At 30.3% G+C, this 52772-nt stretch overlaps 3 protein-coding genes across 7 annotated transcripts; all 3 read left to right on the forward strand.

Annotated features, from left to right (window-relative positions):
• Positions 1 to 1581: 1581 nt before the first annotated feature.
• Positions 1582 to 9072, forward strand: LOC111029621 (dynein intermediate chain 1, axonemal-like). 2 transcript variants are annotated; one of them, XM_022308696.1, is made up of 11 exons: positions 1582 to 1702; positions 1768 to 1908; positions 3447 to 3603; positions 4150 to 4535; positions 4597 to 4876; positions 5129 to 5290; positions 5826 to 6088; positions 7364 to 7541; positions 7598 to 7826; positions 8251 to 8484; positions 8545 to 9072. In XM_022308696.1, exons 1-11 carry the CDS (start codon positions 1652 to 1654, stop codon positions 8723 to 8725), a joined length of 2262 nt encoding a protein of 753 aa, XP_022164388.1. In that variant the 5' UTR covers positions 1582 to 1651; the 3' UTR covers positions 8726 to 9072. The 2 variants fall into 2 exon arrangements, with proteins under 2 accessions (XP_022164388.1, XP_022164389.1); XM_022308697.1 differs by having other exon boundaries at positions 8251 to 8474; positions 8545 to 8681.
• Positions 9073 to 13512: 4440 nt separating this feature from the next.
• Positions 13513 to 32240, forward strand: LOC111029570 (synaptic vesicle membrane protein VAT-1 homolog-like). Its single transcript, XM_022308617.1, has 9 exons — positions 13513 to 14093; positions 23498 to 23627; positions 26794 to 27009; positions 30200 to 30339; positions 30408 to 30511; positions 30608 to 30663; positions 30740 to 30934; positions 31034 to 31229; positions 31879 to 32240. The coding sequence occupies exons 1-9, from the start codon at positions 13828 to 13830 to the stop codon at positions 31911 to 31913; spliced, it is 1338 nt and encodes a 445-aa protein (XP_022164309.1). The 5' UTR covers positions 13513 to 13827; the 3' UTR covers positions 31914 to 32240.
• Positions 32241 to 37830: 5590 nt separating this feature from the next.
• On the forward strand, positions 37831 to 49407 carry LOC111029551 (protein disabled). 4 transcript variants are annotated; one of them, XM_022308581.1, is made up of 6 exons: positions 37831 to 38097; positions 40727 to 40944; positions 41001 to 41144; positions 41202 to 41345; positions 41438 to 41830; positions 44946 to 49407. In XM_022308581.1, exons 1-6 carry the CDS (start codon positions 37923 to 37925, stop codon positions 48033 to 48035), a joined length of 4164 nt encoding a protein of 1387 aa, XP_022164273.1. In that variant the 5' UTR covers positions 37831 to 37922; the 3' UTR covers positions 48036 to 49407. The 4 variants fall into 4 exon arrangements, with proteins under 4 accessions (XP_022164273.1, XP_022164274.1, XP_022164276.1 ...); XM_022308582.1 differs by having other exon boundaries at positions 40730 to 40944; XM_022308584.1 differs by lacking the exon at positions 37831 to 38097 and adding an exon at positions 40039 to 40509 and having other exon boundaries at positions 40730 to 40944.
• Positions 49408 to 52772: the final 3365 nt, after the last annotated feature.

Below are 52772 nucleotides of genomic sequence, written 5' to 3' on the forward strand. Positions count from 1 at the left end.
GTACTATATTTGTCCTTTTAATTTCATCAATAACAACATTTTTTCGCAAAGTATGATAGCTGGTAGATAAAAATAATTTCGGTACCGCGACCGCGGCGGTACTGTGAAAGCGTTAAACGCAAGGTCATCATTTTTACAAAAAAAAAAAAATAATAATAATTTATGTAGTATAAAAAGTTGCGAGTCCTAAGAATAATACTTTTTGAATTTTAACAATGTAGGTGGCTATTAGTTTTTTTTTGTGACTAAATGTGCATATAAAATAAGAAGAAGTTAAGCGCTTATGAAAAGAAATAGTGACTATATGTATTATTTTTTTTGATGTTGGATTAGATATTTAAAACTTCTGAGGACCTTGTATAGGTACCTATCATTTTTAACTATTTTTAGGTAGGTCCTAAGAAAGAAAAACAATTATTACCATACGTAAATAAAAAAAAATAAAATATTTTAAACGCATAGTATAATCAGCACAAAAATAACCAGCTTACCTATTCTAATATCATAATATTGTCCAGAAAATACTAATATAAATATTTGGATCAAAATTCAAGTCTCTTAAGTTATTCATTGTTGAACTGGGTACTACAAAAAACCAAATAGATTTTGTCAAAAATAGGTTTTCCAAAAAATGTCCTGATAGAAAAGTAAATGTAGTTGGTACTTTGGAGGGTTAAAAGTACGAAATTCCCACTACCAAGTTTTAAAAAGCGTCAGGAAAAATAGTAATTTTAATGCAAAACTAGTTTTTGACAAAATCTATTTTGCTTTTTCGGTGTAACTCAAAAACTAATTATTACCATAGAGAGGTAGGTAAGTAGGTACATTAAATTTTTACCAAATGATTGTATGACACCTTTTTTTCCATACGTAATAAAATGTTGACTCTTTGTGGGCTATTTATAAGTATGAGAAATTATCAGTGTTTTTAGTTAAAACTTAAATATTATTTATTCATTTCAAAATAAGGATATTATGAAAGAGATTTAATCCTTTGAATAATAGTTACATAATATACTTTACCTGTATAAGTGTATAACCCAAAACCCTAGATTTATTACGTACTCATTACAATTGTTGAAAATCATAATTACCTATCTATAGCTATGCCACATATAGCGAAATATATTTTTGAAAGATAATATCAATAAATTGACTATAAAATGAAAACTAAGAATTAAAATTGTGTGTTGATAATTGAGTATTATCAGTTATCACTAACCAGTAGGAATGTGTTTTGTATTTAATATTAAACTTATTTTCATTTTCACAAGACAGAAATTCAGCGATGATTTTAAGTAAGGAGAAAGAACTCTTTAGACAAAAGTCGAGCTAATTTCATTATCCCCTGCATAGGTATATAATTTATCTCCAAAATAAATATTAAGTACCAATTCGTTATATTTTATACAATGTACAGCTTTTAAGTATATATGTTATATATTAGTTCTTGTAAAACTAGAATAATACTACCATACCTACGTTAAATCAATAAATATAGTTTCTATGGTTATATAAATTATATTTATTTTTCTTTCAAGTCAGTGTATTTATAATTCTGGTTAGTAGAGTAGTATTATTTAAAACGAAAATATAGTGTTTCAGTTTTAATAATAAATATAATAAATATAATTTTACCCTAATAAATATAATGCCTCCAAAATTAGATCAAACGGCTAAAAAAGCTACAAGACTATCATTAGTAAGATAAACTCGGACTTGTAATTTACATTTTGTGTCTAAATTATTATTTTTTGTGTGAAATAGTCTCAATCGGGGCAGAAAAAACCATTCAATAAAGAACCTTCCAGACGTCAAGTAAAGATAGCTAAACCTGTGGACGATATTAACGGAGTTCAATCCAATGAATCTATTAGGCCGGATGATCAATTAAAATTGACTGAAGAAGTACTAAACTATTCATACTCGAATAATTTTGTTTTATTTTATGAATATTTTTATATTATGTACTTATATCATAATTTCAAACATTATTTTCAAGATAATAATTAAAATATCAGATAATAATTCAGGTAATAATTTACATTCATTAAGACAGGAGGTATATAATTACAATATTACCTACCTTTAAAATTGTATATAAATATAAATATAAAATTTTATAAAAATTAAAAAAGTATTCTCATTACAAAAAACTTCTCACACGACAGCATACGTGTATACCATGACAAAAATTGATCTTTTCAACAATGTGACATTATAAAAAAACACATTTGTGCACACTCTTAACTTAAAAAATTATTATAGTACCTATTTTATTTTGTTAACTATAAGTGAATAAACTTAAATTTTGTTAAAATAAGCAAAACGGCAACTGGAATAGAAGTAGGTACAATAGGTACATACTACATAGGAAACTTTATAATGTATACGTAGTAGCATCGATTGGAAGATTTCATTCCATATTGAATAGTGAATACTACTAACGTCTAACAATAGTCAATAATACATTATGTACATACTTCGTATATTATGTTAATTTGCTCGGATTTTATGTCGAACATATATTTATCTTAATTGTAAAATAATAATTAGGATATAAGTTATAATTAATTTAACTCAAATAATAGGTAATTAATATGTACCAAACCTATTTTACAATTTTAAAACTAGTACTGTTAAATTACAATTAATTTCTACTTAAAATATCACACACGAATTAATATAATAATAAGCAATTCTTTAGAAATCACATTCCTCGTCAATGTGCTAATGTGAAGTTGTATAGTATTAATTATTATCTGATGAATGTTAAATAAAATGAAATAAATATTAAGGAAATATTTGTTTTTTAAATCACTATATAGGTACCTACCTATGTTATAAATATATTATTTGATTTTCAGAAAAATTTAATATATTTTTATAATTTTATCAATGTCCACCATCCAGTAACAAACAAAAATGTATGGAGACAGACTGGTTATAGAGATTAAACAAATAATTGTAATTTAAACATTGTTTAATGTTTGCCTACTGATAAATAAAAATATTATTTGTTAAATGACACATGCCATTTATTAATAAATACAATTCTATAAGCATAAACTATCCATTCATAAAAATTATGATTAGAAATATTAAGATTTATAAAAATGATCCTTTATTTAATTGTAATATTGTGCTAAAATAAAATATAATACTATACGAATAATAAACGTAGATATATTATATTACTTCTATATATTCTATGTTATATATATATATATTGACATTTGACATACTGTTTGTTATGTTATACATCATTATATTTCCGTTGGATGGTTCGCCACATTCCACAGGCCATATTCAGTGTCGTCAATGGATGAATATTTAGAGGGAGGGGTAGAGGACGAATTCAATATACATAAACTGAAAATACCTTAAACTATTAGAGATAATACTATTTTTATTTTTATTTAAAACATATTTTTATTTAATTTTAGGAGTTGGATGAAGCAATAAGCAATGTATTACAAGTTACAGAACCACCGGAATTAACTGCTCGAGTATCCTATAGTTATAAAGATGGATCATTTGTACCATACAAAAATATTCTTCCGTTTATCACATTGATTGAATTGAAGTCTACGTTGATTCATAGTAAATTAAAAAATACTAGTATAGATACTATTTTACACTATAGCATACGAGTACCTATATCATTCGCTGATTGCTCTGTAGGTACTATATAATATACAATATAGGTTGCACAGTGTACAGTGTACACCTATGTTGCGTAGGTTGTATCTCTATATTAATATATACTTACGTCGATAAACGATAATTCTCGTACAGGGGCCTGGTGTGGAGATGGCGCTGTGGTTGGTAACAGTCGCTAATGTGTGCTGCAGTCAAACATCGTCCGTCGTCTCTAGCTTCCGGATGGGTGACCACCCGGGTTTTTAGCGACGAGTCCAGCTTGCCCTACATATTATAAAAATGTTGCTCAAAAACCAACCACAACCCCCTCCTCCTCAAACAAAACGTAACCCACTCTTAAAATGCTAATGTCCATAGTTGCCGATGCTTCAGAAACTAACAAACAAATAAATACTCGTACGATCGTACCTATAGTACTTATAGTTATTCCATATAAATTATAAATATACAATAATTAATGATATTCATTTATTGTGGAAATAACAGAACACTTATCAGAAAACGACAATGAAACTGCACTCGAAGAAGTAAAAGAAGAAAGTGTTCATAATAAGGAAGATCTTGTGATAGACACAGATGAAAATGTTGATGGCCGAATACAAGAAGAAGCGGAGGACGGAGAAAGTGAAGGCGAGGGGGATTTTCCTAATGAAGAAGGTGACCAAGCAGAAGGGGGTGAAGAAATGGACGAGGAAAAAACTTCAAAACCTAAAGCTACATCGGACTCAGACGAAGAAGCGCCAGTGGTTATACAAGAAGAATCTACTACCAACATAAATTCATCAGCAAAAATTAGAAACGTACAAAAAAAACTTATGAATCAATTTAATTTCTTCGAGAGATGTGCACTTACAGAAGAAATAATTTTAAGAGTAATATATAGTTAGGTATTATACTTTTACCATATTAAATTATAATAGTGGTTTATTTTAGGATAAAGAAGTTCAAACTACACCACCAACGAAAAATGATTTTTGTACATACGCAACACAATGGATTATTTATGATGCCTATAATGACGATTTCTTAAAGCAGCAAGAAGAAAAAGAAAAAGAAAAAAGAGATAAAATAGCTGTTCATGCAAGTAAGAAGAGTGCTAATAAAAAGAAAAAAAATGATGTAACTGAAGATCAAACTGAAAAAAAAATGTTAATCACTGCTAAATTTTTGGAAAGAATTATCAACTTAAACACAATGGATGCCATTGCACAAGGTATAAACTGTATAATACAGAATATTAAAAAACATAAAAATATAATTCATAATTAATTTATCTCTAACATTAACATCGTAATTCGCAGATTTATTTTAATCTATTAATTTGTATTGAATACTGACAAGTTCTAAGTTACTATTTACTTATAGTAACATTGTAACAATACGATAAAATCGCATAAAAGAATGACAGCAACTTATACACAAATATAATTTTTCACTAGGTACTATAACTTCATATTACTTTTAGATTTCCGATACTATGAGGATCCATCTGACCAATTTAGGGGTAGAGATGGAACAGTACTTCCATTGTGGACAATGACGTATGACAAAGCTGATAATTTGTATGTGACTGATATAAGTTGGAGCCCAGATTACTTCGACATGTTTGCTGTTACACTAGGAACTCGTGAGAATTACAATTAAAAACTATTACTAAAATACATTAATAAAAATACTTAATCAAATAAACATTATTTTTCTTTAATTCGAATATAAATGTATTACTTTTAAATAATCAATATTATGTTCACTTGAATTAACAAAATTAAATTTTTAGTTAAATTATCTGCACATGCACTTGTAAAAAAGTAGGTATCTAAAATAAAATAAGACGACGTCCAACATTTCCGTACACTGTCTTATTCTGGGTCGTTTAATAAAATCCTAATTATTACTATTCACCTACTATCATAAATGTGTATAGTAAATATTTTTAGTTTTAAATTTTAAATAAATATATTAAATTTTAAATTAGATTTTGAGCTTGAGTGAGAAACCTTGGTTTTACTTTATTTTTTTTTTACTTAATTTGTGCTCCTAAAGTATCATACATAATTTATTAATTGATAAATGATAATTATATGCGATAAGAGGCAGCTAACCCTTAACACAAAACAGTACTGTGGCCTACCTATTTATGAAGAATAATTATTTTATAATAGCTCAAGGACATTTACCATTAACTGACAGTCCAGATGTGGGTTATGTATGCTTATGGTCTTTGAAAAATCCATCATACCCCGAATACATAAACCAGACGCATTGTGGAGCGATGTGTTTAGATTTCCATCGAAACCACGGGTTTCTCCTGGCTGTGGGATTTCATGATGGTCATTTGGCTGTATATAACGTTAGCTTGCCAACAAAAGAAGCTCAATATATGACAGACTCAGTAAATACTAAACATATGGCTTGTGTGAGACAGGTGAATTTTTATATAAATTTAATTCTGCTTTATTCTAAATTATGGTACATTTAATTATATTTTAGGTTTAAGACGGAGCGATAAATGTATTAGTTTTACAATGTTGGTACTTTGGGGGATCAAAAGTAAACACATTAATCAAATTAATCGGGAGAAATTAAAAAAAATAACAAAAATGGGAGATTTCACCGAAATTCAATTGTAATTAAAAAATGTAATTCAAAAATGACTTACTTTTTACTGTAAAGACTTGTATTATTTAAATATAATAAAATATTTATTTTGATGATTTCTCTTCCAACGATTTTAGTTACATATTTTGATAATTAATTAAAAATATATATATTGGTCGTAAAAACTTGAAACATTCCACGATTACTTAAATTATTATTTTTTATTCACAATAAAATGTTCAAAACATTTAAACTAATTTTTAGCATTTGAAATTTTTGAATTATTATAGTTTTGTTTTATAAATACTGATAAAAGAAATGTTATGCTCAACCAAAAATTTTGAAAATAGTCGAGATTTTCCATAAACCTTACTTATATAGCAATTAAAAAATATCGAAAATTCATTAACAAATTTTTATAAACCCGATAAAGAAATTTTTCAAAATCACTAAAATATAAAAACTATTTTGTAGTTAAAAAATAAAAATGTATACAATTTATAACTTAAATAGAACTGAGGCTTGAAAAAGTTATACAATGTTTCTCATAAGTTATTTTTGTCTACACCAAAAAATCTCAAAAATACGTATGCATAATTTTTTTTTTTAGACATATTATATAATTTAAAATTTGAATATTAAGACAAAAAATAACTTTTTTAGCTGTATATAGTTGAATTGACTCAAAGAATTATTTGTAGAAACTAGAAACGTTTTGCCAATACATATTATTATTTACCATACATATAATAAAATACAGTTTTCGAAATATTTAGGTTAGTTTTAACTGTTTTAAGCTATTAATACATTGTGGTATTATACCAAGGACCTACTCATAGCGTTCGACGGTACGTAGCCGTCGGTATCGACTATAATAGTTTAAAAATAAATTAAAATAACTAAGAATTATAATGTGTATTTAATTTTAAGCCTATATTTTTCATGCGTAACTACATTGTATTTGTACATACACTTATACATCTATATACTATAAAGTATACCTACTTGATAATATATAGTGGTTTTTTACTTACTAAACATGTACAATAAATTATTGTGTAGTACATACCTACATACTTGAGTAATTTCGGATTGTTATTAGGTTGTTTGGGTTAAAGATTTGCCCGACGGTGAGTTAAATTTTTATTCCATATCTGAAGACGGAACAGTTTGTAATTGGTTACTAATGCAAAGTGAAATGTCAAAAACCATTATAGTTACATTAGTTTTAGATATTGAACCTCAAATAACACTTGGTGGAATTAGTGAAACATTAATTGGTAAGAAATGTTCTTTACATATAAAATATTTTATTACCTACTCACAATTTTTCTAGGTAGAGGCACAACGATTGCGTTTCATCCCGAAAATAGTGGAATATATTTGGTTGGAACAAATGAAGGATATATATTTAAATGTAACACAGAATGGAGCTCTTTTTTTATGCAAAAATTTAAAGCTCATGAAATGTCAGTTTATAGAATTGATTATAACAAATATGATCCAAACATTTATCTATCATGTAGCGGTGATTGTACAGTTAAAGTATGGGAAGATAAATCTGAGTAAGTGTGGTTATTGTTTGATTAAAAGTTAAAACCAAAGAAAAATATAGAAAAATAAGCATAAAACTGTGTTTAAGAACTAAATTACAATAACAATTGTTTACTGTAAACACTATAAACACTAACGTTTGTAGGTATCTATACATTAGCTACAACTAATACGTGCATAGTATATTGGTACCTACTAATTTTAGTTAAGCTTTAAAGTTTAAAATACCATAAGCATAAATTTATCGGTGAATAATAGGTATATATGTATCGAACTTTATCTACCTATCAACCTATCAATATTGTATAAGTATTATGCTGTTAATGTTATGTATAAAATATAAAAGTAGTTGGGTCGTCTTCAAGGTTTATTACAAATTAAAAACATACATTTCAATATTTATAATCTAACCATTTGTTTTTTGTTACATAAAAGTATACCACTTTTGATATTTGATCTCCTGTGGAGTGTGTCTGATGCTCTTTGGTCACCGTTCTCGAGTACAGTTTTTGGAGTCATTACCGAAGATTGTGATGTAGTATTTTATGACTTGGACGCAGACAAATATAAAAATATTTGTTCTCAACCGATACAACCTGAAAGTCAATATCAACTTACTAAGTTAGCGTTTAATTGGCGGATGCCTGTAATAGTCGTCGGTAGTTCAAAGTAATCACTAGTATCTAATTAAATGTTTTAATTTTACGATCAATTTTATTTGCATTTTAGAAGTACAATTGTTGCATTAAAAATGTCACCTAACCTTAGGTTGATAATGAAACCACCGAAAAAGGGTAAACACTATACTACTCAAATGTTGGAGTTAGAAAAATTACACAAAGCTTTGGACTCAACTCGAGAACCAGATACTTTAGTTGTACCTGCTGATGATGACACTACAGATTCATAAATTAACGCACTGTGCGCGTCGCATACTCGCATATAATATCTATGTATATATATTTAGTATTAATAATATATACAATCTTGTACGTTGAATATTCTAAATAGTATGATTGTTATAAAACGTCGCTTTTCAGTTTTCAAAGTATTATGCGACGTACTGCCGTTTAAAAATATATTCAAAAATACTCGTACCTATACAAATAAATAGTTCTACGTAATCTGAAGCTTTAAATTACATTGTGTACATTTTTATGGCTAAATATCAACGGTTTTTTTTTTCAATAAATTATTTTATTATTTTAATTATTATTAATAGTATATTAATACTATAGTAATGTAGATAGTAACTAGTAGTAGTATATAAATATAATATACGTATGGTATACTCGTGTGAACTATATACTAAATTTCAATATTGAACAGCACCAAAGATTAAACAGATTGTTTCTTCTTTCCATCCATGGGTGCATATTATACCTAATATTAACGATCAGCGGAACTTTACATTGCTATAAGAATAATGAAAAATGTTATTATTTATTAATAACATCATCTCAACATGTGTCACCGATGGGACTCGTATAAATATAAGTAGTAAATCTCACAGCTATAATTTTTCAAAAGTTATAATTGCAGTTATTTTTATTACAGACTGTCTATTCACCCGATGATTAATAATTGATAAAAAAATGACTAATTCCCGTCTTGGACTTTGTCACAGGGCGCAGCCATATCGCAACGAGTACCTACGTAGAGTCATTCACATTCTTAAAGTTTACCTATTTATGTATCAGTGTAGGAATGTAGGGTATTGTGTATACTATTATATTAGTTAGGTATTTTGTGTTTAAGTGGATGTCAGCGCAATATTTGTTTTCTCACTCAGATCCTCGTGCCACATATAGATAAAACGCTTTCATCTAAATCTGTTTTATGATTTATGAGTAATGTTAGAGTAAAATCAACTATTACAAAAATTATAGAGGATAATATTTTCGAGGGTATGACATATCGGTTTTATCTTTTATTATTATTTAACTTTGAATTGGACTTTTCAAAATACAATACATTTTTTGTTAATTTAAATTACGTTTAAATTGTTTTGATACAATATTTAAACTAATCAGTATGTCATACTCTCAAAAATATTATGCTCTATCGTTGTTGTAATGGGTGATTTTACTCTAAGGTTACTCAAAAATATTATAAAAATGGTTCTACGGAAATGCTTTTTGTCTATGCTGTGCGTGGGCCAGAGAATGAAAACAAACATGGCGCTGACATCAACTTAATAAAGTAATTTTGTTATATTTTAGTATAGAGTATAACAAGTGTTCTGTTTATTTAAAAATTACCTATCTTTCTCACAAACGTCTAAAGGTCATTATATGAACGTGATATACTGATATGTCGTTGAAACAATTTTATATATTTATACGAACGGAATTTCCTGTATAGTAATCAGTAATCACTAGGTAATCAGTAAGAGTATTGACACTTGCCTTGCCTGGTGTTCAATAATTCAATATTTAGATTTCGGTTTAATATAGCTTTTGATTGGGAATATAATTCAGAGTAAAATCTACTATAGGTTTATAAATTATAAGTAATAGTAATAGTATACTTTGATTTTTCGTTATTATTTGTATCACAGAATAGATTTAATCACAGATTATTTATTTAATAGAAGTATGGTATGTACCTACCTTATACATATACTCGAATATATATTATATATAGTATGATCATTGATCTATAACAATTTGCACAGTTTTATTAATTAATATTATATTATATCACTAATCACAGACTCATCAATATTACCGGGTGATCCATTAAACGTAATTCACTCATTATTTCAAAAACTATTTAAGTAAAATATATATAACTATTCTTTTTGCATAATTTTAAAACGAATAATGAATGAGTAATTTATGGATTATATCTAATAAGTATTTTAAGTTTTGACGAGGGGTGTGGAATGCTACCTCTCAAAATATAGGTCCACTTACTACTCCACTCATCTATAAACTTTAAATACTAATAAAGTTATAAGTTATAAACTTATAACTAATAAACTACTTATTCGCAATTTGATTTTTATAGACCGAAATACTCCGAAATACCAAAAATTATTTTTCTTCAGAAATTTAAATATTGAAATTTAAAATGTATGCTTTCATTCAAAAGTGTAGAAACTTCAAAAATGATAATGATAAAAAAAAAATAGAAAAAATAGAACTTTTTCCAAAAATGTTCATAAGTTTTGTGTATTACATACATTATAATAATTTATATATATTTATATATTTTTTCAACTTACAACAAAGTCAACAACAATAAACGTCTGATAAATTAATAGTTAATAGTTTAATACCCATGACCGTACATTATACTGGATATATACGGTACCTATCTAGCACACTATACAGCTACACTTACCTATACCTATATATTAGAGTTAATTGGACGTAATTAATGATTTTTTCAACTTTACCTTCTTAATCTGAGAAATTTTATGAATCTCTAAAATAATCTAAAATGTAATTCATTTAACAGTTATAGTTATAAGGTAGGTAGGTATATAGCATTAGTTTAATAATATTACCTACATTTTATTTTATTGGTTGCACTATCGGACTATATGGCTTCGTGAATGTAAGACTATTCAATGTCATCAGAATACACTGAGTTGTTTATTTATACAGGAATTTGACTGAGATATTAGTACCACAAACAGCGATGTTCTTCTGTCTATAAGTATAATTTATTTCATTCATACATCATATTGATTTTTTTCAATATTTTGTATTTGAGGACTGTTTAACTGGCGTTTTATATGGAATACAAATAAGAGCCTGTTACTATCGTTACGACACGTGTTCACCATGTAATCATTTCAAATATATACATATAAATACACCATAATATATAAAATAGTAAATACCTTTCTATAGGCGTAAAATAGTTACCTTATAACATCCTAATAAATGCAATATATACATATAACATATAATACAAATACAATAACTGGGAAGATAAATATTCGAAGATAATATTTTTGTTTTGTTCAATAATAGACAAGTAAGAAAACTTATAAAAATATTTTACTAACAATCTTAGTAGCTTATATATCTGTTACAGTTTATTTTTAGTAATTCAATTTAAACATTTTTAATTGCCTTGATAATTTGGATGTGTTGGATGAATAAGTTAGTAACAGAGCATTAATATAATATACATTTGATATATTATTGTGATGTCCCAATCGTAAATTTGCCTAAATCATGAATTCTGTATTTAATTAAATTGAAATAACTATATAATTGTTAATATATTTGTTTAATTATAAAATTATACTTAAATGAAAGTACCTACTTTAAATTCAAGAATCCATATCATCGAATTAAAAATAATTAAAATACTTATGATCAAAATTAAAGATGTATTGTGTATAGCTATAATCTATACGACTATACGTACGATAATACCGTATGCAAAAACAATTTAACGTTATATCATAGTTTAATACTATTGACTATTTAGGATGGATTCAAATTCACAATTATATAAAATAATGCTTTTCATGTTCTAAATAGTTACCAGTGGGTCCTTATATGACAATTTTGAATTTTTGATTTTTTGAAGTTATTTTCTTATTATTTCTCCTATTGCATATGTGTAAATGTGTAATATTTATGTGTTATATAGCTTATATAAGTTATAAGTAATACGTCTCCAAAATATAAAACTATATCAACACGCCACTCTGATCTTAAATTCATAATTCATCATAGCTAATAAGGTACAGTAAGTTTATCACCAAGACTTAAATATTTAAAAATAATAATTTATATATTATACTACCTCCTGTAAGGCTATATAATATATACCAAAAGAAACTCTGTGTACTGCAGTATATGTAGTATATATTATAAGCAGATGGCAGAGACGATCTAAAAAAATATTAGGGGAGGGGAGTGAAGTCTCTACAATTACTGACTAGATTTTGAAATTTCGAATAAATTTACCGAATGAGTCTAATATTGACAAAAACCAGGCACCAACAACAATTGGCATTGGCGTTTATAATCATTAACTCGAAGAAAATATGAAAATTTTTCAAAACCTATCCATGAATAATAATGTGAATTAAATATCAAATAACTTAACCTTAATGTAGTGTGTATAGGAAGTAATATAATATAGTATATACTGTAAAACTATGCTTTTTCCTTAATTTCTAAGCGACATTATTGATACGTGATATTATATTAGATTGTTTTTTCTTAGGCACTCGTCGAAAATCGATTGATTTGGAAAAAACAAAATTAAAAAATTGTTCCCAATAAAATTTATAAATTATCGGGTAATCGGGGCTATTTCAGGTTCATCACTAATCGGTAACTGGTTTAGAAGTAAAAAAAGCTGAATGCAAAAGCTTGGACATGAGTATAATTATTAAGCGGTACCGGCGTCCGGCACTACTGGGTGCTATGACGGGACATGGGCAATGACACTATGGCAGACGTCAAACTTGAGTACGGAAGTACAGTAAAGGGTAAACACCCTAATGTCGCACAATAATAATTAATAACGAACTTCAGTTTCGCCGGCCGACCGACCGCCCGCATAACTACCGTATTTCGGTACCATCATTGTACGGTAACTGCACAACGGACGCGTGGTCACACTGCGTCTCCCAGTACGTGTATAGAAAATTAGAAAAGAGAAGGAATTTTATTGCACAAGAGGGTGTACAACTTACTGCCGCCGCCGCCCGGCCGCCATCAGCACTCGCCACTCAGCACCACTGCCGCCGGACGAATCATCGACGCCGCCGCCACGATCCGCGCTCCGTGTTCTTTCGGCAACGCTGTCGGCGCCAATACGCACATAGCGTCCACGGTCCACTCGGCACTCACCGTTGTAACGCGGACTCAGTCGGTCGTTGATTCTACCGTCACTCTCTTACATACGAAACCCCGCACGTACGCCGGTTGTAATTATACGCGTTTTATATACATTTTTTTCTGACAGTAAAACCTTAAGGACCAATTTTTTTTCGTATACATTTTTGAAATTTTAAAATCTACATCGAACAATATGGCCGAAGAAAATGCACCAGTGGCGGCGGCAGCAGCAGCCGTAGGCGACCAGCTGCAGGAGAAACCGGCGTCCGAGACCACCGTTGAACAGACGAAAGCTGAGGGCAATGGCAAAGCTGCAGTGGCTGCAGTCGAGGAACCACCCAAGGCCGAGATGAGAGCCGTCGTACTCACTGGGTTCGGCGGTCTCAAGTCCGTCAAGATCCTGAAGAAGCCCGAACCGACTATGGGCGAGGGTGAAGTCGTGATCAGGGTAAAGGCGTGGTGAGTAATCTTTTTTCAAAACATTATCGTTTTACGTGTATTTTGTTTCCCCTGTTTATACAATAATTGTGCTACCAATCCGTCGTCGAAGATGCCGACTCTAACATATGGTGGTTGCGTATTGCGTTAAACCTCTCCCTCTCGTGTTTGCAAGTAAAAATAGATCTCCGTGTGGAACACTATATTAATTATTATTATTCATTAAGCATTTCATCGTAATTGTTGCGGATTGGTCGTCGAAAGGAAGATAAGAACAGAACAGAGGCTGTCGGGTGGGAAATGGTGTAGTGGTGCTGCCACCGCCTGGGGCGTTTTTCTTTCCCGGTTTTTTGCTCCGAATTCACTATTTAGCCGCCACCTCGTAAATGTGTCGTATAGGTATTGCTGTAACCATACGTAAAGACATGTATGAGAAACGATGTAAACCTGTTGTCGTAGTCTCACGATTTCTCTCTCATCGATCGCCACCGATCCCGCATTCGTTGTTGGGCGGGTAGAGATAATACCTCGTCAGTTCGCACCTACCGGCTACCTGTTCGTCGTAATCTCTCCCTGAGCCCTAAGCTCACGAACGAGGACAAACGATAATAATAAATAATAATGTTCTGCGTCGGTTTTCGCACGAGTGTTACGCAGCGATGGAGACGACAACAACAATTCGTCTTTTCAGCCATAAATCGTTACTCGCGGCCGCTGTGGCAACGGGACCCCTCCCGATCGACGTACACATGGTAGCAGCTGCTGTCCCGCCGTTCCCACCTGTTTATTTGTGTCCAAATCTCCTTTTATACATTGTCGTTATAATAATTTTTAATATTCTTTTTTTCTATTCGTCCGACGTTCGTGTGTACACAAACACCGAACGGGGATTAAATGGACGTCTCGGGCGAGTTTTTTCTCCCCTTTTCGCCGCGATCGTTCTCCGTAGTAACCGGACCCGTAGTAGACTATTCGTTCGACGGGTGGAAACCACTGGGATTTGGTATTCCGTTGTTTGGTGGTTGCCGCGCCGACAACGTGTTGCGTTTTCACCAGAGTTCGCGCACAACAATAGTCATCTGACGGGCGGGGTGCTCGCGAGAAAACGAAAAGAAACATATGGATGATCAAATATCGTTAAATCATTTTCCATTTCCAGAACGGTTTTATTTTTTATTCTACTACTGAAACCTATTATTGATAACCATAACCATCACGGCATTCGAAAATCTGTCATCATTGAACGTTCGATTTGTACGCTTAAACGTAATAACAGCTCTTCAAACAGTAAAAAAAAGATATGTATATACCGTGTATTCGATGATGACAGATTAATGTCGAAAACATAAAAAAAAATAATCGGTTGTTTGTGTTACCCGACCGGCGCGGAAATGAAAAATAACGGAATTTTCAGAACTGTTGCCTGTTGTGGCAGCGGTTCTACGAAAAAAATTTGAGTGATTATTATCACCGGGCGCCGACACTTTTGTAGGACGACAAAATGATGACCGAGTCATTTGAATATTATCTATGTTTGTAGCCCGACCGAGTTTTTAACGGTCGGATTTTGTTCAATTACCAGAACGAACAGAATAAAATAATAATAGCTTAGTGAAAAGGGAATTGGATAACCTTGGCCTGAGACGCGCGCGCCGCCGTCTGGACTATCGAAAGACAAAAAAAAACTACAACTCAACAATGTGTATATAATATAGTATATACAGTTTGTAATAACTTGCGCGTGTGTGCTCGCTCGTTTCATGCGAAGGCGGGTTTTACTACTTGTTCGTTTGCCCAAAAACCCGTTGAATGTGGCTGACCTAACACTCGCGAAAATGTAACGTCCTCCTTCCGCGAGTCCGTCGTTTAACAGCAGACACAAACTCCCGACCCAGCTAGCGAACGGATTCGACAATCCGTTCATGATTTGGTGATACAAAATATTGTGATGTTCAACCTCGTTATCGTCTTGATGGTTTTTTATTGATATTTTTCTTATTTTTACGTAATGGAAATCTTTCGGGTGTCGATTGTTCTTATTATTATACTTGAATCCCCCCTCTCCTACCGTCTTCACTGTCATAGAATTTGAGAGCGGCATCCTTTTTTTTCTAAAACGTTGTGTATGTATACGAGTATACGTACAGTTAGTATCTGTTTTTGCCTGGTAGGCGAAAACTCGGGTGGCGATCGTTATTCGTTAATAGTAATCGCCGTTTTTATCAACGAATATTGTATCCCCTTCGCGGAACATGTGCTACTTAACAATACTCCTAGATGTAGTCCTATCGTAATTCTATAATGATACCGGGCAATAAATAAAATAAAACGATCACAATATATGCGGAGCGTTCACGTGTTTTACAAATAATAGAATGTCGATAAACAAAAATCGTTGATAAATAATATATTTATAAAAAAAGCCGCCGGAGAAACGTAAATTTGTATGTTTAATGTGACGTTTGTAAGTTTGTAACGGTCGCCAGGGTAAGACTGAAAAATGAATTATTCGTCGGGCGGTTACGCAGTAAAATACTAAAATTAGACACATAAAACACTTGTATTTCCGCCATCAAGGGGATAAATCTTCTTGACCGAACGTCGTTAAAAATTCTTGCAGTAGGTATCTAATACCTATACAAACAAAATCCGGTTTCTTTTGAAGCTTAACAATTGAGATGTGCTCGTATCAAGATTTGTAACTGAATAATATGACCATGACGCTCATATTTTGCGAACGGACAAGTTGGGCGTGGGTTGCATTATCATAACATATATATATATAATATATATATATATGTAACGTATGGGGATCGGCTCGCGGTGGTGCCGCTGCAGGGATGTTTTGACCAAACCTGGCAACGCCGCGTCAGTCACCGCCGAGGCTCGAACACATGTTGCGATCTTTTCGGCGACGGCGACGGCGACGGGTTCAACGGTTGCGCTGTCTTTCGTCCACTAGGCACTCGCCTTGGCTTGCACACACGCGCTACGCGCTCGTTATCACAAAATCGCGAAGGGATCAACAAGTCCAGTGAAATATAGTACTTTATAAAAGCAGACAGCATTAGTGCGCAACAGTGGCTTACAAGTCGCCACCCTTTCGACGCGTATCCTCCCATCTACCTCTCCTCCCGCATTATGATTTAACTCTGTGGCTTGTCGATTAGCCTTATGCCGCCCTTTCTTTCGCTCCGTGCATCTTTCCATCGAAAAAAAGAAAAACTCTCGTAATAAGAGGACTTCAGCGCAATATTTGTTTTTTCGCTCAGACCCACGCGTAAAATCATTTTTTATAATTTTTGAGTAATATCACTTACAACAAAAACAATAGAGAATACCTACTATTTTTTAAGGGTTTACATATGGGTTTTAAAAAGTTTGTTTTTATAATTATATTATGATTTGACTTTATAAAAAAAGAAATGTTGTATATTTAAATGGATATTAAATTGTTTTGAGACAATATTTAGACATATCTACCTACCTCAAAAATATTCTTCTCTATAATTTCTAGGATAGGTCATTTTACTCTCAAGATACCTAAAAAAATCATTAAAAAAAATGATTTAGATTCCTATAAGTTACGCGTGTGCCAGAGATAGTCAACTTGTGCCGACTTCCTATTAACTTTTTTGTTTCGTATCATACATAGTATGCTCAAAACTTGTTATCGTGATGCTAATTGTCCGTTTTGCCACGAAGAGATGCATTGAGGAAATTATATTTTTGTAGCAAGTTTCGGTGTGGATGGGTATGTGCGTGCGCTTGTGATCGATCGGTCGATGCGAAAAACGGTCCCACCCCGGTTCGCGATGAGTCATTGTAGCCGATCCCATTATTTTATATTACTTACGGAATTCAAAGACTAACGTGTAAACTGATTAATTTTAATATCTATACTTATAATATATTTGTTATCGAACACTTAGCGAACGATTTATTAGTATTTATTCCTACATCAGGGGAAATATTGTACCGTCAATAAAAAACACGCTTGCATTCCATATCATTATAAAAACATAATAAATAGATTAAAATAGTTGACTTTTTGTCTGAAAACTAAATTGCCGAATGTTCTGTCAAAAATATTTATTTAGCAGTCAGTATTTTATACGACCATTTTTACTTATTTTATTATTTTATAATATTTTGTGAACTAAACTATTAGTAAATAGGTTATCCTATCGGTAATAAATAAACTAATTTCGTAACTTATTCAAATTTTTCAACAGTTTAACCATATTTTAGTGAAATGATTGTTTTTTGTTTGTGAAAGTGTGAAAACTATCTACAGCATTTATAGAACCATAGTAGATTATATCGTATCAAACAGACTTGTCATATTTTTGCCTATTGCCTAGAGCGCATTGTTTATATATAGTCTAAACCAAACCACCCGAGAATAAAACTATTTTCGATCTCATAATTGAAAGTAGGGGTTGAAAACACGAAATGTATAACAAAGGATTTATGGTATAAAAACTGGATTGAACGGTACACAATGCACATCATATTATAACGGAAGGAAGTGATAACATTCCTTGCCGCAGGGGTGTGTTATTAGAAATCGTGTAGGAATTTCTCGTTCAAGTGAAATACTTGACATATTTTTCATTCATCTAATAAAATACTTTATAATGTGTTGATATTTATTTAATTTGTAGTTATACCTACTAATGACATTTTTATACTATGGTGCATTGAATTAAATATGCTTTTAAATAAATCATTTTAAATCGACATTAGTCACTAATATTTCATTAATTTATTTAAATAAATACCTATACCAATAAGCGTTTTTTTACTGTAAATTTGAAAACAAATAGTTCTCTTGAAACTGATCAACTTAAAATTACAAAAGACTAAAGAACTTTCTGTTGTAGAGGATGCTATATAGATTCCTGGTGTATTTCGTCATTGAGTAAGTCTCAGTAATGGATGTGTTGAATTTGGATTCAATGATAAATCATTGTATACGAAGAACGATTCTGAACTAAAAAGACCGGCATATAGTTCTAATAGTTCTAAAAGCCTTTATGTATTTAAAATTATAATATATCATATTATATTTATGTTTCTACAATATCGCACATGAATTTTTTTAATTCATGAGATTAAACAAATTCCTGCCAAAAGTCAATATTGGCATATCGTTGATTCGTGTGAATAAAGTGAATCTCTTAAATTGATTGTATGCAAATATACTTTTCTAATCAAATATTATATTTTAATTTTTGTCTATTTATTATCAGTAGTTTCACATTTTTAATATATATCGATTTGTAATTTTAAATATTATAAGAAAAAAAATAACTTACTAATCAATGTTATATCTCAGAATATGAAACTGTTATGTTACCAATTGTATACTCAAATGTTTAAATTAAACATGACAAAAACAATATGACGAAAGACTCGTGGTTTTAACGATGGGTGCGATAAGTGATAACTATTATACCTAAATAATAATAGTAACTTTGACTTTTGACCGAGATAAATTATATTTAATACGGATTAAATATTTGGAAGTGCTTGTGAACTCAACAACTAATGTGTCATCGTATTTTCGATAACAGTTTAACAATATTTTATATTATAGTGTTAATAATGTTAATTGTTGGCTACGTGAGTCGTGACGCTGGCACCCGCATGTTTGAACTTTAGCTCTAGTAATTGTTAGATAATTTTTACAAATTTGTAACCCCCATTTAAAAATTTTATACACCCCCACATCGCTTGTAAAATCCATATTTACGTTACGGGTACCGGTGTTACGTTCGCCAGCACTACATTTTATATTTGACATATTGGTCAATAAATTCAAAAACCACACCAGGAACATTGTTATAAAATGTGTACGCCCCTCTCCTCATTACTCGTATAATTAATTTTTACGTTGGTTGTACAAAAAATATTTTTGGCAATGTCTTTTATATAATTTTCTTTCCGATATTATCAAAATAGTACACTATTAGTAATTAGTATATATAATTTCTGTTAGGTATCTAGAATAGGCTGTAGAATGTAGATAGTGTACAATGTCGTATCAGATAATATTATTTGACGCATTTAGCTGATAACAATTCTAAATATAATGTAATACTCAATAATATTCTTCATACTTATTCATAAAATATTCAATGTAGACTATTTTCTATGCTATTGTTATTATCAAACACTGAACTTTATATGCATATTGCAATTGCATTTTAATATTACTACATGTCTACATATCTACGGAATAGCGTGTCCATGCATTATATGCATATATACTGTCATTGCCATGGAATTTTCTTTTCAAAAAATTCAAATCGGAGACATCGATCCTTGTTGTTTTTATAATTAACGCTTTATCTTATATATAGTTATATCATAGAAAATAATTAGGTTTATGACCCCAGTATGAATTTCAAAAGCTATTTTTTTATTTACTGTAGTTACCTACAATAAACCATATAATAATGATTTAGGTTGATGATGCCTGGATTACCAACAGATGATTTATATTGTGTCATGTCGCCACGTGTATAAACACAATGAACATTTTTTCACTATATAATGTAGTACCTATATCAGTAGAAGCTAATAAACAATATTGTTAACGTAGAAAAAAATAAATAAAATGAGGTCGGATTCTTTAAACAACAATCAACACCATTGCGGGTAAAATCAAAATAAAGCAGTATAAGCACCGATATTGGGATGTATAGCGTCGAATCAAAGCAAACTACACAGTAAAAACTAAAAGTAATTAATATAAAAGTAGCTTCCATGTTTCCAAACCGGCAATGAATATTCACCGATGCGGTTTGACCTTATCTTTTTACTTGAGTGTCCAAATTATGATAAAAGTCTTTATTTTTATTTTTTTTCGTCGAGTGAATCGGTAAATCGTGCGTCAAGTAGTGATATAAAATATAAAACTATGGGTGTCGGGAGAAGGGTTGGAAAAGAAAAGTTTGTTCCGGTACGATTGTCAGCAAGGAGAAATCTGCATTCGTCGTACGCTGGCACAGTGGCACGATTTAGTAGGTAATTATATATATATACTTTTTTTCATTATATTCAAAAAAAAGTGGGAATATGTCGCACGGTTGACTGATTGTTGCAGTTTTCCAATCGTGCCTAGTAGGCACTTGACGTACCTCTAGAATAGTATGTTATTAATTTTGTATCGAATTTTCTCGGATTGATGGGGTGGTTGTGCAGTATCAACTGGTAATCGAGAAACGCCATTATTCCACTACCCGCATCAAAAAGTGGAAGTAACGTTCCCGCCGCTCGAGTAGATATATATAGGGCCATATAGGCAATACATTATGAAAACGACCTCGTCACAGCCCAAGTTTTTAGTTAATCTCTTTCCAGTGTTTTCTGACGTATAGCAGTGCACGGGGACGCAAAATAAAAACCGTTATCAAAATGATTACGGTCACACGCCTAACACAATATGAAATGTCACGGTGCTCCGGCATATAATAATAAGTGGCACTGACTCTTTGAGGAAACTCACTAAATTACTTCTAGCGACGCAGTGGTTGTTATAACTTATTACGCGTGGGTAGTCGTTAAACTATATTAATAATCCAAAGGGATAAAAATTAAGACCGGTGTCGCGATTTTTTTATTTTTTCGTTTCGACAACGGACTTCGTTTTAACGAACGCTCGTCGCCGCCGCGACCGCCAGCACGTATTCATATTGCTAGACTTAATTTATTTTATTATTATTATAAATTCTACGGGTTATGTTATTAGTTATTACTATTATACATCACATACGTGCGTTATTTATAACGTAGGTACCTAATAATAATAAAAACGTATCGCCGTGCGTAGTAGTAGTAGTAATAGTAGTAGTATTATTATTATATAAATATTACAAAAACTACGTGGTCGTTACAAATAATACACCTATATAATATATAATATAATGGGTGACGTGCAGTGTCGCGGCGCGGCGGCCCGGCGGCTGGCGGCAACCGCGTTACGTGACTGCACAACACGTCTAGACACGTCGGCGTCACTGACAAATACGGTTTTTTTCCCCCTTTTCCTACCCTCATATATATACCAACCACCGCTCCCGTCACACGAACGCGCCTGGATACACCCCGCGAATTCTACAAAGTACAAACCACGATGACGACTATACCACCTATACCGACCGACCACACCAAACATAATATATTATACTCATATAACCATTCCTACTATGCAGTACTCGCGACTGCCGCCACTCCGCCGTCGCTCCAGGGGTTATTCCACCCGACTCAGATGTATATAATATCACTTGTACTGTTTAACTACCACCGGTCACGCGACGGATGCCGTCATCGTCGTCGCCACTGCAGCCCTCGCCGCCGCCACTGCAGCCTTCGTCGCCTCCGCCGCTGCCGACGCCGTCGCGCTCCGTTTACATTGCGATATAATTATTGTGCTAGATCGTGTCTCGTAATAAAATAAAAATCGGGCCAACTGGGGCGCGCAACGGCCAATAATAGTAACGTTTTCGGTGTGCGCCATATAACCGCCCCCTCGATTTGGCGCACCTACTCGGCGACGGGCTGAAAATGCTTTTGAAACCCGATTATATACTATCGTTCTGAATCACCTCGTTTCCCGTGTCTCATATACTATTATAGCGGTCTATATATATACAACAATATACGTATAGGTAATAGGTATTATATTTATATACGTTTATGTGGCGCCGCCCGTCCACCGGTGTTGGCGACACGATAAGTGGATTACGTTTTTCGATTGTACAAATTGAAAAAAAATACACAAAATCCATTTTCGTGTACAACGACGACGAGATTGTTACGCAGAAATGAAAGTGTATCGTGTGTCGTATCAACAGTTTTATGTTGAAGAAGACACCTGTTTATCCATTGTTATCGATATTGAATCTAAACATATAATATAGGTAGGTAGTTTGTGTAGGTACTTACACTTTACACACCTAACTATAGAAACTACCCCCCACGATTTGTACTTCTACCTTTTTATCGTGGTAATCTTGTATTTTTGAAACGAGATGGATATTGATATATTAACCATACAACTTATCGTAAATATATAGTATAAAATATGTACGTATGTATACATTTTCACTTTTTGATATCGACTAATCGGTTAATCATGAAAACATAACTTACCGTAAAAACCATTTCAGGGTGGGTTCATGTTTTATGTACAACAATTTAAAAAAATATATATTTTGTTGAACTATAATTATGTATTACTCGTACAATACTAAAATATCACCATTTTATCGCAGTCAATAAATGGCCGTACTACATGGTCTGATGACGACAAGGCGCGTGCGCGGGCAATATTATTATATTGAAAATAAAACCGCTGTAACGAAATTTCTTATTTACACATTTTCACTAACTATACCCATGATTTTTTTTTCTAGTGGTTTGAATTTCCAAGATTTAATGGCCCGACAAGGTGTGATCGAGTCTCTGCCTAAAGCTCCGTTCATATTGGGTTTTGAATGCTCCGGTGTCATCGAGCAAGTCGCAGAAGGTGTTGAGAAGTTCAAGGTAAGAAATATCTGCTATATATATATCATTATGCAGAAAACGACTTCTACATATTATTAGAATAAATTACAGTGATATGAATTCGTGACCAACAACCGTGTATGTGATATATGACATCTTATATAGGATGTTATTATTATTATTGTGTTCGTCGGTAGTATCGAGTTTTGAAACGTAGGCGTATCAATTTTCCAGTCGCTCTTGATTTTTACTTCATGTATTATAATATTATATACGCGATTCCCCGGTGTCAAATTCTTTTAATAGACAAATGAATAACGAAACGAAAATAATATTCGCGTATCGTTGCCCACGCGAGTGTTTGACGGAGATTAATAATGATATATCTTATGTACATATACGAGTCACTTGATACACGAGAAAAACGCATGTGTGCGTTTAACAGCTTGGCTTAATTTAAACTATTCCGTCCGTCGAAGCGTCGGTTCGCATCCGGCGCTCGCGTGTACATTTCGAACGCGATCTCTCGTATAGTGGTGTGTATATTATTATGTATACATGATGCACATACAGCAGCCTCGCCTGGGGTTAAAGACACGATTAAGAGTTAAATATGTGCTGGAATTTAGAAATGTATACTATTTACGATCGACAGGGATAAATTTCAATTGCCTTCCCAATTCTCATCACACTCATCACAGCCTCTATCATCGCGGTACAGTAAAACGCGTTTCTCGACATTAGTATCTTATATCTTGTGTATACACAGCCGTTGAAAGGGACAAGTTTCTATTTATTCGTGCGAACCACGTGCGGCTCAAATAAGTGTAGAGGTGAAGAAGGTGTGGCAGCCGTGGCGTCCTTACTCCTTATACTTACAATAGAATCGTCTGTAGTAGATTTTAGTATAATACAAATACAATGTTATCATCTAGACCGGAATGGCGACGGGGCGACGGTTATTTTCTTAAGTGACGGGACGTATTATTACTCTGTTCAATGTCATAGGAGGGTCCGGCGTGTACATAATATAAATATATAATACTGCAGCGGTGAGTATGCTATATAATATACAGACGATAATAATAATAATAATAATAATAATTAAACTATAACCCGCATAGAGAAGCTATACGGATTACTAACCTCGTGGTATGCAAACGTCGTCGCCGTGGTCAATATGATTAAGTAAAAAAAATTTTTAATAGACCGTTTCTTTTTTATAAGTGTGTCGGGACTCGGGGGAGAGAAGTGAAGACGCGGCGTTTGCTGCCGTCACTTATTTGTGTATTATAGTGTCATGGAGACGTGGACAGTCGGTGGGTGCTCTCACACGTGCGGGCCGCAGACCAAAGAATGTGCTGTGATGTCGTGTGAAACGTGAATAATGACGATAATTGATCCTCATTGAGTCTAATTATTTAATAATCGAATACTGCAATATACACATACCATACACCTATTCAATGGCCGGCATCTTTGGTGATCATTATTCATCGTAGTGCTCGTGGGGGAGGGGGGTGGATAAACGGCTAATTCGATCATATTTTTTTACGTCCTCTTGTGTGTATACACCTCCTCATAGTTGTCATCGCCATTCACCGCTAATGTTTTGTTTCCGAAGTTTTTGAAAACTTTATTCGTAGAATTTCCTTGTACCACACTCCAACCACTAATAATGTCAGCGTTACGATGATCGTACAGTCAATTTTAATTATGCTCTCAATAAGATTTATTTTTTCGACCAAAAAAGGACAGATAACGTTTCATCGCAGCTGTGTGATGGACGTAAACGATCGCAGTCTCAGTATAACCACTAAATACGTCAACACGTGTATTATTTTTTTCGTCCCTTATGATATAGTGACAACACAAATGCGTTACACCAGATGCAGATCGTTAACAAGCGGGGCGACGAGGACTGAGGAGAGATATATGTGCAATGTGCATGTCGGGATTTTTTTCTATAGAGATACTACCGAAAACATAACTTGCAATTTCTCAACAACCCAAAAATTTGTTTATTTTCCGATTAAATAAATATTATGTTGAATGCAATGACATTATAACTGTCGAATAAAAATATTGTATTCTATTGATATTTGTGAGTATCAGATATCAAGTTTTTTTTAAAAATATAATAATATATTCATCAGTATTGTGTTCACTTATATAGGGCATTTTTAAACAATTTTTTTATGAACTATCGAAGCAATACAACTAAGTCAATACAAAAATTATCAGATAAGCCACAAGAGCATTCTTTATACAATATTTTTTCAAATACAATAAATTGGTGTAATTTTTTTTTGTAAAAATAATTACACATCCCGACCTATTTGTAATAATCGTAACTATTATAATATTATTTGATTATTGATACACATATTATCAAATTATCCAATTAATGTCTCTGGCATTAATATGACCTATTGGTTATTTAATCAAATATTATTACTATGATCAATCTACTAATGTTTTCTATATTATTGACCAAGTATTATACCGAAGTGTCAAACTCGCGCGTGTATAATATCGAGTACTACACATTGATCCATATTAATGATACGTTTCCAAAATTAAAATGGCTTCGGAAATCGGGCGCGGGGATTAAATCTTCAGTCCCCTATCATTATTAAATATTATTGTTAGCCCCCAGTGCTCGTAAAAACTATAAATAGTAACTTCGTTCGTGATCGACAACCGGTTTGCTCGTTGGTTATTATAAAAAACTAAAAAGCAGACGTCGTTCTCCCACGTGCAAATTGATTACCATAATAATAATAACAATAACGACGATGATATTATTATTATTACATATTGCATGGTATAGAGGTATAGATTATATAGGTATACGAAATAGTAGACGTACATACATAATACGACTATAAATCATAGAACGCGTAAAGTCGTTCGGAATATTTTGGAGACGACTTAAGTAAATTATCCATCACCCATAATAATATATTATATAATATATAAACACATAGATATTATAATCAGGTTTGTTGTAATTTTTCTAGTATGGAATAAGAAACTAATAAATGTATCTATTCAAATATTGAAATATATTATATTGCCTATGCAATAATATTATGACATTATGTTGTAGTCGAACCAACGCAAATCGTTGTTTTTCAATTCGTATTAAAATTTTTATTTTTATTCTATAATATTGTAATAATCCTGCATATTTTGTCCGCAGGTCGGTGATCGCGTCGTAGCGTTGCCCGAGTGGCGCGCGTGGTCCGAACTCGTATCCGTGCCGGCCAAGAACGTGTTTGCCATACCGGATGGCCTGAACTACGTGGACGCCGCGGCCTTGGCCACCAACTACATCGTTGCCTACGTGTTGCTGTTCGAGCTGGGCGCCGTCAAGCCCGGCAGCAGCCTGATCCTGCACTCGGCCGGTGGCGGAGTGGTAAGTGTATATTTTAATTACATGTTATAGGTATTATACAGCATACATATTATATAATATGATGATGTGTAGAGTAGTAACTGTGCCCGAGTAACTAAGTAGTCAAAGTTAGAACGTAAACTGCAGCAGTTATATGTTTAAGTTACAATACGATATAAGTACTAACTTCAAGCCTTGCGACTAGCCCCAACTAAGTTTGGAAAAAAATTTACAAGTAGCACCAACATAAGAAACTTCTGACTTGACTAATTAATCAGTTATGGCCCTGCAGACTCGGATGCAATATCATATAATCGAAACTTGTACGGGTTGCTGTCTTTATTTATGAGAAAATGGGGTTTTCACTCCACATTATATATGAGTGTTATACCACTAAATATTGTTGTACACTTATATAGAGTTCCCTATAGTTTTGTCGTTTGCTTTGTTTCCTGGTTATTGGTTATGTACATTTTTTTTAAATGTTTTTCCCTCAAGTTGCTTAACAATACTGTATACACAAGCACTGTTATAATTTATATTTGATTTGGATCGGGGGTGTATCCAAGTAAGTAAATATAAATGTGGTGTTTTAGTGAGATCTCACATTACATTTTAAAGTAAAATATTGTTCTTCATATTCATATCAAATTGTAATTTCAGTGGGGGGTTGGAATTATTTGAGCGTGATAGTCCCCCGTTAGCTTCCTTTCACTATTGATTACCGCCAATTTTGGGGTCATTGGAAATCCAAAACTAAACCGTAGGCTAACACGTTATGAACTTGAAAATCCAAAACGCGCATACAACAAAAGTAGACACTGTACGGTAACGGTATAACCATCATCGTTCATCATTTTAGTCTATTATAAATTTATAATAAATATTAAATATTAATATATTATATGTGTATGAATATGATTATACTTTTATAATCATTAATTCTCATACTATACTTTAATAAAACTATAAAAGTATGCTGAGTCCTACTCTTTGGTCGAATACATTACGTGTACACAATAATTATTAATAATGTCGCAAATGCGAGTAATCGCCGTCGGAATGTCATGCAACTATACCAGATACAATACGATATTATAATTGCATAACTAAATTGAGTAATGAGTCAACTTTGTTATTTCCCCGCCTTAGAGAGATAAGAAACTAGTCTACTTGTGCCTGCGAAAAAAAAAATACCGCCCGTCTGGAAAACGCACGAGTGTTTACTCAGCGCAACGGCGGTATAATAAATGTCAATTGTTTTTCACCACGATCAATCGATTATGGACGCTCTCTCTTCCGCGATTTTCTCCTAGAGTCTTTAGCTGCTACACAATCATAGGAACATTTTAACGATTAGAAATCATATGACGTTTTAAATATTATTATCATTTATCCCAAACCCGGCAGATAACCTTTTAGTCAAAAGCCGTACAAAATAACCAAAGCAAAGAATTTGAACTCTCTATTAATATTATGTTTCTTTTAGGTTTGTCCGTCATATTTATTATTATAATTTAAAGTAATTATATTTCGTGCCCGTGTACGGTTCATAGTTCACTCAAACACGCATATTGATTTGTATCATTAAATATTTATAGTGATTTATATATATATATTATATACATTATACATTAATACATTTAGGCATTCATATAAAATAAATTTTATAAAATTAACTAATAACTATAATTTGAGACCCAATTAGTCAAGCTTGTAGAATCTGGAAGGCATTTGAAGTTAGTACTCTTGTAATTTTATGACTATAGAGTAATTTACCGTAATTGGTAAACAACTGGAAAAATATTTTCATCAGTTATTAGAAGAATTAAAATCAGCTCCTTACATCTGTACAGACGTACAGTTATAATATTTTAATAACTAAATACAAATATACTATAATTACATTATACCTAACATATTGTATTAAATTATAAAAACATAAAAATAACCTTTTTACGATATACATAAGAATTATATTGGTTATTACTGTTGATACAGTACTTGTTAGTTTTGAACATTTTATGTTTGTCAATGTTGAGTATCAAACGGATGTTATCACAATATTTGTATAGTCTTTCATACCCACGCGCAACATGAATAAATTAAATGCTTTTACATAATATCGGTTCCTTTGATTTTTAAGTAAAATCACTTATTTCAAAAACAATTGAGAATGATATTTTGACGTTTCACATATCTATTTTATATTTAATTATTATTTGACTTTGTATTCAATTTATAAATAAAAAAAAAAATTGTTACTATATATGATTTTTAAATTGTTTCGAGACAATATTTAGACAAATCGATGTGTTATTGATGGTATTTTTAATAATTTTTATATTCAGTGATTTTACTTTAAGATAATTCGAAAACGTAACAAAAAAAATGATTTTGCGTGAATTCGTTTTGCCTTTGTTGCAAGTGGACCGGAGAAGGAAAACAAACGAGGTGAAATAACAGTATTTTTTTAAAATTGAATTAAATAATAATGATAATTAAAATGCTTATTAGAAATCCCAACTATTAATGTTTTTGTGTACATAAGTAGCCAATGAGTACATGCAAGAGTACATAGAGTAATGTCAGATATTGATTAAACGATAACGAATATAAAATTGTTATAAAACCCGCAATATAAATATGCTTTTAATATCGTTATTCGTTAATTTACAATTTTTAATGCTCACAAAGCTATTATGATAACTTTATTCATTATTCTTATTAATTATTGATTGAACTTAATTATATTTTGTTAGCTGGGTATATAATCTTTTATTTTTAGTTCATATGATTATTTTAAATTTACCAACAAGTTTAATATTTTAATTGTTTGTCTTAATTGTACTGAACCGAAGGGTGAACTTATTCCCTAATGTATGGAGAGCTAAACTCGTGCATTGTAAGTAATTTCTGTTTTAATACAACATTTTACGGTCGTAGTCATAAAAATATCAATGTCAAATTAAATCAGTATTCATATACCTGTTTACTAGGTACCTTCTAAATTTCTAATATTTTAATGTTTCGTAATAAAAGGTATAACTTTACCTTATTGTTACATTTATACAAATATTTGTCATTTGTTGAGAACATGTATGCTAATGTTATCTTAAACCGAAAAAATATACAAGAAAAACGATATTTTTAAAATCATTTAAAAGCAATATTAAAAATAAAACTTATTCTAAAATTAACTTATTTTCAGGGTCAAGCTGTAGCCCAACTTTGCAAAACTGTAGATGTCACTGTATTTGGTGTAGCATCAAAAACTAAACATGAAGCTTTAAAAGGAACCATTGATCATCTTTTGGAACGTGGTAGTGATTATGCTGCTGAAGTTAGGAAGTAATTTACACAATTTGATAAGCACTGAATTTATATTAGGTACTAAAATTTGTAATTGATTCATTTAGGGTTTCTCCGGAAGGAGTGGATCTCTTTTTGGACTGCGTTTGTGGTGAAGAATGTAGCCGTGGATACTCTCTTTTGAAACCTATGGGCAAATATATTTTGTTTGGTAAGTATAAATTTTCTAGTTTTGTATTTTACTGTCTAACGAAATTAATTAAATGTTTGGTTAACATTCAATAATGTAAAAAAATCTTTTGTTTAGGTTCATCCAACATTGTCACGGGAGAAACGAAAAGTTTCTTTAGTGCTGCTAAATCTGTAAGTTTTGAATATCTAATTAATACTGAAATTAAATATAATTTCTTGGTTTAATTTTTTTAATTTTTTTTTTAAGTGGTGGCAAGTGGATAAAATTTCCCCATTGAAATTGTTTGATGACAGTAAAACTCTAATGGGATTCAATTTAAGGCGAGTGTTGTTCCACCAAAACCAATCTGAATATGTGGCAAACATTTTTGACAAAGTAATTGGATTATGGAAGGATGGAAAGGTTAAACCCGTTATTGATTCCACTTGGGCTTTTGAAGATGTTAGTATTTACCCATATCATAATATTAAGTATTTAAGAAAATAAAAAAAATACCTACATAGTTCAATAATAATCATTTATATTTATAATTAATTTTAGGTTGGTGAAGCTATGCAAAAAATGCATGATAGGAAAAATATTGGAAAAATTGTGTTGGACCCAAGCTTGGAACCAAAACCAAAGCCAGCTACACCCGTCAAAGGAAAATCAAAGAATGCTGATAAAGAAAAGGAAAAGAAAGAAGAAGATTCTTCTGCTAATGGCACTACAACTCCTGAAGCTTCAAGTCCTACAAGTATGTTTCTATAATTACTTATATGAATAACTAAAAACAGTTAAAACAAACTCTTATAAAGTTATAAAATGTATTAAATATATTATAAGTGATTTTAAACTTTTTTCCATTATAAATGTACTGATCTACTTCAAAAACAACAATACTAACTAGCCAGTTTCAGTCATAAATCTAGCTTTGTATTATGAAAATGTGTTTTATTTCATAAAATTAATAAAAATGTATAGTTCATTTAGGATATTAATTAAGTACTTACTACTTACTTATAACATTTAGTTATGAAATTATTACTGACAGTTGTTTTTAAAATACGTTAAAAGTAGATAAATATTTTAGTTAAAAAAAATTATGTTATTGATTATGAAGTAAATATTTAAAGAATATCTCATTAACTTTTGTTAATTTTTATTTTTTAAATTGTGACATATTCCCATTTTACTCTTATCACCATCATTTAAGTATTGTAATTAAATATATGGTTTGAATCGATATAAAAAAATTATACAATTAAAATTATAATATGCCTATTTGAGAGACTATTATTTATATCACACACATGTATGGAAGCAAATAAAACACATTTTTTAGTAGCATCCACTTAATAATTATTGAATGCATTCTGATAATTAATTCTATTTGTAATTTACAGCTAAAGAGAAGGAGAAGGAAAAGGAATCAAGTTGAATGCACTAGTGAAAACATCATTCTCAAAATTACTACCTACTTATTTAATAATAATAATAATAAAATAAACTTCTCATTAGCGCTTTTTTCCAGTCTTATATTACACTAAACAATGAAATATCAATTTTAGCCTTTTTAGCAATATTTTAAATATTTATTTCAATCATTTAAGTATTGACAAACTACCTTCATTTATACTTAGTCAAATAATATTATATAAAATACTATATTATGGTTTTGATTAATGATATAAATTGTTTTACCTAATCAACAATTTATTACACTAGGCTAATCTATTACTAGTAAACATGTACCAAATATTATGTATACTTATGTGTTGATTTTTATATAATTGTTTTGGTTCATTTTGCTCGTACATCTCTATGCATTTTCTACAATTATTATTATTATTATTATTTTTAGCTTAAATTTTAAGTTTTATATTATACTAAAACATGAAATGATTTATTTTTCCATTATTTTTTTATATACAATTTCTAAATAAAAACATGTGGGAGTTTAATAACAATATATTTTTAATTTATACACACATACTATACATGTATTATGATTTATGTAGATTGGTTGAATTCTGTTTAAAAAAAAAAAATTATAAATGTGGAATTGTGTATAATATATATTATTATCTATACACATACACATATATATTTATTAATTTATATGAGTATTATTATTACTATTATTATTATTATATATTATTTATTGTGCTGTTTAAAACTATTAAAAAATATATAAGTATAATATATTTATATATGTATATTCAATAACTACTATAAGTGATCATTAATCAAAAAATAAAAGAAAAAACAATTAAAGATGTCTACAATAATAATATAATAAGTTTAAGGATTTTTATGATAATAATATATTAGATGTGACTATGCAAGCTTGTGATCGAATACATACTACCTATTTTAAATTATACACAACTACACATCTGTACTATTCTGATGACAATTATTTAAGAATTTAAACTTAATAATATAAACTATGATTACGCATTGAATGTTTTTATTTGTTTGCAATGCTAAATGTGGAAGGGGGACAATGAGTCATATATTGTTAACAATTTCCAGAACTGGGAGCTGGTATAACCAAAAATCAGTATGTCAAAACTGTTCAACTGAAGAAATGTATTATTCTCAAAAATAGATTTTGAAAAAGAAAAAGGTTTTCTGTTGTGTTTTAGATTCTGGGCGGATCAAGGAATGTATTGATTTTACATGATTTTTTTTTTATCTGTTGTCATATTTTTGGAAAGTAAAAATGCTTAAATTTTCAACTTTGAGAGTGGTTTTTGGTAGTAAATTGGATGTAGTTGGTACTCAAGGGTCAAAATAAAAAAATTCTTGAAAAATTCCAAAATAAACAGTAAAAAAATTTTAAAAATTTAATTTTATTGGTCCACCAAAATATTTAACTTGGAGATTTGAAAGTTGAAACTTTTATGTACTTGTATAATTATATTTTATGTACACATAAAATATAGAATTATATTTTCAAAGCATTTAGATTAATTTTATGTGATTGCCTATATTTCATAGATTATACCCTTAGACTAATAATAAAATAAATTATTATGTATAACTATAAATAATTATATGATAATAGGTTCACAAACTGTGTATTTTTCGTATAAAATTATTTATCATTATTGAAATACAATTTAACATATTCATTACACTATTGCAGTGACATACTCTTTACAGAGGTACAACCATGACCCATCACATACAGTAGAACAACTTCTTTACTCCACTACTTCGAACTGTTGTGCAAACTTTTTTCTTGCACATACTTACATTTCGTTTCCTTGTTTGGGTATCAGGGAATTCCGTAAATCGGATTTTTCGCAGTTTATCACAATGTACCTAGTTGTATGAAACTTAATTCGTATTTAATAAACACATGTCAAATGTGAGATTTTCCTTAAATACCTATCTACTAAATAGAGATGGTTTATACTTTAAGTAGCCTATTTTATGCATTGTGATTTTTACGAAGAACAAAAGTATTGACTTGACTGTTTCGATAAACGTTGTGGAATAGGTACTATTCCCACAGGCCACAGTTAGGTCTAAGTGTCTTACAAACTATAGATACCTAACGTAAAAATGTAAAATATTTGAGCGTAACTCTTGATAATAAAGATGGGTACCTAGTACCTACCACATTATCACTTATCAGTGTATTCTTTCTCAAAAGTCTAAATGAGCCATTCTAATGTATTACATTTCAGTCTCAAGTCTCAACTCTCTAAAACATGGTGATTGGTGGAGATCACACTACTATAATAATATTCTATAACTTATAAGCGTCACTGCGTCAGCTTGCTGGAGAGTATAAAGTTCTTTATGCTGTCAACACTTAGGCTTCCGTTATTCGATGTAGGGTTTTCAATCCCTTTTTTCTTTCAACTCTCGAAGACTAAACAATCATGAGGCTACACATGCATCCATACAAAAAAAAATTATATTTAATCTTATTCAATCGAAAATTGCCGACATGTTACAAAATACAAATTTAAATTATTACGAAAACTTTATAGCTGTATTAGAGATGAATAATAAGAGTAACAATATAATAATAATAATGAACGGAGTATTATTATACGATATGTTATAAGTTATAACGATTATGGTTCGTGCAATATAATGTCCGGCGATGGCTGCATACGAATTGCGTCCCAAAATACAAAAATATATATGGCGATATTCGAGTTGCGTCCGCGATTTTCTCGCGACATATCCGAGTTGCGTCCTGGTTAATAATTTATTAATTGGTTAATAATCCACATAATAATATACATATTTTCCTTCCCACTTTTACAGACTGAGGACTGTCATTTATATAAATGGTGTGGTTAAAAATTGTAATAATATAAACTGTGTGGTGGTTAAAAATTGTAATTGCATATTATAAATTATTTATTGTTTTAAAATGTTTGGTTGATTTAAAAAATATGATATAGCTAAAAATTGTAATATAAATATTTATGTAGGTATCATATTTTATGCATCGGTAAATTTTTATTTGCCAATTTTTGAACAAAGTCAAGACGTGTTATATTTTTGTTTTCAAACTCAGTCATAGTTTTTTTAATAAATTCTTCTTTTTCCACATCCTCTCTTCGTTTATTACTTAAATTTGAACTTCGCATTTTAATATAAATATCTGTTTGGACATTTTTCAGTACCTACTTCAACAAATTGAAAAATATTGGGATACGACGAATAAAACATGCTATTTAATTTTGAGTGAAATGATTCACATGCGTTGGTGGTACGCATTAACGAGTTTGAAAACTCGGCCCATAATGACGGTTGAAATTTACGTTATATAAAGTTTTACACTCACTTAAAAATTTTAAATTTGTTGTCGTTGAAAATGCTACAATATTTTTTTCAGTGTTATTTATTAATAAAAATATTTCGTCTTTATTAGTTTTTATTTCGCCTAAATTGGTTAGTGCCAAATGCAACTCTTCTAAATCTGTAGGCAATTTTGGAATAATGCTCGACCGAGCATAATGAATATTTTTCCTTATACGGTTTATATCTGTGGTAGTTAATGTACTTACATCTCCTTTACGCAACTCCCGATGTAAAATTTTGCATGGCTTTTCACATGGGTCATCTAGAGCTTTACGCTTTAATTTATTACCAATTTGTTGACGATTTAAGACGTTTTCGTCGTCTTTATCATGTTCATGATTTAAAGCACTAAAAATTATTTCATTATTTTCGTTCATTTTAAAATAACACTTGCACAAACGTTTAGAACACGACCACCTCTGAACATTATTATTTAAAAATTTTTGGAAAGCAAATTTGTGTCCATTAACACAATATAATAATTTATTTTTTTCACTGGTCATTTTAACTACTTTAAGATTTTCCATTGCAAAGTTAAATTAATATTAAATTATAAATATAAATTTAATAAAAATAAATTAAAATGTATAAAACGCTAATGTTTTGTCGAACAAATGAAGTATCGAAGTAAGACTAATGCTAACACGAACAAAATTAATTTCCAACAATAAATTTAAGGAGATACTTACAGATAAGATATCGATAATCGAGATTATCTACGAGTTTATCACCAAACAATATTCTCAGTTGCTGAAAAACCCATGGCCCGATAAAAAATACCCCAAATAAACCGCGGACGCAACTCGGATATGTCGTGAAAAAACCGCGGACGCAACTCGGATATGTCGTGAAAAAACCACGGACGCAACTCGGACAAAATATCATTAAGATTTAAGGGACGCAATTCGTATGCGCTGCCGGCGATGTATAGGTACAATTTATTATTATTTATGAAAAGCCATCCTTAAGGAAGTTTATTCTTACTATAGATTTAATATCCTGAAACAACATTTAAAAAAAAATGGGGCCCTTTGCATGATTTGTCATTTTAACCCCAGGCCTCAAAATATCCCTGAGCCAGTCTGTTTCCGCGTAGTTCATAGATAGATCCTCTGTTATACGCTGGCTTAGAAAGTTCCTTATAAATACATTTAATCCAGATCCAAAGGCAGTCCCAACAATGTGTACAATGAGCAAAGGAAGAAAACTTTCAAGATTATTTAGTTTTTATAGATGGTTCAGCCTTCAGCGTCAGGGGTCATTCAGCTGGTTTTTTGTTCACATTCCATATTGAATAGTAAGTATTCCTATTCGTCAACTGCTAAACGTAGGGTTAAGTCAATACCCTCCAAATAATTAAAGATTTACCCGAAGAGAAATTTTCGAATTATTTCTGATTCAACTTACATTGTTTGCCATTTCCACAAATCCCATCAAATTCAAAATCTCCCAGAATGATTTTTATTGTCTACTCATAATTTTTTTCTTTTTCAGTTACCTATTCTTAAAAAACTTTTAAATTTGTTTTTCGAAAAATCAATAAGAAGTAAAAGTGTTTTCAAAAACTCAAAATGGTTTACAGTTTTAATTTTTATAGATATGAAATTGTATTATTTTTAAGTAAAAAATTAGTATGTAGAAAAAATTGTGTAGATAGTTTTTGTCGTGCTTTTTTTGCTCATTTAAATATTTATTAGTGCTAATTTGAGTGCTTATAATGAAGTACCTAAATTCTAAACGCTTATTTTGATGATTTTTAAGTGGTTTAAGTCTCGAACCCCGCAGACCGCAGTGAGGACTCGAGAAGATTTAGACGATCGTGTGCTACTATACAACTATACAACATAATATATAATATTATCATTATAATTTTATTTATAAAAAGTTCGAATGTATATTATAACATTGACACAGTGCGCAGCATAGTTTAAACTTTAAAGAACGCTAATATTTCTTATGTTATATTATTATACTAGGTGCTATATTATCATGGTCTATGGTACACAGTATGACTACAAGGCTATACACTATATATTTTATAATATGGCTAAATGCTAATAGCACTGTATGCGTAAGGTATTATGGATCATAGATGTATAATATTATACGACTATCATTGAAAAACCTATTTAAAATTTAAATTAATTTTTCCTTATCCACCGAATAACTCATATTATCTGGTAGATACAATAGATTGAAAAACCCATAGATATATACAACAAGTTGTATATATCTATGGAAAAACCGGGCCTATGTAATATTATGATGGGGTCTTATGGATAATCTAAAAAATATTGTGAACAGTAGTTTGAGAATGCTGTTAACTCTTTTTTAAAGGTTGGCTACTCTAGTAGTTTTTATCAAATAAAACAAAGTAAATGATAACGTTCAGCTTCTGGTACAATAGTAAATAATAAATAAAATCGATAAATTTCGTTTTTATTTGAATGATAATTTTATTCCTTGTTAATGAATAATGATTAATAAATGTTAGCATTTATTTATTATATATTGTTATTTCTTTTTGAATGACAAAATTATAATTTGTCTTTAAGTCATTTTTTTAAGATTGATTGTTGCATTAATTTTATTAAGTATAATATTTGTGTAATAAATGGAAAACGCCAAGGGTCCAACATCAACACATACAATACCTTCAGAGAACCAGAACGATAACAAGGAAAACAAATTGCATTCGTTGAAAGAAGTTCCAAAAAGAGGATTTGTTCAAATTAAAGAATCATTTAGAACATTGAAAAATGTTAATAGACAACCAGTTAATGTTAAAGGTATAAATATTTTTAACATAATGCATGGTTAACTTAAATGTTGAACTATAAATTTTGGGTGAACCATCCATTTACTGTACCTAACATAACTCCTAAATTCATCTTAATATAATACTTAATTATCTACATCAATGGCAATTTTTTCCGATGATATTTTTAATTCATCTTATGTTTTAATTTGCCTACTAGAGATTAAATTATCTTGACTGGTCTGGGTCAGAAGTCCGTGCTGTGTACTACTAATTAATAAGTTGATATTTGGTATTTTTAATTTACTTATACTCTATCATTGTAGTTTAAAAAATATTATGTTTAATTTAGCTTATAATAGTTTTTAAACAAATAGTTTATGGTAAGATAGGTTTTTTTTCTTTATTATACTTAATTTTTGTATTTTACCTGCGATTGAACTGCATAATCTATTAATTATTATTTTGGTACATTATTTGCATATGTATTCAGGTGTGTATACCTAATATTTGAATATTTTCAATTCTATTAATTACTATTAATGATATTTATTTTTATTTTGAGACAAACAAATTTGACGCTAGCTAACACAATATAATAATATTATCTTAAAATTAAATTAAATTAATTGATATCATTGACATGACTACATATAAGTACTTAAATTATTTATTAACTCGCCACACCATAATATAATATTACATGACGTATGTCATTGAACAATTTACCAAGTACCTAGTATCATTTTTCATTAAGTCTTTCAAAACAAAAAAAAATACCTATCCAATTAATTTAGTTTTTAAACTATTATTTTTAAATTGCTTTCGTGGAATGAGTAGGTATGAAAATATTCTAAATAAATGAATATGTAAAATTGATCAAATTAATCATAGGTATAACTATGTATAAATTATAATTGACATTAATTATATTAGTGTATAATATAATGAAAAATGTAGTATGCATTTAAAAGTAAATTATTTAGTTGGTATTTAATTATATCAACCTAATGATATATTGATAGGACAAAGTACAAAAATATAACTGCCTACTCGTGCTAATGGTCAGACTAACTTCAGAAAAAGTTAGAAGGGGGATGCAAAAGTGTAAAAAAAAATTTGTGTATACCTGAGTATTTTAAGATTTACTGATTATGAATTAGGATATAATTAGAAGGGGCATGCATAAATATATTTTTTAAAAGAAAAGGGAGTCCTAATTCAACCTGATTTACTACTGTAAGTAGTATTAGATTTAAATTTTACAATGATTTATATAGGAGGGTATAATATTTAAAATAAGTGGTACTTACTTACTACTTATTTATTATTTAAGCATACAAATAATTAACACTCAATTTTTTTTAGTTATTTCATTAGCTTTTTAATTTAAAAAAGATATGTTTGGTAATTGTGTTTTGATTTATCTGGACAATCAAAATTGAATAGTATCAAAATGCATGTATTTCAATTCCTGGATAAACTAATCAATACGTTTTCAGCTATATTCGAGATTTATTTTCTAACTGTTTTTTTTTTAGAAATCAATTTAGGTTTGAACACGCTTCTTTTAGTTAGTCGTGAATAATAAATTACAAGTTAGTACTAAAAAATAAAAATATCGATAAAGGGTGCTGGTGGTGGTCCGTAGGCTACGGAAGAGTCTCTGAAGAAGGTGTGTGGCGTTGTGTACACCTACCTTACCCACTCGTCCATTAAAAATAGCATGCGAATAAAACGCGCGTTGAATTTTAACAATATTATTTATATTAACCAAGCGCGACATATTATACATATTTAAATATATGTACACACTTACACCATACATAGGATATCGACTGTATTCAAAGTATAAATTAATAAATTGTGCCCGACCGAATAACAATAAAACGATTTTGCAATCGGACCTAGGCGATATCATATCGTGCGCGCTCTCGTGTTTTGTACATGAGTACATATTATTATCAATATCGGCGATTTCACCCGCCAACTTGTCGGAGACCTCCATAAAATTGTTTTTTTTTTTACAAAATCATTTACCCCGTGTGGCAGTCGTCGGCGGCGGGGTTGAACAAATAAACTTCTTAACGCGTGACACGTTTATCGTTCGAGACTTGGAGCACGATTTTAAAAAATATACCCTTACCGGGTTGCGTGCAGTGCAACTTTTTCGCCATGTTGCCGTACAGACTGAGTAATATTGATTAATTTCGCCACTGGGTGGATGGCCCGTCAACCCCCTCCCCCACCAGCAGCCGTACGCGAGTTTACCCGCAGTTGAAAACGTTTCCATGAGCGTTTTCGATAGGGAAGATTTCACGGACTTCAGCCTGTCCGATGTACGAAATGCGTGTTGCACAACATTCGACAAACAAACACTCGTAATTTTTATTCGGAACCATGCAAACCCTGACTCTTAGGCGGAAAACTAGTCCGTTTAAATGTAAGTTTCCCATCATTGTTCTCTTCGTCCAGTAACCGTGTCGTTTAATTTCATTCGATTTATCGTCTGAACAGAGATTATGGATAATGTACATTTTGTTTGTAAAGATATGATATTACAATACATTGGTTCTCGGTTTTAGACCTCGGACAACAATTTCAATGATACATTGTTATTATTATCTATTATTAATAAGATAACTTTTTTTTTTTTATAGCAGATAAAGGTGGTGCCATACGATTTATGGGTGATGGAGTTAGTTTCAAAGCCAAACTTATTGGCATATTGGAGGTCAATGAGGCTCGAGGGGATAGAATGTGCCAAGAAGCGTTGTTTGACTTGAAGATGGCGATAAGAGCCGCCGGAGAGCACAAGCAGCGTATTACCATAAATGTGGCAATTGATGGACTTAAATTGAGGGATGAAAAGACTGGGGTAGGTGAAAATTATGAAATTACTTGGAATGTGTTTATATGTATTTCAAATTATAGGATTGTTTATATCACCATCCTATACATAAGATATCATTCATAGCACAAGACATGGTAGACTCTAGAGCATTTGGATACATATTCGGCTCCCCTGACACTGGCCATAGATTTTTTGGTATAAAAACAGATAAAGCTGCAAGCCAGGTAATGTTGAAACATGTCTTGTTTAATTTCTGTAATTCAAGCATGTTTTATTTTCAGGTTGTCATTACTATGAGAGATCTTTTTCAAACAGTTTTTGAGTTAAAAAAACAAGAAATAGAAATGACTAGGCAGCAACAAATTATGAAAGGCAGTGGACTTTATCTAGAAGCACTAGCTAGTACAGCATCAAAAGTTGATCACGTTAGTCCTTAAATATATTTAACCTGTTATCAGTCATATATACCTTTTGTTATTTTTATTTATATTTTGGTTTTATTTTCGTTGTACCATAGGCTAGTTGTAATGATGATGGCTCTAAAAGATTCAATCGTGATTTGTCAAGTATGGACAAATCTGAGTTTAAAAATACAACTCCAAATGCTAATGATTTATTAAACTTGGAACTTGAACTAAATAATTTACAACAAGGTTTGTCTCAAATGGAAAGTATTACCCCACCATCAGCTGACCCTTTTGGAGATTCCTTTATTGTTGCTCCATCTGTTGCGTTAACGAAATTACCACCACCACCAAGTTCTGGAGAGCGAAGAACACGTAATAGTTCAGCAACACCAAGTTCTGGACAGCCGCCTGAAAAACATTGGTTTGACAAAGAAACTGAAAGTATTTTCAGTATGACAAATCCTAGTGAAGTTCGCCAATCCCTCCAAGCATCTGATTTTAAGGTAAGTTATAATATTATTGCTATTACTAAACAGTTAAATATTTTTTTTTAAATTATACTTTCCTTTATTAAGTTAAACATTTTTACCTATGCATATATTATTTTCATTTTCTATATTTTTATAAATATCATTAATAACAATTGCACAAAGACTTAGGTACTTGTTTGATATTTCTCACCACGCTATACATATTTATCGCCTCGCCAACAGCCGACCATCAGTTGTATTCAAATATTTTTTTATTAACTGTTCCAAGACTTTCAAATCAAAGCAAATTATAATTTGCTGTTTAACAATTTGGTAACAATGTAGTATAATTGATTAATATTTGTAAATTAATGCTAAAAAATTAGATAATTTTCTAAAGTTCCTTAAATGTAACATATTTCATTTGTGTCAATGACATGCTTTCATTGTAGAAAAAAAATGTATTACCAGCATTAAATATTGCAGAAAATAACTCATTAAAATCAATTTTTATTAACATTTTAAAATAAGTTAATAATGTTTATTTTATAGGTATGTGCTTGAAATTTCACACAATAAATCAAACCTACAATATACTAACATGATAGTACTAAAATATTATATGATTTATTGATTATTTTCCCATAAATAGATTTATAGATTGCATACTAGACATTCATACACATAATATGTCGAGATACAGAGAAATATCAATCATGAATATCAAATTTTTAGATTTAAGACTGCTGACGTAGGTTGCCTAGTGATGGGCTGATATATTTTAAATGGCTTGGTGGGGGAGAAACAAACAAGTACCGAAATTAAATTTAAACATATTTAATTATTTTAAACACAACTAATATACTCTGAATTTTATTATTATAATGGCCAAAGGCAATTTTATTTCTAAATTCTGATAATTTTAAAATGTGAGTCATCCTTAATTTCTAAACAATTAAAAATTTAAACTATTTATTTCCATTCAATGTTCATAGTGTCTTGAATTATTTCATAATTTTGTTTAAAATTTGATTATAGGTAATTATACTGTACCTAATAATTTCAATATTAAATGCAGAAAAAATAAATTATAAAAAAAGTTATTAAAGAGATAAACAATTTAACATTTCTGTTATAAAGTAGTTATTGTTTTTTTAAATGCTGTCTTTTTCATGGTAATAAGTATGAAAATTCAAATTTATTTTTTTTATAAATTTATGCATTTAAGTGTGCTTAAACTTTTAAGGTGGCCAATATTTTTATGATTTTTTAATTAGTTGAGTATGACATGACATGGATGTGTTTTAATTTAATTCAATGATAAATCATTGCATACGATAAACAATTCTGAGCTTAGACGTTGTGTCATTCTATAAATAATTATATTTGTAAATAGTTAAGAAAAAATTTAAATCGAAAATATCTCATTGTTATAAATAGCATAATTTTCTGGTAAACTTTTTTTTTGTTAAAGGAAGAAAAATTTGTATATAATCTTCTATTAAAATTTCTAATGTTAGCTATGAGAAGAAAAACTTTTATACATTTCTAATTTCAAAATTTGAAAATCTCTCATACCTATAAATAGCTCAGAGTCAAAAAAGTTTGTAATTTAACCATATTTGGAAAATGCTAATGCTAAATATTTGGTGAAAATTTCAAGTGTACAGTTACTAATTTTTGTGTTACACTAAAAAAATAAAATTGATTTTTCAAAAATTGGTTTTGTGTAAAAATTCTCATTTTTTTATATTTTGTGCCCCCCTATGCTTTCAAAAACAGTTGGAAATTTCAATGTTGACCTCCAGAAAATGCACTTGATTAACTATAAAAAAAAATGCTGATGTTGATGACCGAAAAAAAAATACATCCTTGTAAATACAATACATTTCATTGTTACGCTCAGAATCTAAAATATTAAAATTTATTAAAAATTGACCAAGTAAAAGCAAATTAAGTTAATTATTTACGAAGAATAATTTTAACCTATGTTAACATAACATTAATTGCATGAAATTAATAATCTGTTGATTTATATAACATTGTTGGTTTTTGATGATTTGGATACTCAATTACATAGTTTTGCAGCTTACAACATTCATAATTTCAGGAGTAACAATTTAACTCAATCCATTGTATATGGATTGAGAACATTTAAATCATTTTTTAATTGTAAAACAAAATAGGTACAAAAAAACAAAGTAGCTTGTCGTAAACAAATTCCTCAAATTGATTAAATCCGAAATTGAAAAAAAATTAGCAAAAATATAGTGATCTTGATATAATTTTTAATTTTTAATTATTTTCTTATTTGTTGCCTGTTTATTTTATTTTTAAGTTTTTTAAAATCAGAATTTTATGTTGTAAAGTAGTCATTAACAATTTTGTTAAATGATCATCCGTTAATGTTGATCGATGTTTCGATATATTAATTTTCATGGTTGAGTATAAAGACTTGCAAGAATATGTTGTTCCAAAACTCTATATTAACTTTTGAGCGCGAAGACTAATTTTTGGATATTTAATAATAAGCACATGTTTCCAAAATTCCAACAAAGAATGACAACTGTACTTGAAGTGCTTCAGTCCTTCATCTTCCAATAATTCCAAGAGTTCAATTTCTAAATCTGCCGTATCCATTGAGATCGATTTTAATATTGGACATCAATTTTTGGTAACATTAATCACAAAGAGATTTTTTATCCCTAATGATTTTTCCATTGTAATTTGAATTCTCTATTTTCTTCTTCATACTTGAGTTTCTGAGACATGATAATTATTTTATCAATGTTATGTTGTTACATTCACGACGTCGAACAGCACTATGAAGACATATCCATTATCAATGTGTGTCCCTATGATATTTTGATATACTGGTATTTATGAAGATAAAATTTAGTTTGACATTATTGTACCACTATTGCTATCATTTTCTTCACATTTCATTAAATTTGATACCCTATCTTATTTACAATAACTATATATATTATATACATGACCTTTTTTCCATTTTGGCTCTTCCATATTTATTAATATATAGGGTGGCTCTCGAGTCTCTTCTCGCTGGCCACTCCTGTAATATATATATTTATCTTATAGATATTAATTCCAAGTAAAAAAATGTAAATATTATATTTTTAATTTTTAGGTTATTGAATCAACTAACCGCACAAGTCCAACAATTAAGAGTGATGCATTTGATGTTTTTACTGAACTAGATCCTTTAGGAACTGGTCGCAGTAAACCTTACGTAGACAAGAAAGACTTTTTTCAAGAGCTCAAAAATCCTCCAAAGAAAATATTAAATCAGCTTGCCGCGTATGAAAATGAAAAATTTTCAGAGCAACAACCTCAAAGTCTACCTACTAAAACTGTAAGTGATTCATTTTCTTCTGATCTATCATTTAAAGATACTAGTGGACTTATTGAAGATCCTTTTAAAACTGATAATTTTGATAAATCACATTCAAATTCCGTCGAAATGGAATTTGCTGATTTTTCTTCATTTGAATCTCTGAAACCAGTCTCACCACAACTGCAACACAAATCTCCATTATTAAAAAGTGATAGTTCTTCATCACAAAATTCTGCTCAAGGATTATTGAAGGTATCCCTTCCACCAGAAACACAAAAACCATACAATATATCTACATCACCTAAGTATAACTTAATGTCTAAAAATAGAACAAAAATAAAAATGAGAAAATCTCCAAGTCCAGATTATTATAGAAATGACGACCCAACTTCACCTGATGATGATTATGCTATTATGAAATTGATGACATTACCTCAACGGATAGACATTGCTCCTGAACCTCCACCAAGACCTTCATCTTCAATAGAGCCTCCACCTTTGCCACCTAAAAAACAGCAGATACCTTCTAAAACTGTGAAACCGATACGTACACGTAACAGTCATTATGACTATATAGAAAATTATGTTAGTTCCTATAATTTACCATCTACACAACTAGAAAATGAAGCCCCACCATTACCATTACCATCTAGAAAACCAAAAAATGACATTAAAAAAAAGAAGGAAGAAGTCGATTCGGAATATTATTTAGTACCTGTTTCAGTAAGAAAAACTAGCAATGAATTAAAATCAAATGTGCCTACTTCACTTGATATAACTTTAAGTCAATTAACTAAAACAGGGTTTAGTGATTTAGCAGATACCTTAAGAATATCACCCACTTCTTTATCCAAGATGACTTTAAAAGAATTGACTTTTCGTTTGTCCAAGTTAACTATCAATAGTAGTGAAGAAACACAAAGTATTCCAAAAAAGACTGAAGAAGATAAGAAAGAACCAGAAAAATCTTTATATGATAAATATGCAGTATTTAGAGAATTATTAGACGAGGAAAAAACGAGTGAGACTGTAGTTAAAGAAAATGATAAATATGCAGCCCTCAGAGATATTCCAATAAAAGAACCTGTGCATGAAGAAGAATTGTTAGAAAACTTTCCAGTAGAAGAAATTGTTGAATCAAATCAAAGCAATAATATTTCAGAACAAAGTGAGGTTGAATTAAATAACGACCAAGTATTTGAACCTGAAGATGAAAAAAATATTGAAGTTGTTGAAACTAAGGAAAATTTAGAAGTTGAGGAAGATGACGAGGAAGATGATATAAGAGTTGATGATGATGATGAAGAAGAAGATGATGAATACGAAGAAGAAAACTGTGCCATTAAAAATGAGGATATAAAAGGAGCAGTTGAATGTGAAGTTTTAAAAGAAGATGTTACTACAGCAATAAAAAATCCTGAACTGATTGAAAATAACACATGTCAAAAATTGTTTGATAATTCTCAATGCTGGGCAACCTTTGATGTTGAACCAGAAGTAATCAAAAACCCAAATTCTCCTTGGGCTGCAGATGATCGAGAACCACCAGCAACTAAACCTAAAGTTACTTTGAAAAAAGTCCCTTCGAATCGCAGTAAATGTTCATCAAGCTGGGATGATTGTGAAGAATCTGAAGATAATTGGGATACCAAGAGGAGTTTAGAAAGTTCAATTGAAGATTTCCCCCGAACCGTAAATGGTTGGAGTGATGGAGAATCTATGTATGAAGATGAACCTTATTATGAAAGAAAGCCTAATCGTAGAAGTAATCGTAAAATATCACCGCGGCGTCGTGAACCATCTCCATGGGATGAAGGTACCAGGTATAATGATGAATGGGAGTCACCATATATGATTCCACACTGGAGAGTTCCACATATGGATGATGAACGGAGAAGGTCATCAAAAGATGATAAAAGACGTGTTTACACACGGCCTGACATTGATAGGAGAGTTCAAAAATTACCATCAACCCCAAACTGGGAAGATGAAAAATACCAAAGGCTGATATATGAAAGGCGAAGAAGATTTCTTGAAGAACAATACAATTGGGATCGATATGGGCCTCCAATTCCAAAAGGTTTTAAAAACTACTCTAGGCCTCCTATTGATAATAGCGATGATGAGGATGTGAAAATGAGGTATAGATTACCAAAAAAAAATCGATATGTTTCTTCAACAACCCCTAGAAAACCAAGGAGGTCATACCACCGTCGAAGTGATGGTAGTGATGAAGACCACAATATTCCGCCTAGAAAGCCTTATAGTCAAGAAGAATTGGATTTGAGTGAATCTGAATTGGAACAAAATTGGTCTAGAAGATCAAAAAATAAATGGTCTTTAAAACGTAACCAAACATCTCCCTTTGATGATAATTTTACACCAGACAGCCCTGATTCCTCCTTATTTACCAAAACGATGAGTACTTGTTCTGATTTGGGATATCTTACTAAGCCATCTCCGTCCACTAGTTCTAAAACAAACAGGAATGCAAGAAAACCAAAACGTTCAGATAGTGGACATAGGTCTATTGATTCAAACCCCAAAACTGAAGGAACAAAGCGTTCTCCATTTGAAGATGATTTTACACCAGACAATGCTGCCAAAGGTAGTATGTCAAGTGAATTCAGTTTTAAAGATGATGATGTTTTTGTGGCAAAAGATATAAAAATTTCACAAGAAGAAGTATCAAGTTCACCTAAAGAGATGAAAAAATCCGAGTCCATAAATATATTTTCCAGAAATACAGACCCATTTGAGGATGATGATTTTTTTAATCAAGAAGTGTCTAGCAAACCAAATCTAGCGTCTCTAGAAGAAGCTATTTCTGATCATGAAGGTGATGAATGGAAAAAGCGGCCTGATCGAACAAAAAACGAATGAGACTATCATTATGTGGTCCGGCCTAAAATAAAGGGGGCCACAAGTAAGTTCAGAAAAGTTTTTAAAAAAGTTAATAAATTTATGAACAAATTGTTCTAATCAGCTTTTTTAACACTATACTGACAAACATACTACTTTTTATTTTAATTAATACCTACTGTAATAGAATTAATTTATATGTAATACGTACCTAAACAAGTTTTAAGTTTTCACAGTTGAATACGGTTTTTTCCAATACACATTATAGAACCACTTTTAATAGTTGCCATCAGAATCGTATATCTATTTATTCACAGAAACTGCTTTGTTTGTTTTCACCGTCATTGTTGGAATTGTAATCTCAACAAGTCTTATACAGCAATAATTTATTGTTTTCAGATGTGTGTGCAATACTAATATTACTAATAATATTAACAACTATTATTTTTATCATTATTATTATTATCGTACATTAATGACAATATACTCATGACATAGATTAATATTGTACATACATGAAATACTGTATTATGATAGGTTTTTAATTGTTCTTCTGTATTATTTAGTTTTTGAGTTATCCTTTAAATGTTTCTGTTGAATTTTCTGTGTATAATTTTGTTATAAGTATCTTTGTTATACGTTAAAAGATAATTAATTTTTCCTGTTAGCTATTCCTCCGTTCATCGAAAAAAATTTTGTACTTAATCTATGTTTTTAGTATAATAATATGTATCGATGTTCCTTTAAAATAGTATTGTGTTTTGTGAATTTTTTTTTAATCGCCATTTATAATTTTAGAAAAATGTTCACCAAGATTGTTTTAAAAATAAAATCTCTATTAAACTAATTGTATAAATGAGAAATGTTAATAATAATACTATACATGGGTAATGTTTAACATAAGCAGATTAATCCAACAAATGCATGAAAGATATTTTATTACTGTAGTGCCATATATAATTTTTGATAATGAAGAAAATTGATTGAAGTTTTTTTTTTCATTTTAAAACAAATGATTCTTAAATCCACTTACGTATTATACCCCTCAAATTATTGAAAATGTACTGTACAACTAATGTTAAATTTGTAATGCTATGTGTCTAATACTTCAACATTTTAACTTTTCAAACAATCTACATAATACAAATGTTATTTGTGTAAAATTTACATAGTTTTTTTTTTTACTTAATTGTTAACCAGTTATACATTACCTGTTTGATGTTTTAGTTTGTAAAATTAGTTGATTACATCACATTATTATGTTGAACAAAATGTGTAAAAAATGTTTAGATGCATTATGTTTTTGTCCAAAAATAATTTTTATTGTAAAATTATTGATGTTTACACGAAAATAAATGTTTATAGGCATAGGGTGCGCCATTTTACCACCATATATTTGTTAAATGTTGTAATTTCTTTTTAAAATTGTGTTTTTTTTTTAAATTCATATTTGAGTTAAATACGAGGGTGTTTGGGAATACACAAACACTCGTAATGTTACTCACTGCAAGGTATGACATGCATTTTTGGAACGTAAAAATAATATTAACCAGTATTTTTTTTTAATTGCAAACTATGCAAAATATGTAAGTAGTAAGACACTTATTGTGAGACATATTTTCCATTTGTCTGGAAAGACTCCTATAGCAAGCGATCGATTGAATAGCATCAATAAGGGAGATGATAAAACATACTTTTATTGCATAAAAAACACAAGTTGATACCCAATTGTGTATTGTATACAATAAAAAATGTTTGGAATAAAAGTGTAGTTTTATTAGTTGTGCAAACCAGTTAACGTTTAAGTGACTAAATAGTAACAATGGAATATAAAATAATAAACCTGCTTTTAATATTTGGGTACCTAACTAGAAATAACTTATAAAGAATTAAACATAATTAAGTTTACTGTTAAGTTTAAATTAGTAAACAAGAATTTTAGACGTAGGACTTAAAAAAAAAAATTTCCCACACTCTATTTTAATATAGAAAATAGAACATTATATGCCTCCACTCTGGTCAATATGTCAATATCAAAATTGTTGGTAATCATTAATATGGTATACCATTTGCAATTTACATGATACCTAATATAAAATATTACATAGGTGCCGTTTAAAAAAATCCTATGTGTGCACTTGGCCCCCTTTATCCCCACTTACAGGTACCCTGTTATTCATGCTTTCAGAACTGTTGACTGATGTACGATACATTTATAATTGAATATTGATATTTTTGTGAACTGAATTACAAGGCGTCATAGATAGGCAACACAGTGCATTGTTTTCACCTCACACAAAATTAAGTCTTAATATTAATTTTAGTAGGGACCTAACTCGGATATTTGTTATACACTAAAGCGTAAACAACAATAAAATATATTTATAGGTACGTATGTACAAAGTTTAAACTGAAAAATGGGGAATGTATTAAATAGGTAACTGCCCTGCTGTACGGTAGGTGTCGAGTGTACCGCGTAATTTAGTACCTAGTAGTTCACTGCAATGTGATAAGTAGGTACCAATGACATTGTGTTAAATTTGAATTCAGTGATAAATCATAACGTACGCAAAATGATTCCTGAACGAAGAGGTATAATACTGCTTATTAGGTATATTTTATGATATATTTATAAATTACAATTCTATCGAAGTATCTAATTTATTTTAGTAATAGATAGAGTAGGTTAAACTAACAATTATTTTTATTGAAAACGTTGTATTTAAAAATATGGTTGTGTGTTTAAAATATAAATAGATGTACATTAAAAGTTTCATGTACAAATAATTCACATGCTAATAATATTTTTAAATCACAGCAAATTAATTAAAACTGTTATTCCTCATTTAAATATCTAATTTCATCCAAATTTGAACTTATGATGACTAAAAATCTGTTATTTTCGGTTACAGTTGAACAATTATGTGAAACTTAGTACTAATTTTTCAATCCTTAGCTATAAAAATCGAACATTTTATGATACATTAATCAAGTAATTATTTGCAAATTGACAAATGTTATCAACATTTGACTTCAAATGCTTTTAAAAAAATCGTGTCCATAGGTATGTATATTTAATATTTTCAAATGACTACAATATCATCTTACGAGAAACATGGATTTCTATTCTGGTGATTTATATTTAATATTGTATTTTATAGTTATAGATTATACCTGTTACTTGCAAGCTGTAATTCCCCGGCGTTGCCCTAGTATAAATTAATCCGAGATGGGCAATCCACCTGCAGGCAGTGGATAATAAAACGTAACTTTTCTTTCTCAAGTGAATTAGTGAACAGTGAACCAATTTCAAACAGAAATAAACGAATGATACGTGGTTATGAATTTATGATCTAAATATTATTAATAGTCCTTACCCTAAAATAATTGGTCTATAGGTCTAAATTATCTAAACATTCTACATGAACCATTGAAATCGGTTACTTTGCCGTTTGTAATAATAGCTGTTACCCGTGGTTTCTATTCTAATACTCTTACGAGTTATAACCCGTTCCAGATTCCAAATAGTATAATGTGTTTAAGGGCGTATCCGAGAGGGGATAGCTCGATATAACTTATAGCTTGACAAATATATTAATGTTAAACAAAATTTTAAATTTGGGTGAAAATTTAAAAATACACTGGCTCCCCTGATTAAATTTCTAGCTACGCCCTTAAATTTGTATGCAAAATTTGGTGAAAAACTGTATGTATAAATTACCTATATAATTTGTGTTAAAGTGTCACACGGATATATAGTTGAAATTATCTTGCATGTGTACTTATTTTTTTGCATTGGATACCTATCTATAGGTGGAGCGACGATGCACTCGGGCTATGAAAAAGGTAAAAATTAAAAACGGGACGTACTCGGGATATTCCTGAAAATAAAACTCCTGTAGGTGGTCAAATTAATTGTTTTCTTAAATTTCTAATGACCACCGACCACCCATAGACTAGGTAAGTAATTATTATCATCAGGCAATATGATCTTCGGTGATAATTTTGATTGATGGGTTGTAAAAATGTTGTTTATTACACAGAATAGCCGTTTTCGAGAGTTAATATTTTTATAATACCAACTGGCAAACGTGTCTTTGATAAATGAATTTCTATTATTATGTATAATCGAGAATGACTGTGACAAAGTGATATTTACAACAAATCCCAACGATGTCTTTATATTATATCCGACTGTTATTTACGAATTTACGATGAATCAATACCATCGTTCGTCCTATAAATTGTATCTAGGTAGTAACTGTATAGATTATCGGCAACAGCAGTAATAGTAAATTATCCACTTTTTCTTTATATGACGAACGACAGTTTAATCATTTTAATAATATGTACCAGAGTATGTACCTATCACTATGGGTACTTCAGTCTTTTTATGGACATTACCCACATGTTTGTAAGTTTATTAAAAAATATTAACTTCATTTAATCTTTTTTAATATTTTATGGGCAAATATTATGTATTGCAAAGCAATCATTTTGTGCTAAATATATGCATTGTGTATACTGTATAGAATACCAGTTTATGATAAAATTAATTACTCTAGACATAGTAGTCTTAAAATTTTTATCAGAAATTCTTTTTAGAATTTACTATTTTACTTGACATGCCATAACTTTCAAAACATTTTGTTTTATTTTTACATATTTATAATTTTCAACTTTTTAGAATTTATTTTCTTTAAAATCTTTCTTCTTGTATGATACATTATTGTTTGTCAGAATAAAAGTTTGAAAATA

This window comes from Myzus persicae, unplaced genomic scaffold (genome assembly GCF_001856785.1).
Source record: "Myzus persicae strain clone G006 unplaced genomic scaffold, MPER_G0061.0, whole genome shotgun sequence".
NCBI lineage: Eukaryota > Metazoa > Arthropoda > Insecta > Hemiptera > Aphididae > Myzus > Myzus persicae.

Coding starts and splice junctions, on each gene's coding strand:
- LOC111029551 (XM_022308581.1), top strand. CDS start 37,923: ATGGAAAACGCCAAGGGTCCAACATCAACACATACAATACCTTCAGAG. Junction 40,945..41,000: donor TGAGGGATGAAAAGACTGGG/GTAGGTGAAAAT, acceptor TTCAAATTATAG/GATTGTTTATATCACCATCC. Junction 41,145..41,201: donor CAGATAAAGCTGCAAGCCAG/GTAATGTTGAAA, acceptor TTTTATTTTCAG/GTTGTCATTACTATGAGAGA.
- LOC111029621 (XM_022308696.1), top strand. CDS start 1,652: ATGCCTCCAAAATTAGATCAAACGGCTAAAAAAGCTACAAGACTATCA. Junction 1,909..3,446: donor AATTAAAATTGACTGAAGAA/GTACTAAACTAT, acceptor ATTTAATTTTAG/GAGTTGGATGAAGCAATAAG. Junction 3,604..4,149: donor GAAGTCTACGTTGATTCATA/GTAAATTAAAAA, acceptor TGGAAATAACAG/AACACTTATCAGAAAACGAC.
- LOC111029570 (XM_022308617.1), top strand. CDS start 13,828: ATGGCCGAAGAAAATGCACCAGTGGCGGCGGCAGCAGCAGCCGTAGGC. Junction 30,935..31,033: donor CCACTTGGGCTTTTGAAGAT/GTTAGTATTTAC, acceptor AATTAATTTTAG/GTTGGTGAAGCTATGCAAAA. Junction 31,230..31,878: donor TGAAGCTTCAAGTCCTACAA/GTATGTTTCTAT, acceptor TGTAATTTACAG/CTAAAGAGAAGGAGAAGGAA.